The sequence below is a fragment of the Phoca vitulina genome, unplaced genomic scaffold (genome assembly GCF_004348235.1).
Source record: "Phoca vitulina isolate PV1807 unplaced genomic scaffold, GSC_HSeal_1.0 scaffold4, whole genome shotgun sequence".
NCBI classification, from domain to species: Eukaryota; Metazoa; Chordata; class Mammalia; order Carnivora; family Phocidae; genus Phoca; species Phoca vitulina.
The window spans coordinates 17,329,931-17,400,168 of record NW_022589707.1 but is presented as its reverse complement, the minus strand read 5'-3'; the positions used below and the strand labels follow the sequence as shown (position 1 = coordinate 17,400,168).

The 70,238-nt window shown below is 47.6% G+C and overlaps 4 protein-coding genes across 4 annotated transcripts; 2 read left to right on the top strand and 2 right to left on the bottom strand.

Moving 5' to 3' along the window:
* Nucleotides 1-40,278: 40,278 nt before the first annotated feature.
* GCC1 (GRIP and coiled-coil domain containing 1) lies at nucleotides 40,279-46,042 on the bottom strand. The gene is made up of 2 exons (XM_032401631.1): nucleotides 44,193-46,042; nucleotides 40,279-43,293 (listed from the first exon to the last, which is right to left on the bottom strand). The coding sequence occupies exons 1-2, from the start codon at nucleotides 45,222-45,224 to the stop codon at nucleotides 41,998-42,000; spliced, it is 2,328 nt and encodes a 775-aa protein (XP_032257522.1). The 5' UTR covers nucleotides 45,225-46,042; the 3' UTR covers nucleotides 40,279-41,997.
* Nucleotides 46,043-48,331: 2,289 nt separating this feature from the next.
* ARF5 (ADP ribosylation factor 5) lies at nucleotides 48,332-51,514 on the top strand. Its single transcript, XM_032401635.1, has 6 exons — nucleotides 48,332-48,520; nucleotides 49,046-49,126; nucleotides 49,490-49,599; nucleotides 50,201-50,272; nucleotides 50,802-50,927; nucleotides 51,032-51,514. The coding sequence occupies exons 1-6, from the start codon at nucleotides 48,454-48,456 to the stop codon at nucleotides 51,116-51,118; spliced, it is 543 nt and encodes a 180-aa protein (XP_032257526.1). The 5' UTR covers nucleotides 48,332-48,453; the 3' UTR covers nucleotides 51,119-51,514.
* Nucleotides 51,515-53,068: 1,554 nt separating this feature from the next.
* On the top strand, nucleotides 53,069-58,370 carry FSCN3 (fascin actin-bundling protein 3). The gene is made up of 6 exons (XM_032401176.1): nucleotides 53,069-53,209; nucleotides 54,234-54,930; nucleotides 55,257-55,375; nucleotides 57,053-57,212; nucleotides 57,690-57,860; nucleotides 58,165-58,370. Exons 1-6 carry the CDS (start codon nucleotides 53,069-53,071, stop codon nucleotides 58,368-58,370), a joined length of 1,494 nt encoding a protein of 497 aa, XP_032257067.1.
* Nucleotides 58,371-63,737: 5,367 nt separating this feature from the next.
* Nucleotides 63,738-67,952, bottom strand: PAX4 (paired box 4). The gene is given in 12 exon segments (XM_032401300.1): nucleotides 63,738-63,809; nucleotides 63,811-63,867; nucleotides 63,869-63,882; nucleotides 64,183-64,324; nucleotides 64,602-64,657; nucleotides 65,117-65,186; nucleotides 65,535-65,617; nucleotides 65,831-65,956; nucleotides 66,545-66,620; nucleotides 66,909-67,124; nucleotides 67,417-67,547; nucleotides 67,940-67,952. Coding segments are annotated over 12 exon segments (1,056 nt in total).
* Between the last annotated feature and the right edge of the window lie 2,286 nt (nucleotides 67,953-70,238).

The following is a 70,238-nucleotide window of genomic DNA, read 5'->3' as shown; positions in this document are numbered from 1 at the left end:
CTAGATTCCCTAGCATAAATTTTAAGGCTCTCTGACATCTGAATCCAAAGTACCTTGTGAGTTTTGTCTTCTATTATGTCCTTTCATGTCCCTTGCCAGGCTAGACAACCTGCCCTCTGCCTTCTCCCACACAGATCACCTTCAAAACCCCCCTTTACTCATGCTATTCCCTGGGACTGGAATTCCTGGCCACCTCTGCCACACATACCCCCACCACCACCACCACCACCATTTTTCACCCAAACAATGATCCATTGTTTAGATCAACAAAAAGTTGATGGGTTGAACTCATGGACTGTGGTGCTCAGGCAGCCATGGCAACCAACAACCGTGACCCAACCCTGCCCGTGACACTCAAACATACAAGAGCAAAAAGGTTATTGGTTCTTTTCCCAATCCACCTCCTATTTTCATAATATGCAGACCTTGATTCTTCCACATCTGCCTCACAGAACAACCCCATCCAAGTTGCTGGCTAGTGCTCAAAGGGAATAGGGCAATATTGATAACTTTGCCACTCCCAGCTGGCCTTTGACCCTTGGGGTCCAATTGGAACTCTCTTGACTTTGTGTCTCCTGGTTTCAGCTTTCTGAGTCATGATCAGAATTTGGGCACTTCTTCCACAACTTCTGGCAAGTCGCTAGACTTTCTAGTATTATCTCTAGTATTATCACCACTCCTGGTGCGAAATAAGTGCACTTGTAAGTTAAAGATCTATCCTCAGCATCCAGCTGCCATATTTCTGGTGTCTAACGTAGCTTCAGCCACGAACAGTGAGGATGACACAGTGTAAATGTGCCACATCCAAATATCTCAGCATGTACTATGATGTCATTAGCATCCACCTTGTGCGCTGATGGAATTTGCTTCCTTACACTCTAGGTTTGAATCCTCCTACTATGTGAAGCAGTTTTATAGTCATCATGGTTAGATCACTACCGTGTACAAATCTTTCTCTTTTAGATTTCCAGGACCCAATGGCAATGTGGCAGAGGCCAGGTGGGGGCAAGGTCCTCCACACCACAAGCAATTCTTGGGACACCAACTGGGTGTCCATGAATTCAACTCAATTCTGACACTACCTACCCCTAGATAGCACCAGATTCTACAGGTTGGGGGCACAGTCCCACAAGATGCCCCTCCCGCAACTTCACACACCAGGAGCAAGCCCAGGTGGTTACCTGGTTTCCGACCAACCCGCTACAGATTGGAGGTTCCCACAACCCCCTCCTTGTATTTCAGACTCAAGTCACAAATCCAGGTTGTTACTGTACTTCCGACCAACTGGCTATAAATCTGAGGTTCCTGAGACCCTTCCTTAAGTTTGATTAATTTTCTAGAGCAGCTCACAGAACTCAGGAAACGTGTTTTCTCACTAGATCACCAATTTACTATAAAAGGATAACACTCAGGAACAGCCAGATGGAAGGGTGCAAGGTATGGGGGAAAGGCGCAGAGTTTCCATGCCCTCTCCCAGGCATGTCACTCTCCTCAATCTCCCCAAGTTTCTCCATCTGGAAGCTCTCTGAACTCTGTCCCTCTGGGTTTTTATGGAGGCTTCATTCTATAGTCTGATTGACGGAACTCAATCTCCAGCCACTCTCCCTTCCCCGGAGGTCAGGAGGGACAGGAAGTTCCAACCCTCTGATCACAGAGTTAGCTGCCCTGGCAGCCCCATCCTTAGAAGCTTTCTAAAAGTCGCCTCATTTGCATAACAAAAGACACCTTTATTGCCCTCAGCACCTAGGAAATTCTGAGGGTTCTAGGAGCTCTGTGCCAAAACAGGACCAAGACCAAATAAACTATATTTATTATTATAAACCACAACGTCACATCTTCCAACTGCTGAGAATTCAGTATTATCTCTACCTTGTAACTAGATAAACTGAATCCTGGAAATCAAGATTATTTTCTCCAGTACCAAAAGTCAGAGTCAAAGTTTCCTTCCTTTCAGATACAGTGTTGCTCAAAAGAGCAGTTGGTCATATCTGGGAAGGTAGGCAACAAGGAAGGCCAAATCCCTGAATAGACCTGAGAATACAGGATGGTGAGCCAGCTGCAGGTGTTGGGAGTACACTTCTCCCCCCTTGACCTTGACCCCTGTGTCATTCCATCTTACCTGTGTTTTCACCAGACAGGTGCTTACTTACATTGTCAGCCCCAACCACAGAGAAAAAAGAAGTTAGACTAGGCCCCAAAGAATTTAGTCTGCAAGCTCATCCCCATTCAATCTAAAAGTCTGATAGCCAAGCCCCCGCTTTGGGCGATGGTCTAAAAACCAGCAGCCTGGTGAGACATGTAGCTCTGTTCCGCCTCGAAGAGCAAGTGCTTTTGGTCACAGTAACAGGCTCTCCAAAGAAAAAGAAGGAATCCACTGCTGACCCCACTCAGTCCTCTCGGGGTTGCTGACATCCCACAAAACAACTGGGCCCCAGCCTCCACGACACCTGGACATGCAAAGAGAAGGACTGAGAGTACTATAGGGCTGCTGCATCTTTTAAATGAACATAATTTTTCAGAGGCTACAATGGAGCCTGGTGAAAGAATTAATATGGCCCTTTTTAGAGCCAGTGATTGTGTCCAAAAAAAGATATGCACTAACATTTAGTCAATATATTCCTCACAATTGACTATTTTCCCCGTCCATTCTAAGACACTCATTATCAGAGAGCTTCACCCCAATGCTATCATTTCACAGTCTGTTGCAGAGTTACACTGAAATGACATCAGCTCTCGTCCATTCTCACGATCAGATAAATGGGTGTAAAAGCCGTTCTCTGTATATAGAAAGCTTTCATTATAGTGTACTTTTGCTGGCATTTTTTTAAGGGGGAGAGGAAGCTGACGGTATTCATACACTAAATCAGAGCCTTGAGTACAGCAGGAGAGGAGACGCCGGAACTCTGGCTCAGCTCGCATCACAACACTGACATCTGTTGGCTGCAAGCGCACTGGATCCTCTGCAGCTGCAGGACCGCTCCTCCGAAACTAAATCTCTTAACGGCCCTGGGCCATTTAAGGTATGCGATGTCCTTCACTCCTAATAGATTGCAAACTTGTGTTCAGAGTTTCTCATGTTAGCCTTCAACTCTCTCACGAAACAAGACTTTATGCCATTTTAATTCTTTTCTAAAACAAATCAAACATTCGTGTATGCGACATCCGCATCCATCCAAACACGAGCTGCATAAATGAGAACTGTCATTTTACTGATACAATTTTGAAATGTACATCATGAGGAAGATTACACAAAACACGCTTATTGACACATCAGCCCGTCCCCCATACAAATGCTTCCTGCTGTTCAGCCTGCTAACTAGTCTCTCCTCCTTTCTTGACCCCATCCTCCTCTGTGTTCTTCTCTTCTCCAGGAGCCTACACTCCCCTTTTCTTCCTCTGCCTAACTACGAGGACCCACAAAGACGCCCTCTCCAGGCCTCCAGAGGCCTTTTAACGCACAGTGTCCATGGAACTGTATCTAAGCACATGGTTTAATATCCCACAGAATAAAGAACACCCTGACCTTTCCTCTCCTTTATCCCCTAAGTTTTCAAAGACATAGAATAAGAGGGATTACCTCCAAAGCCCCTTATTTAATGCTGTGTTTTGTCAATATTAATCAACATCTGTATCAATATCGATAACTTTATCATAAACACTGAACTTTTTATTGTCCTCTTCTGAATCAACACCCCATTCCAACTCCCCTATTTCTACCAGCTGCAGCACCATCCTCCCAGGCCTTTAAATGCAGCTGGACGCAGTGTCGGTGTCCGAGTCGTGGCTGGCTCCCTTCTTTTCTCTCCCACAACATTCCTGATCCCTCCCCCCAGCAGGAGGCCTGACCCCCATCCCACTGCCTCTCACCCAGACAGAGACAACAGAACGCTCTTCCTCTTCCATGACACAACTACTATCTATGTACTGAGGACTCCTACAGCCCCTTCTCCAGCCTAGACCTCTCCCCTAAACTCCAGACCCACATAATCCACAACTGCCCATCTTCACGTGGCTATCTCCCTGGAGTACCTGAAACTCCACATACCTAAAATCAAACTCCTATTCTTTCCTCCCTCCCCCACAAACTGCTTCCCTTTCCTCTGTTCCTTATCTCTGTAAATAGAGAGATTATTAGCTTTGCCGTCCAAGCCAAAAACTGGGAGTCATCCACAACTTTATCTGTCCCTCAGATATCATGTCCATCAATCACAGAAGCTTAATTAATTCACCTGTTGATTCCAGCGGCTGGGTTACGCTTTATTACATTCATGTCTCACCAACCCAACCCAGCTGTAGCAGAGACCACGGTCTACCACCTAAGATTTGGACTCCTCTTCCGTAGCATGGAATTGGCACAGGGAAACAGCTGTCCAGACAGAAACTCTATTTTCTAAGCCCCTGGTAGCTGGCGTGGGGAAGAGAGCATATGATTAGCTGTTGCCCATGGAATATAAGCTGATGTGACTTGTACTACTTAGCATTTGCAAAGCAGACGTACATCCCCAAGGCTCTTTCCTCGTCCATCAGCAGAACGGAGCGGACTCTGGGGTCTTAGAGGATGATGGGACCATGTGATAGAGGGAGCCTAGGTCTCCGAAGGAGACTCAGAACGCTGTCTGTCTGGAATCCCCGTATTGGGCTGTGACACAGCATGGAACCAACCTTTGTTGTGCTGAGGCATGGAGAGTTCTGGGCTTGTCCGTTATAGCACTGAAGCGCTCTCTGACCCTCCCTAGGTCAGGGCACCATCACTGCTCCCCCAGGCTCCTGCAGGTGACTCTCAGCTGATTCTGTGCCTTTAGCCCTGTGTGTGCGCCCCTCCCCTGTGGCATGTAAGCTCCTTGGAGGCACCCATCAGGTAGCCCAGCACCTGGTATGCAGTAAAAATGACTAGGATCCTTTCCTCCCAATTTCTCCCTAGCTCATACTCTCCTCTCTTGGTTTCTATTACCTCGTGCCCCTCTTCCTCTTATCCTAACCACATGCGCACGCACACAGTCTCGCTCGCGCTCTCTCTCTCTCACCAAGGGTCCACTTGAGCCCTCATTACACACTCCTGAGGGAAGAACTCAGGTTCACTCTTCACAGAGCTTCGCAGCAAATGTTCAATAAATGCCACCCACTGAAGCCAATAATTTGCTTTAAATAATACTCTACCTACCATCTTCCAGATGCCTCTGGGTCCAAATTTTTTTTTTCATATATTTGAATTAGAGGGATTTTAATAAATTATACATAAATCTAAAATGAAACAGCCTTTACAAAGAAAAGCATCTCTCCATTACCTCCTTTGTGACTGTGGAGTTTTCCAGAGGGGAACTAGATTGTTAGAGTATGAAATAGACAATTAGTTCCAATGTATCATTAATAACAATTAATAGTAAAAATTATAGTTTCGTGTCTATTAAACCAGTGCCTGGCTCACACAGTAAATGCTCTGCCAAACATCTCATTTAGTTCTAACAACAACCTATAAAGCAGTTTTCTTGCTGTTTCTGAATTTTATCAACCTCTCTCCGAGCTTCCTTTCTCAAAAGAGTCCAGAACTGAGGAAGGGAGCGCTCCTTGAGACACCTGAAGGCTCACTGCTGAGGCCTTCCGAAAGATAAGGGGTCTAGTGAGCATGCCAGAACATAGCTCATGAAGAGCCAGGGGCCGTCAGCCTCAGAGAAGGTTCTCCCATCTTCACAGGGTGGCTGCTGGGAAGGTAGGGGGAAATCCTGGAGATGCAACACCTAGTCCCCAGACAGACACCATTATCACCACTGTAATCCACCCATGTCATATGCTCCACTCATCACACAGTCCGTACATCAGTGTCTGCCGTGTGGTCAGTCAAATGACATGCGTCATCTTAAGCACATGGGAGCTGTGCTCCCAGCATTCCTAGGATGCTGACACACAGGCCAGCCCAGAACCAAAATCCCTTCAAACCATTCAACGTAGCACCCCTCAAAGAGACATAACCTAGCTCTCAAGTAAATTTGTTAAAGCCCTCAGATGTGCCTTACCATGCATTTGAAAAATGATTTTTCATTTATGAGCTGTACATTATCACTTTGTGTGCAGCCATCATATATATTATGCTGCGCAAAAATAACTGATTACTTATGAGTGACAGAGGAATTGGCACGGCCCCGGTTATTCAGCTATTTTTATGCATTATAATTACCAGCTTCGGTACACTAGACAGAATTTAATGTTCTTGAAAATTAATATTATTGAAAAACTTGATACAAAAGCATGTAATGTTCTTAAATTAAAAACTTGCCACACACTGCTGGAGTCTCACATTGTTGGCTATTTATCAACATTTTCTTTTAATCACTTCAAACCTTTTTATCAAGGTACAGAGCCTGGCGCTCATGTCAATTCTGTACAACTGATTTCTAGTTGCTCACAATCTGAATTAAAGTTTGCAATAATAATATTACATGTTTAATGTTGTCTCGGAGACCTAGAATCTTTTGCCTACTGACCTGCATTATAGCTATGAGCTCCTTGAAAGCAAAAAAAAAGGCATTTATATATGATCCTAATAAGTGCCTGGTGTGCTAAGGCTGCATGAAATATATTAAAGAAACAGAATAATATCCAACAAGGACTTCCATGAACTCACTAGAAGAAATTCCATCTTCTGCACTAGGTCTAGGTGTGATACAGGAGGGACTCTGCCAAGATAAGAGACATGGTTGTGAAGCATCTGGATGGGCTCCTAACTGAATGTCATCCCACCAGGGTGAGAGTACCAAGATAGGAGATCTGTCATTATGCTTTTGATTGAATAAGGAGAACCCTCCCCCCTTTAAATGACTTAATCCCAGTCTCCCAAAATGCTCATGACTTCCTGAAACCTGTTTTTCTTTTCAGCGCTGTGATAAATTTGTGTCCTGCAGTCTCTTTCTTTTTTTTTTTTTAAGATTTTATTTATTTGTTTGTCAAAAAGAGAGTGTGAGGGAGAGGGAGAGAGAGGGGGAGAGAGAGAGATAGAGAGCACAAGCAGGGGGAGCTGCAGGCAGAGGGGGAAGCAGACTCTCCGTTGAGCAGGGAGCCTGATGCAGGACTTGATCCCAGGACCCTGGGGTCATGACCTGAGCCGAAGGCAGACCCTTAACCAACTGAGCCACCCAGGCGCCCTATTGCAGTCTTTCTTTCCTCTTCTATTCTGTTTGCCTTTCTATTTTTAATAGCACAAATTTTACATGTTTCATTGAGTGCCATTCATCTGGGTGGGTCTTCTCCACTCTGCCACAGTCCCCCCTGCCCCATGAACTGCCAGGCCACACTAGCCATCTGGGGGTGGCTTTCCTGACTAGTCTCTCTCCTGAATTCATTTTCCCTGATCCTTCCTTCCCAATCCCGTCCATCTTTTTTCTCTTCCTCAGCAGTTGGCCAACATATGGAACTATGGCATGCTTAAACACTTAATTCTTAAGCGCTTACATAGTACTTTCAGTTGCCTGTTCCTAATGCAAGAACCAGATTCGTAGACTCTTTTTTCAATCTTATTACTTCCTTTATAATAATAATTAAAGTTATGCTTTACTCCTGTGGCTCATGAATTGCTTTTTTATTTCTGTTAGCAGAAGTCCCTTAATAGAAAATGATTTCCCATCCCCAGTATAGTGGCTTAATAGATATGAATCAAAGAATCATAGAACATTTTACTATTATTAGTTTTAAGAAAATTAAAGTTAGAAAAGACAGGGCTAGCATCAATTTTAAATGTGAAGCCAAAATTCTAATATTTCCTTCACAGTCATATTAATAGACTAACATAATTTCAAGTAATGGACTATATTGTTCTAATATACATCAATTTAATAATCAAAGTGATATCTGCCAACCTGATTAACTCCCATAAACTTGCATGAAAAATGCTTTTTATCACATACTATGTATAAAAAATCAAAATAGATTATAAACCTAAGATTTTAGTTCTTACTATAATTAATAAGAACTAAAACTACATATTTCACTTAGAAGGAAATAATAGGAGTAAATCTTTGTGACCTTGGATTAGGAAATGTTTTCTTAATATGACAAAAAAAGTACAAGTGACCTAAGAAACAGATAAATTGGACTTCATCAACATTAAAAACTTTGTGCTTTGGAGAACACCATCAAGAAAGCAAAAAGACAACCCACAGAATGGGAGAAATATTTGCAAATTACGTATCTGATAAGGGTCTACTATCCAGAATATAAAGAACTCTTAACATTCAACCCAACTAAAAATGGGCAAAGGATATGAACAGCTATTTCTCCCAAGATGATATACAATGGTCAATAAGCACATAAAAAGATGTTCAACATTATTAGTCATTAAGGAAATACAAACCAAAACCATTATGAGATACCACTTCACACCCACTAGGTTGGCTATAATCAAAAAGACAATAACAAGTGTGGGCAATATGTAGAAAAACCGGAACTCTCAGACCATGTTGGTAGGGATATAAAATAGTGCAGCCACTCCGGAAAACAGTCTGGCAGGTCCTCAAAAATCTAAACACAGAGTTACCATATGACCCAGCAATTCCACTCCTAGGTATATGCCCCCCAAATATGAAAACATACATTCAACAGGGTGCCTGGGTGGCTCAGTCAGTTGAGCATCTGAATCTTGATTTCAGCTCAGGTCATGATCTCAGGGTCAGCTCAGGTCACGATCTCAGGGTCATGGGATCGAGCCCCGCATGGGGCTCTGTGCTCACAGCAGAGTCTGCGTGAGATTCCGTCTGCCCCTCCCCACCCCAAATAAATAAATATATAAAATCTTAAAAAAAAATACATCCACACAAAAACTTATACATGAATGTTCATAGCAGCATTATTCACAATAACCAAAAAGTGGAAGGACCCAAATGTCCACGGATTGATAAATGAATAAACAAAATGTAGTATATTTACACAATGGAATATTTTTCATCTGTTAAAAGGCAACTGATTTGGGCGCCTGGGTGGCTCAGTCGGTTAAGCGGTAAGCATCTGCCCTCGGCTCAGGTCATGATCCCAGGGTCCTGGGATCGAGCCCACGTCGGGCTCCCTGCTCAGTGGGAAGCCTGCTTCTCCCTCTCCCGCTCCCCCTGCTTGTGTTCCCTCTCTCGCTGTGTCTCTCTCTGTCAAACAAATAAATCTTTATTAAAAAAAAAGGCAACTGATTCATACTACAACATGGATGAACCTTGAAAATATTATGCTAAGTGAAAGAAGCCAGACACAAAAGGCTACACATTGAATTATTCCATTTATTTATGTGCAGAATAGGCAAATCCATAGAGACAGAAAGCAGATCAGTGGTTGCCAGGGGTTGGTGATGGTTCCAACAACTCTGTGAATATACTAAAAACCGCTGAATGATATATTTTAAAAGGGTGAATATTATGATATGTAAATTATATCTCAACAAACTGTTATTTCTAAGTGCTTATTGCTAGAATGTGCTTTGGGCTCTCATCAGTGAAGGAGTTTCCAGAGATGGGGGTGGGGAAGTGTCTAAGGCCTAGAAGGGATAGAATTCCATTCCAGGACACCAGGCTCTTCACCTGGCCTTCCCCCTTTTTTTGCTTTCTTAGTTAATTCAAAAAATCAGCCATGTGTTGATGTCATTTTAGGTAAATTAACTTTTCCTGACCTCAGTTTTCTTTTCTAAGGTATTCACCCCAGGGAGTCAGCACCTGGACCTTCCTAGCACACACCGGAGTCAGGGCAGCTGCTATTTTACTCCCAGCTCTACCAGATGGGAGACTTTGCTCGTGTTAGTTCATCTGGCCAGGCCTCATTCATCCTCACTATAAAATGGGGATAATTTACACTCACCCCACAGATTGCAGAGAATGAAACACTAACACTTATTGGGATCCTTGACAGGGACTAAGCACTCTGCAAATGCAGCTATTATTGGCTCAAAGGCCCCTTCCTGTTCTCCAAGTCTCCAGGATATCCAATGGAATTCCAGCTTCCATAGTATATGTAATAAAAATAGTAACGCCACTTCCAACAGTTGAGAAGGTTGTCATAATTCAGTGAAGTATGAGCCAAAAAAGATGGAATATATAGCAAGAGTTGTTTAGCCAGTCAAAAGAATATAAAAACGTGTCAAAAAAATTTAAAAAAAAAAAAGAACACAAAAACGTGTCATTTTTATCCTGCGTCATTATAAACTGTCATTCTAAGGAACAAGTCAAAGGAAAACCAAATAAGAGGGGAAATAGTAATGAACATAGAATTAGGACTTAAGTCAGCATGACATAGAGCTTAAAATAGTAAGAAAAAGCTGAAGTCCTCTTGTCATTCTGTACAAGCACGGCCATCACAACGGGGTGGACTCGAGGCTTTTTTCCATCTTCTGCCAATTGCCTGATTGCTCAGAGAAAGTCGTTTCTATCATCTGGCTAGATTCTGGGCCATGACTTTCTTCTACTGAAGATTGATCTGGCAGCTCACAGGACTGCTGGGTGGGTAAGTGTAAGTCTGTGTTTAGCCGTGGTGACACTGTTCTCTCTGCCCCTTATGGTCTGAGTCGGAGAGAAGACACTTTGATGATGGCGTAGGGTTTTTTCCCTCCTCATTTGGATGTCCGCATGCTTGAGATGCTATTTCTTAGATCGTCAAGCAAGCATTACTGTCATCATTTGCCAAATGACAAAATTACAGGGATGTCTCCCTTGACTGCTTTGATGGACTGACTTCCAGCTCTCAAGGTACCTTCCCTTTTCCTCCAGCAGTAATTTATCTAAAAGTTAATTACCAACCATTAGCTCTCCTACTGAGCTAGTCCAGGAGTCTGAGCTGAGAGTGAGGAAAGGAGGTGGGGAGGGAATCACATAAGTTACCCTCTGATTTTTCTTGAAAAATAGAGAAACAGAAGCAATACTAAAAGAGAGTCTTGGTACCAACAACAACAAACTCCTGCAAGAAAAATCCCTTAGACTGCTGCAAGATAACATGGTCTCATTTCATTTTTAAAGGAATACGTGCTCCACTAAGAAACAGTAGACTGTGATTAAATCTAGAGCCATTCAAATCCCTCCAAGCCTGTGAACATATCATAGAATAAAAAACATACTGATGTTCGCAGGTCAGCCCATCTGCAGTAGATTTGCCAACGTGGGAGAAGGGGAGAGCAGACACGCACTTCACATAATCCCTCTAAAACTTATTAGGGTTTCTACAGCAAGCTTGTCCTTCATCTTCAAAGGTGCCCATGGGGAAAATGGCAATCCATGAACACAAACAAATGACACATTATCCTGAATCTTAATTTTAAATAAATGAAAATGATGCTATCCAACAAATCATTCCATAGCACCAGTAACTGTTCAATTATGCAGGCCTCATCAAAACAGCTGACATGCCCAATGACATTTACATTAACGTTATTCCATCTTAATCTAGTCTTGCCATTTGTGAGACTCCACAGTTAATGCAACCTACCATGGGTTACCATTTTGGCAAACTGGAATATTGCATGTAAGTGATATAGACACTTAATAGAGAAATTGATTCAGAAAAGGGAATGAAAACAAATTCTGGAAAATTTGAGGCATATTAAAATAAAAATATTTGGCATTCAAATAGATGACCTATTACAAAGTCTATGCATTTGCATACTTTTTTTGGAAGGGAATGAACTCCAGAGCCAGATGAACTGGGTTTGAACTTTGGTTCATTTTTTTTTTTTTTAAGATTTTATTTATTTGTTTGTCGGAGAGAGAGTGAGCATGAGCAGGGGGAGCAGCAGGCAGAGAGAAGCAGGCTCCTTGCTGAGCAAGGAGCCCATTTTATCAGCAAAATGGGAATAGAAATTGTACTTATCTTATAGGCTTGAAAGGCGGATTAAATGAGTTAACATGAGTAAAATACTTCGAACGGTGTCTGGTGCATGGAAGTACCACACAGGAGTCAGCTGTCATTATATCTACGGTACTAGAGGTGGGGGGGGGGGGGCGCTCCAGTAGGGTACTGTTTTAGCAAGAAAAACACAAGTGAGCCCCTTGGCTTGGCACTTCTGGATGCTTGGGCCCCAAATCCAACCTGAATGATGATCTGAACCAACAGATAAACCCTTCTATTAGCAATGGAAGGAGGCATTCATGAGTTCTGTTTGGCCCAGGTACCTTCAACTCCTGAACATCCAAGGGATGGGAAAGAGCATGGTCTGGATCAGCAAACATTAATTAAGAGATGCCATAACAAGACCATCCATGCATTACCACGTTGCAGAAAACTGTGATACAGTCTACCCATAATAACATTTATACAGCAGTTCTGACAAGTCAGAAAGCACTTCCTGATCTGATCATTATTATGAGCACTTGTTATCCCTGTACTACAGACGTGCAGACACAGAAGGATATCGAGCTGCACTTACATCAACTACATCCTAGAAATAGTCCCCTTTCTACATTAAATATCCTTGATGTGAGTATTCTTACTTACAACTTGGCTTTGGGGGTTTTTGTTGTTGTTGTCATCGTTGTTGTTTTCGGGTTTTTTAATTTTCCACTTCATTGAATTCTCTTTTGCTGTGTTTTTCACCCAGCCCCTCAGAGGGTTTTTCCCAGCTCACCACACAGGCTGACTACCCTCTGAATGTAGAGCCCCGAAATCAAATATCCAGCCCTAGTAAGCACTGGAATAGTAATTCCAATATCCTCACCTCCTTTTATTTTCTTTCCCCACAAACAATGTTTTAAAAGATTTTATCGGGGCACCTGAGTGGCTCAGTTAAGCATCTGCCTTCTGCTCAGATTCTGATCCCAGGGTCCTGGGATCGAGTCCCACATTGGACTCCCTGCTCGGCAGGCAGCCTGCTTCTCCCTCTCCCACTCCCCCTGCTTGTGTTCCCTCTCTCGCTCTCTCTCTATCAAACAAATACATTTTTAAAAATCTTTAAAAAAATAAAATAATAAAAGATTTTATATACTGAAATTCAATCACTGACTCTCCATTTGCTTGTTGAAGGACATCTAAGTGGTTTCCAATTTTTAGCAATTACAAACAAAGCTTTTATGAACATTTGGATACAACTTTTTGTGTGAACACAAGTTTTCATTTCTCTGGGATAAATATTCAAGAGTGCAGTTGCTTGGGTATATGGTAGTTGCATGTTTCATTCTATAAGAAACTTCCAAACTGTCTTCTGGGGTGGCTGTATCATTTTACATTCCCACACATGACCTAAGAGTGATCCATTTTATCCACATCCTCACCAGCATTCAGTGGTGTCATTATTTTTCATTATAGCCATTCTGATAGGCATATAGTAATAGCTCATTGCAGTTAAATTTGCATATCTCTAATGACTAGTGATGTCAAACATCTTTTCATGTGCTTATTTGCCATCTGTATATCCTCTTCGGTGAAATGTCTGTCCATGTCTTTTGCCCGTTTTCTAATTGCGCTGTTTGGTTTTTCCCATTGAGTCTTCAAAATTCTTTATATATTCTATTTTTTTTTAAAGATTTTATTTATTTATTCATGAGAGACAGAGAGAGAGAGAGAGAGAGAGAGGCAGAGGGAGAAGCAGGCTCCCAAGGAGCAGGGAGCCCGATGCGGGACTCGATCCCAGGACCCTGAGATCATGACCTGAGCCGAAGGCAGACGCTTAACCATCTGAGCCACCCAGGCCCCCTCTTTATATATTCTAGATGCTTGCCTTTTATAGAACATGTGGTCAGCAAATATTTTCTCCCAGTCTGTAGCTAATCTCTTCATCTTCTTTACGTAGTCTTTCACAAAGCAAAAGCTTTTCATTTAGTGAGGTCCAATTTATCCATTTTCCTACTATGAATCATGCTTTTTGTGTCAAGCTTGAGAACCCCACAGCAGGAGTCATTACATTAGGATTAAGGTGCCTACCAACTCACCCAGGTTTGTCCGGGATGGGACTTCCCTGGCTTTAGCACCGGAAGTCCCACATCCTGGGGAACCCCTCAGTCTCGGACAAACCGGGACAGTTGCTCACACACACTAGAACCAGTGAAGTCCTGCCCCTCTTTTGCACCAAAGCAGCCTCAGCTGAGCTGTGGAGGGGCTAATGCCATAGAGACACCACATCCTAGGACTTAGACTCAGGATCTGATGTCACGGACACACGAGTAGCTGTGACGCCACGAAGTTCTGAAGGGTACACATAGTAGCTTTGTCACTTCCTCTGTCACAACAATGAGCGTGATGTTCTGGAAAGGCGGGCAGGCAGGAAGGCTTTGGGCCAAGGATGCTCAGTCCTGGGTGCACTAGATTCCCCTGAAAAGCACTTCAAAACTGCTGTTGACTGAGCCCCATCCCAGACCAGTGCCTCTCTCCAAGTGGGAGCGGGGCTCAGGCATCTATTAGTCCCCCAAACTCCCGAAGTGATTCCAAAGTGCAGCCAGGGTGAGACCCTCTCTGCTGCAGGCCCCAGGAGTGCAAACTGCTTGTGGGCAGGGATGAGAGCTATTTGCCACCACTGTGCCCACAGCACCTCGCACAGTGCCTGCATGCAGTAGGCATCCAGTATACATTTAATGCATTTTTTAAAGGAGCGAATAATATAGAAATGATAAAAGATTGGGACCAAATATCATTTACTTTGTCTCTCCTGCTTGGAACCGAAGGATCAAATGAGGTGCAAGAAAAACTGTAGAATAAGCTCCCTAAAACCAGACTGTCCCCAAGCCTTTCCCAATCACCCGAAAAGTTACTGGAGTTGAAAAGCCAAGAAATCCCTGATGGCCTCAATGCGCATTTTTATCCCCATCATTTTACAGATGGATAATTTGGCTGTGGGACAGTGAGAGCTGTATCTCATCTCTTTGTGAGTTAAAATCCAGACCCCCGGCAGCATCAGCAATCACCAAGGAGCTCCTTAGAAATACAGATTTTCAGGCCCCATCCCAGAGCAACAGAATCACAATGTGCATTTTAAAAGACCCCAGGTCCTTTGCAGCTCCTTAAAGTTTAAGAAGCACTGTCTAACCCAGAAGGCTGAGAAGTCCCTGTGGGGAAGAATCAGCTGACTACGCTGGGCCCCTGGGAGAGTCCACAAAAGGAAGAGACCCCCAGAGGAGGTGGGGGAAGAGGTGGCCACACCCTGAGGCCAAATCTCAGAGCTTTTTTGACCTTCACAAAACCCCCAAAGCATCTAAGGACTTGAATCCTTAACTCACCAAGTCTAAACCTTGAGCAGGTAAACTGACAGGGCCTGCGAGAACAACCTGTAGATGCCGAAGAGTGTTTATATTTACCTCCTAAAGAATATGGGTGAATTTAGAGCCGTCATCAGTTACTAAGTATCATCCTGAGATGGATCAAAGAATGTGGCCCCATCTCTGAATCACCGGCAGAGGCAAGCTCTTTGGGGTTTGCTCAGGGAGGCCGGGTGGGTGGGCCTCCTTGCTCCCTCCCCCACGTGGCCAGAGTTCTGTAATTCCCACATGACGTCCACTGTGCTCAGCAATCCCCCCACAAGCACCAAGATCCCTTAGGAACCCTCGCTTGTAACTCTCCACGCCCCCCCCCCCCCCCCAGATGTTAGTTAGCCTACAGGCATTCCTCACCGGCGCTTGCGGTGGGAAGCTGTTCTTGTCATCATTGACTTCATCCTAAAAGCAGCCCCTGTGGGGTTTGCAGATGGGAACAAGTGGCTGTGGTCGTCTTTTGTACAGCAGGGGGACTTACACCTGCGAGGAAATCATTTTTTTTTTCCACAAATTCTAGATAACTTTATGCAATTTTCTCCAGATTCTAGTATCACCTTCCCATCCTTCCCTGCAGAGACAATAGCAGAAGTTCATGGAGAACAGCCCCCAAACCAGGGTGAACATCAAGGGAAAAGCTAATGCCTCAACTCCCTGCATCCAAAGCACCTCTCTGCCCTCCATGTAACCTGACCATAGCTCCACACACAGAGAAGCACAGAATGGGCGCTCTCAGCTAGAAACTGTGGTGAAATAATTATGCTTTGCCCTCAACGAAATTACTTAAACTACTTTCTGCTTTGCAGCATCATACACAGAAAACATTTTTCATGCCCGGGCCGTGGCCTGAGGCAGTTTTTGCATTCTGCATCAGGAGGAAATTGATTAACGTGAATGTTTTAGCTGTGGTTGTTGTTTGTGTATAAACTTTTGTTAAAACAAGTACAGCAGAATAAATGACCTTTATGTAGACACCTATTAAGGCACTAAAAGGCTTGGCTACATTCATCTGAGACGCGTACACATAAGGAGTGGAACAATGAGGGGATCAGCAGCTGCAAGGGGTTGAATTGAATTCTTCAACAATAGAAAAGTTTTTCAGACCCAAATACCAGCAATCAAAGAGAATTTTTGCAGATAATCCGAAAGAAAGAAAATAATAAAATTAAAAAAAAAATGCTAGCCAACTTTGCACCAGTTAGCATAAGGTTGCCATCTGAGACATGTCAGCTTAAGAGCAGACCATACCACCATTCTTTTGCCCAACTGCAGTATTCAGAACTGTTTCCCCAAATAATCCCAGATGGCATGCCACAAAATTTCAATTCATTTTAAAAGCTTTCTTTGCTGTTATTATGTGATTGAAAGTGCAAAAGCAAGTTGCCATTCTCATGGCGCTATTTGCATTGGCCATTATCCCCTAAAATCCCCTTTAAACAGCTACATTGTCAGCCCATAGGCCTCATTTAGAACTACAAAAAAGCCCAGATTAATTCGATCAAAGAAAGAGCCAAGTACAAAATGCACTTTTCAAACTGTATCAGAGTGGGTTCGCTTTACAGATCGCTTCGGGGCAAGAACCGCAGGGGAAAAAAAGCCCTAAAATAAAGCTTGGTTACGAAGCGAAATAACTAGGTTTGGCTCCTTCTCTGATTTATTGGAGCACCTCAAGGCGAAAATCTCCAACTAAAAATTCTTAGAGGGCAAGATATTTAAATATAAATGCTGAAACAGACCCCCACAAATCGCAGCATCCCATGTGTACCCTTGGCTCTCAGCCACCATTCTTAGGCGGCCCTTGGAAGCCTCGCCTGGGCAACCTGGTGAGGGGTGGGCATTTCTGAAGTCGCAAGCACCCCAGTCAGCCGGAGGGCTTGGCACTTGGAAACATTTATATCCGACTCTCCTCGCCCCATCCCCGGAGGAAATGTTTTTAAGTTACCGCAAGAAAAGAAACGGCTGGAAAACAAAGGAAAACGGGGATGACAACATTTCTTTCCACAAAACAAAACATGCCCAAGATTCGGGCCGAATTCCGGGCTTAGGAGCCTGCTTGCGAGCCCCGCTTCTACAGGCAGGCAGGCGGGGCTGTCGGTCGGCCGCGGGGGCTGTCGCTTTGTTTTAGTCTCACCTGGGGGTCTGGAGGTGGGGGAGAGAGCTGGGGCGAGCCAGGCTGGTGTTGGGGTCTCTTAGGGACGCTCCATTAGTGTCCTAGGCGGGGCGAGCGGCGTCCGCTGGAGCTGGTGCGGCGGCGCGCGGCCGGCGGGCTCCCTCCCTCCCTCTCCGCCCCAAGCTGCGCCCCTTCAGCGGCCGCTTTTGTGCGCCGAGAACATTTTACTGGGGAGGGGAGGGCGGCACGAAGGTAGGGCTACGGGACGGGTCTTGCTAGATGCGCCGCTGCCTCTTCAGGGACCGAGCGGAGCCAGGAGAGTGCCGAAAACACGGGCAGCTGCAGTAAATACCAAAGTCAGTTGCAGGAGGGAGGAACCCCGGGAGGATCTCAGCCGGCTGTTTGAGCTCAAGCTTTGGCTCCGGGACGGACGCACTCGAAGTCCTGAGTGGTCTGCTGTCCCCCCAGACCCACCCTGGAAACAAAAGGACATCGTACTGCTGTCATCACATCTCAGAGAATGTTTAGAAAGGGGCACGCTTACCAAGACGCTCCAGCCAGCCAACACCGGTCCTGAACTTCTTGGCCGCATGCTAGAAATGCACCGGGCTGGTGAGTTACTCAGTTGGCTCCTAGGTGTTCACCACCCCCAACCACCGAATCCTCATCGTCCTGAGAATTGTCTAGAGGAAACATATGGATAGAAAACCGCAAACTCGATGCTCCTCCGCCTCCCATCCCTGAAGTCAGGAAAACGGAGAAAGAAGTAAACGGTGAATACATATACAGGAAAGAGAATATAGAATCGAGTTGTTTTCAGTGAAGGAAAACATTCCATCTTCCCCCAAAAATCTCCGAAACAAATTATGCAGACTCTTTCCCTGATGCTCCTAAGTTTAATCACAGCAACACAATACAAAGAAAAACGGTTCTGGTTTTTTGAGACCCGCATAAACTTTCTGAAATTCTGCAAACCTAAACCTAGAGAGGAAAGACAACTGTTGATTCTCTAGGAGACAAGTTGAATCCCTGTGAGAAAACACACCCACAGTAATTTCTTTCTAGTGAATTTCGGCAGACGTAACTAGTTGGAATGGGAATGTTTCCTGTGACTTTACATAGGTCTCACTGAAGCCCTAACTGAAAACACAATTACTTCCCTTGATGGGAAATATGTGTTTGATCATGAGTCCAGAATATTCCAAGCAAAGTAAGAAAGGAAGATCAGTGCCAGCATTCAGACACGCAAGGTGGTCCCATCAGGACTCACAAGGACATTATTTAAGGCAAATCTCTTGAGGCTTTTTTTTTTTTTTTTTTTTTAGGAGAACAGGAGAAGAAAGGAACAGGTGCTGTGATATATTGTAAAAGCCTCGAGGCTCTGTTAGGAGATCTGAATTCTGGTCCTGGCTCTGCCTCTGATCAACAGAATGACCTTGGCTTAGTCGCCTTCCCTCTCCAGATCTTAACTTTCCTCATCCATAAAATAAGGCTAAACCAGATGATTTCCAAGGGCCACCCCAAAAAATAACATCAAAGAACGATGAGAGCTTTCCTCTAGAGAACGCAGACAACAGTAATACAATGGGTCTAAAATGAGTTTCTCATGTTATGTGCTTTCTAGGTAACAGAATAGCTTCATTGGCATAGGTTGGGCTTGAAAGGTTTCCTCCTAGCCTGCTAGAGGCTCTGGTCCTCCCTAGGCTATGCGTAAGAATTAACTTCAACCAGGTCCATTTGAAATTAGCCACAAAAGTTCTGGCGGTTGGCTGCAACAACTGATCCCCAGTCTGAATCCTCCATAGGGAAGCCTACTTGACCTATCAGGCCATGGAACCCAAGCTGTTAGTCTTCTAGAAACAGTTTCTATGTCCTCTTCAGACAAATGAAGAACAGGATACCATTAAAAAGAAATTTATTTGACAAATATATGTCTGAAACATTTTATATTTATAAAAGGGAACTCTTGGTTTAGTCATAAATAATTCTATTACAGTAATCAGTATCCATGCATTCATTCAAGAAATATTTATTGAGCACCCACATTGCACCAAGCACTATTCTAGGTTCAATAAATCTAAGAGTGAAAAAGAATAAGTTCTCTGCTCTCATGGAGCTTACACTCTAATGAGAGGGGCCAGGAAGAGACAGTAAACAAAAATAAGTGTAGGGTGGTGGGACAGGAAGGGGGTGGGCTACACCTCATCGGTGATCTCTTGAGAAAAACTAGCCATGCATAGCTCAGGGAGGAGCGCACTCTGGGCAGAGGGAAGAGCTAGGGACAGAAAGAAAGCCAGTGTGGCTAGAATGCAATGGTGGAGGAAGTGAGTGGTGTGAGATAAAGTCAGAGAGATAGGTTCAAGCCAGACCACTTACATGATTTGATTTTATGCTAATTATAGGAGGGCGTATATCAGAGAGTTTTAAACAGGCTAGCGACATGATCTACATTCCCTTTTTAGAAAGTACTCCTGCTCTGGGAAGAGCGGATTCTAGGTGGAGCAAGTATAGAAGAGAGGTTATTTCAATAATACAAGGAACGGTAAGAGTGGCTTCTACTGGAAGTCATGGTGAAGTGAGTGTATTCAAGACATGTCTTGGGAGACTTGTTACTGGAGCAAATGGGGAGGAGTCAAGGGAGAGGACACCGAGGAAAAGAGAGAAGTGTAACTTTCAGATGTGAGAATTGAGCAACTCACTAAGGGAGAAGCAAGTCTGGTGGGGTGAGAGGAATTAAGAGCTCTGGTATGGCAACATGAAGTTTGAAATGCCCGATTAAATTTATGCGGCAGGATGGGCAGTTGGACACATGAGTTAAGAACTGCAGGGAAAGGTCGCTGGGATAGGGTCAATGACAATCATGGTCAATAATTCAGATAAATGGAACAGAGGCCCTCCAACCCAGTTCACCTGGGATGTGTAGTTGGTTAATAAATCGAAATCTTCAGGACGCCTGGGTGGCTCAGTCAGTTAGGTGTCTGCCTTTGGCTCCGGTCATGATCCCAGGGTCCTGGGATCAAGCCCCGCATTGGGCTTCTTGCTCAGCGGGGAGTCTGCTTCTCCCTCTGCCTCTCCCCCTGCTTGTGTGCTCTCTCTCTCTCTCTGACAAATAAATCAATAAAATCTTTTTTAAAAAATAAATAAAGCAAACACTTCTTTGGTGCTGGTGCGGCACTCTTGGTCTCAACTGAATCCAAAGATTTTGGTCACTTGTTCCGGACCAGCTGCCACAATCCAACAGTTTCTACCTTTGTGCCCACACTCTACATCTCTCACATTGACCTCCAGGTTTTTCCAGAGGATCTCCCTATTGAGGCAGACTTGACCACATATATATATATATATATTGCCCACATACGTGCAATTGGGAAGTGTGAGGAAATTAATGTCTCATGGGATAGATGATAGATCTTTGACGGAGGCAAAATGGCAGCTGACAGATAGAGTCTTCCTTCCACTGGACTCTACGTGAACTGACCCGAAAACAAAACACAGCAAAGCCTGTCAGAAAATTATCTCATGAGATTGCGAAATAAGTCATTTTTTTTTTAAGATTTTATTTTTAGGGGCACCTGGGTGGCTCAGTTGGTTGAGCACCTGCCTTCAGCTCAGGTCATGATCCCGGGGTCCTGGGATGGAGCCCTGCATCACCTCGAGACCCGTGTCAGGCTCCCTGCTCATTGGGGAAGTCTGCTTCTCCTTCTCCCTCTGCTCCTCCCCATGCTCATGCTATCTCTCTCTCACTCTCTCTCTTTCTCAAATAAATAAAATCTTTTAAAAAAAGATATTATTTTTAAGTAATCTCTACACCCAATGTGGGGCTCGAACTCACAACCCCGAGATCAAGAGTCTCAAGCTCCACTGACTGAGCCAGCCAGGCGCCCTGAGAAATCAGTTGCTCTCAGATCCAAGTGGTGGCCAGTTGACTAATGCATGCTCATATTTACTCACTCTCCTCTCTTGCTTCCCTACCCCTTTTCCTTCACTTTTCTCCTGGGATTGCATTCAGAATCAGGAGTCCAAGCGGAGGTGCAAGCTGCTCTGCCACCTTATCACTCAGCGGATCTGGTGGTGCTGGAAGCATCTGTGGTGGATAAGAATACTGTGTGGAGTCTCGGAAAGCCTCAGTGGGAGAATTATCACAAAATACTAGGGTTATAGAGCAAGGCCACATCATCTACGACTAAGAACTAATTTCCATTTGAAAAACAGCTCTTGGGGCACCTGAGTGGCTCAGTCGGTGAAGCGTCTGCCTTCAGCTCAAGTCATGATCCCAGAGTCCTGGGATCGAGCCCCACATCGGGCTTCCCGCTCAGCGGGGAACCTGCTTCTCCCTTTCCCTCAGCTGCTCCCCCTGCTTGTGCTGTCTCTCTTTCTCTCTCTCTGTCAAATAAATAAATAAAACTTAAAAAAAAAAAAACAGCTCTTGGTGTGCCACTGAGTCCTCGTAGAGATTGATTGAACTTGGGATACCAACTGACTATGAAGTGAGTTTGAGATTTGCCCATCCAGCCTGATATGAACATGACCTCACTGAATCATGAGGTCAGGCAAGGACAGCAATCCACTAAATGATGGAAAATGAGGTCTAAGTAAATTACATGCACAGGTCGTCCAGACTCCCATTCACTTGTCTCGATGGCACCAATACCTCTTCCTCAACTCATTCCGGTAGCCTCACAGAGGATACCTTGATACCAGTTAACAGAGGGAGAAAGACCTCAAGCCTGGTTCATAGATGGGTCCATAACAATATACTGCTACAAAACCAGAATAAAATAAAATAAAGCAAAAAAAAATAAATAAAAGACTGCAGCTGCATTACTGAGGAACAGACCTAAAGGACAGTGATGAAGGGAAATTCTCCCTGTAGGTAGACCTCTGAGCAGTATACTTGGCTGCCCACTCCAATGTGGAATGGCCTGAAGTAAAGATACGCAGAGATTCCTGGGCAGTGGCGAAGAACGGCCTGTTTGGTCAAGTCCTGAAAGGAACAAGATTGGACTATCGGGAATAAGGAGGTCTGGGGGAAGAGGCATGTGAATGACCGATGGAAGTAGATACTAAGTGTTTATATGTTTGTGTCTCATGTTAATGTCCGACCCTCCCAGGTAAGGCTTTCACCAACCAGATGGACAGGGTGACTTGTCTTACAGACATGAGCCAACCTTTCTTTCTTGGCCACCATAGTGCTTGTACAATAGACCCATGCTATATCCATAGCCTCATCCAAGCCACCATGGTAGGAGTGGGCTACATAGCATGAATTACTCCTCATCAAAATGGACGAAGCTAGTACCACTGCTGAATGCCCAACCTGCCAAGAGCAGAGACTGACACTGAAATATTTAATAGCATAGCACTATTCCTCAAGGAATTATACTTATATAACCTTCTATCCTAGATGAAGAGCAGTAGTTGTTCTTTCCAGATGTGACATCTGCTTAAGTTAAGGTTTGCCTTTCATCTCCACAATGCCTCCAACAGCACCACCGGCCAGGGTTTACAAATGCCTATTCTACTGACATTATATCACATAGAACATTGCCTTGGTCCAAGGGACCCACCTGATAGAAGAGAAAATGTAACAAGGGACACATGACCATGGACTCCACTGTCTCACCATATGCCTCATCACCCTGAAACATTCAGGCTAATAGACAGTGTAATGGCATGGGGGGGAGGGGAAGGGCAGCGGTAGGGGTAGGAAGCAGACTGCTGAGAACCCAACCCAGATTATCAGGGAAAAGAGGAGAGGCGGGACACGTGAGCAGAAATTCCAAGCCCCCAGGCACGCGCTTCATTATCCCTCAGGCTTCCCTTACAGAACACACATTCAGAGATAAAATTATTAAGAATTTCAAGACAGCAACTACAGAACATTAAACACCAGGAGTCAGCCCCCTCCTGAGCTTGGGGCCCTGTATGACTGCATTGGTCACCTGCCCAGGAAGCCAGCCCTGGTGCCCATGCGTGCCTCAATGGGGGTGTAAGAAAATCAACACTCCATGGAACAAATTTTAGCCAATGAGAGAGGGGAGGCTGCAAGTAAATTCTTCTCCCTCTTTACTCTAGACATACTGTGCTGAAAAGCAGCCATTTATATAGCCTCTCAGAAAATAGTCCCTGGATGGCTCAGTCGTTGGGTGTCTGCCTTTGGCTCAGGTCATGATCTCAGGGTCCTGGGATCGAGTCTTGGCAGGGAGCCTGCTTCTCCCTCTCACACTCCCCTGCTTGTGTTCCCTCTCTTGCTGTGCCTCTCTCTGTCAAATATATAAAATCTTAAAAAAAGAAAGAAAGAAAGAAAGAAAGAAAGAAAGAAAGAAAGAAAGAAAGAAAGAAAATAGCCCCATAAGATCAAGAAATTGGTCACACTTGATTGCAAGTGCAGGCCAGCTCAGTTTGGCGTTTTCACACTGGTGCTCCCTCCTTCCTTGCCTCACTCCCCTTTTCTTCATCCTGCCTGGGTTGCATTCCTGATTAAAGCAATGGCCCAGAAGCCACTTCCACCCGCTCTGCATTCTGGGTAACCCAGGCTGAGACAAGCAGTTAACTGAAAAAGCAAGGACGCAGGGAACATAAACTTTAAATATTTTAATTTAAACATTTAGTTTTAATTTAAAATGTTATCTCGATTTAAAATGTTTAAGCGTGCATTTGTTTGCCACTTCGCCAAAGGTTTTTGGGGTTTTTTCAAGACGGGATCCAAAGATTGAAGTTCTATTTTATCTTTATTGACTAAATCACAACCAAAGCACATCATTTCCAACTTGCAGCCTTGATTTATTTAAAGTAAAACAATAATTTAAAGACTCTGTTAAAGCAACTTGAATGCATAATTCCTCTAAATTTTTATAGATTTTTTTTTTTCTAGTCTTTAACTATCACGCCACGAAAGCAAACATTATTTTAGTGAGGGGCTGGGCTTGTTTTGACAGCGCATATACTATTTTAGTGAGCACCTATATTAAGTCTTGCAAAAACCTTCAGCTTAGTTTCATAGTAACAATCCTTTTTTCAACTACCTTTCCATAGGTTGATGTGATATTTAATTAAATTACAACCACAAGTACATTAGGTATAAACAAATTTACACTGTTACAGTTGTAAAGATTTACAAATTAGATTTTTTTTACGATTTACAATTGTAAAGATTTACAACTGTAACAGTGTAAATTTGTAAATATATATACACAGGTTTCAGAACGTACATAATTGATTCCTGGTAACATTCAGCTCTGCCTACAAGGACAGAAGACTGTGCTGTCCTTAGATCAGCCTCAAAGCATGTCCCCAGACCCCAGCATCAGTGTCTCCTGGGAACCGGTTAGAAATGCAAACTTCCTAGGCCCCACCCCAGACCAAGTGAATCAGAAACTCTGGGAGCAGAGTTTAGTAATCACTATCTTAAGTCTTCCAGGTGATTCTGAGCACAGGCAAGTTTGAGAACCACTGTCCCAGAGTATATAGTTTAGTGGCAGGAACATTCATGTAATGAGCTATAACAACTAGCACACGTCACTGAGGAAATGGACAGGACCCTTAATTTCACAAGGTCGTTAAGTTGTGGTCAGTTAAAAGAGCTTCTACGGGGCGCCTGGGTGGCTCAGTCGTTAAGCGTCCGCCTTCAGCTCAGGTCATGATCCCAGGGTCCTGGGATCGAGCCCCGCATCGGGCTCCCTGCTAGGCAGGAAGCCTGCTTCTCCCTCTCCCACTCCCCCTGCTTGTGTTCCCTCTCTCGCTGTGTCTCTCTCTGTCAAATGAATAAATAAAATCTTAAAAAAAAAAAAAAAAAAAAAGAGCTTCTACTATCTTTTAGTTAGGATTAGGTTTGGCTTCATAGAAATAAAAGCAAAAAAAAAACCAAAACAGTAGTTTGTGTGAATATAGTTAACACTACTGAAATGTATACTTAAAAATGGTTAAGATGGGAAATTTATTTTACTTTTTTACCATAATTTAAAAATGAATGAATATATTCGTTAAACAGTGGCTTAAGCAAATTAGAAATTTATTTTTCTTTCATCTAGAAGAAATCTTTTTTTTTAAGATTTTATTTATTTATTTATTTATTTATTTATTTATTTATTTGACACAGACAGAGAGAGACAGCGAGAGAGTGAACACGAGCAGGGGGAGTGGGAGAGGGAGAAGCAGGCTCCCCGCGGAGCAGGGAGCCCGATGCGGGGCTCGATCCCAGGACCCTGGGATCATGACCTGAGCCGAAGGCAGACGCTTAACCAACTGAGCCACCCAGGTGTCCCTCATCTAGAAGAAATCTAGAAGTAGACAATACATTACTTATCCAGCACTCCGCTAAGTGACCAAGGACCCAAGGTGCGTTCCAGCTCACTCTCCACCATCCCTCATGTGGGGCCCTCCTCCTCATGGTCTAAGAGGGCTACTAGAGCTTCAGCCACTGCATGTGCATCCCAGGCAGCAGAATGGAGCAGAAATCCCACCCCCCAAACCTCATGTGAACTTCCACCATCTTTCTGGAACCACTCTTCTCCCCCAAGATTTAACTTCTGTAACATTTCTTCCAAAATTCACCCAGGTAATGAAAAAGTCAGAAATTGCTGAGAATTGGGTTCTGCCCCACTCTGTCCACACTGCCTGCTGCCCGGGGGAGAACTCCCCAAGACAGAATGGACCCTAGCCCTCTAGTGGAGGAAGCACTTACTTTGCTTTTCAGGCTGCAGTACAATTTGATGTGTCAATATTCTGCCTGCCCTTTTACAAGGCAATAGTAACAGATGTTGCTGTGGGAATTACATTTTTCTGAGGATTAGATTATATAGCAAACTAATCACTTTTGCTTTTATGAAGAATAAAGAGCATCACACACAGCCGGAGCTGTTATTAGCGATTGTCAACTAAATAATTTAAGCGGGGCTGTTTACGTAAGTCCCTAATTACTGCTGGGATTTGTACAGTAAGATAGAATTAATGATCTTTTCTGTCATATCTCTTCTGTAATGTGATGACTTTTGTGAGCTTCCTCCTTCTAATTGCATAAAACAAAGAAAGCACTGTGTTAAGGAAAAATGGGCAACTAAATAATGATGAGTCAAAATCCACCTAATTAAGACGTGAGTGCCAGAGCTGAGCCCAAAGCTGCTTAGGGGCACACTTCTAATCATTACTGGATGTCTCAAAAACAAACTGTGCATGAATACACAAGGGAAAGGCCAGTGTTATCCACCCAAGCATCTTTACCCGCACATCCCCAGGCCTCTAGAGTCAGGATGTTAACATCATTAGCAATGGAATTGGATAACTTTACACCACATTTGGAAACAAACTTTATTATGTGGGTTCTCATCCCATCTCTCAACTCCCCAGCCCACTCTGGATCCCCAGACACTTTAAGTTTTGTTTTTTTTAATGGCCATTGGAGCATTGCAGACTTTTGATCTTGCCTATGATTTCACGGAGGTGTTTGCTGGCCTGGACGCTGACCTAAGGCAGCTAATGTGAGCAGCAAGGGAGTACAGACAGAAGTGTGATGGTCTCAAAGCTCAGGACCATGATGCACACAGGAGGTTCTAAACTCATCAGCCTGCTGGGGTGTACCAAGAGCAAGGCCAGAAAGACATCGTTACAGAGAAGAAAGGCAGAACTTACCTACACAGAGGAGGATGAAGAGAGGGAAAAAGTACTTTTCCATCCATTTAAGGTACTTCGAAGGGCTCAGCCTGGCCTGAGAGCAACACAAGGTGACCAAGAAGAGTAGCTAGTCTCTAAGTCAGGGCTAAGATCTGGAAAGCCACTAAGGTGGCTTAAGGAGCTATTGAACGCATTATACCTTAGCCTATGATTTCCCTTTTTTTTTTTTTTTTAAGATTTTATTTATTTATTTGACAGAGAGCGAGACAGCGAGAGAGGGAACACAAGCAGGGGGAGAGGGAGAGGGAGAAGCAGGCTTCCTGCGGAGCAGGGAGCCCGATGGGGGGCTCGATCCCAGGACCCTGGAATCATGACCTGAGCCGAAGGCAGACGCTTAACGACTGAGCCACCCAGGTGCTCCTATGATTTCCTTAAAAGTATATTTTGTGCCCTAAAGTCCCCTGTATCATAATAAAAGTTAGTATAGACAAGCTTTGACAGTCCATTGATTGGGTAATTCCTACACTCGCACCAACTGTGACTCTTTGTGTGTGTGTGTTTTACTTCCTTCAAAACCGTTTAATATCTATCTTTTAAATCTTCATTGGAGGGGCGCATGGGTGGCTCAGTCGGTTAGGCGGCTGCCTTTGGCTCAGGTCATGATCCCAGGGTCCTGGGATCAAGCCCCGCATCGGGCTCCCTGCTCAGCGGGAAGCCTGCTTCTCCCTCCCCCTGCTTGTGTTCCTGCTCTCGCTATCTCTCTCTCTATCAAGTAAATAAACAAAATCTTAAAAAAAAAAAAAATCTTCGCTGGAGACTCTATGAATGCTTCATTTCACAAGGGGGCAGGTCTGTGGTTCTAGCAGAGGGAAGAGAGACACATCAATCCAATGCTTTGAACGCCCTGAGTCACAAGTGGCTGGTAGGCCTGGGGGGAAACCCTGCATGGGCCATATGAAGCTGGAGCTCAAGGAAGGGTCCTGAACTGGAACACAGCTCTAGGGGTCATGTGGTGGTGGCAATTAGAGCTAGGAAACTGGACGGTTCCCCAAGAGAGTTGTAGAGTGGTGGCAGAAGATCAAATACAAAACTCAAGTGAACAGCAACATTTTCTAGCAAGTGGGGGAGGCAATTAAGTCAAAGAGGTAAGAAGAGAGGAAGTCAGAGGAGAAAGAAGAAAGAGGTGTTGCTTCCTAGGAGAGAAGTTTTGGGAAGGGATGGTTCATAGCATCAGAGACTATGGCCACACTATGGCCATCGTGTTATCGGAGGCCACAGTGAGCAAGCAGATCAAGGATCTGAAAAGAGAGGCATTTCTGCTTGAAGGTGCAGGACAGGTAACCCCTAGAGAAGAAAATGTGGGCACATCCCGTGGAACCACTGGGCAAACTTTGCAGGAGGAATTTACATCTTTAGGTTCCTTCAGATAATGCGACAAAGATTTCACAAGGGAATCCCACATGGGCAAGCCTTCACTGTGGGGAGTAGAAGGCAGGGATAACCCATGTTAACATCTATGCTAATTACTTGTTCATTTTTGGACCATGTTGGGGCTCACCATTATGAGGCTCCAGCTCTAGGCTTCCGATCTGCCAGGGACCAGGAAGCACCAGACCTGCGGGCCCTCCAAGGGTGGCTGGCACTGTACACCCTCCCAGCAGCAGCCCCAGCAGATATATTGATTTCCTCTGGCCACCGTAACAGAGAACCACAAGCTAGGTCACCTGAAACAACTGAAATGTATTCTCTTTCAATTCTGGAGGCTACAAGTCCCGAATTAAGGTGTCAGGAGCATCATAGTCCCTCTTCCTGCCTTCTGGTGGCTCCTGGCAGTCCTTGGTGTTCCCTGGCTTCCAACTTCATGTGGCCTTCTTCCGTGTGTGTCTCCTCTTCTTATAAGGACAAAAGTCATTGGATTAGGGCCCACTTGAATCCAGTATGACCTCATCTTAAATAATTATATCTGCAAAGACCCTATTTCCAATGAAGGTCACATACTGAGGTTCCAGATAGATGTGAATTTGAGGGATACTATTCAGTGCATTACTAAATATGTAAGCACCCTCCCTAGGAAAACCAGTCACCACTTGAAGAGTAGGACAGGCTGCCAAGTCATTTCTCTCCTCTCCCTCCACCTCTTCAGTCCCTCTTTTTCCTCAGCAGTGTTCCCCAGAGGGGTGGACAGAGGCATCTTGCTGGCCAGGCTGTCTACCTTTAACAGTTTGTCATGAGAAATATGCTGCCCCATTGTGCACCCAATCAGAGACCTTGGAACCTGGAGCCCCAGAACCCACTTGGGAATGACCCAGTTACATGGTTTACACGCCTGCAACCTTTGCTCAATCTCAGACTAAACTCACGAGTTTGGCATGAAGCCTGGCTACACTTTCAGCTCCTGACCTTTGGCTCTGCCAGGGATGCAAAACTTACCTGAACTCCCTGAGATGTGTCCTCATGGGTCAGTCCTTTCCTAAGAGCCATTCAGACATGGCCCAGAGTTCCCACAGTCATGCAATGTCCTTCAAGGCCTCATCCACCCTGGGACCAGAATGTGCACTTTGGCATAAGTGTGCTTATCTTCCTACCCGTTTACCCAGGACTTTAACACCCTGTCTTTGATACATGGGTAAATTGATCTTTTTCAGGCCATAGTAATGATTCAGGTGGTATCAATAACTACCCTTTAAAGAAGGCGCATGGGGGGCACCTGGCCAGCTCAGTCAGTGGAGTGTGTGACTCTTGATCTCGGGGTTATGAGTTTGAGCCCCACATTGGGTGTAGAGATGACTTAAAAATCTTTTTAAAAATAAAGAAAAAATAAAGAAGGCATATGGGATGACACTCTTCCTTTAAAATGGCCTGGCCAATCCAGAGCTAAATGTTCTGATGGGAATGGGGACACTATATTTGGGAGTGATTTAATGAAGTTTTAATTTTAGAATAATTTTAGATTTACAGAAAATTTTCAAAGATTATATAGAGAGTTCCCACATACCTCAAACTCAGTTTTCCCTATGATGAATATCTTACATTTGTATGGCACATTCATCTCAATTAATAAAGCAATATCAATACATTGTTATTAACCAAAGTCCATACTTTATTCGTATTTTCTTAGTTTTTACCTAACGTCATTTTTCCTAGGATTCCATCCTAGATACCATGTTACATTTATTCATCATGTCTCCTTGCACTTCCTGCTGTGAGAGCTGGGACTCCATCTTTTACCATGGTTCCTCCATCTCAGACTCAATCTCCATGCATCTCCACCCTACCTAGACTCCTGGGATCCATGAATATGGAGAGAAAGGTCATAGGGGCAGACATGAGTCACTTAAGGTAATGCCTGAAGCCTAATCCAATCTGCACTGTTGACAAAGCCCTATTAGAACAAGTGAAAGAACTCTTGTAGTGATGTCAGAAACAGTACTTGAGGAGTCATGGCTTTGGAATCCCCTGTGACCTCTTTATTTGCTACAAATAAAGGGTTTTTTGTGTGACAACTCCAAAAAAGAAAAAGAAAGAGAGATAGAGAGAGAGGAAGGAAGAACAGAAGGAAGGAAGGAAGGAAGGACGGAGGGAGGGAGGGAGGGGAGGAGGGAAGAAGGGAGGGAGGGGGGAGGGAAGGAAGAAGGAAGGGGAGTACTTGGTTTGTACAGCACAAGAAGAGGAACAGGAGAGAGATCAAGAATAAAGCCACACGGCTGTGAAAGAGATCCCAGAATGTGTGTTAACGAGGAACTGCTCCATCACTGGGGACTGGAGGGAAGATGAATAGCCTGAGGGTCCAAAGCAGGGCCAGCCAGGGCCGTGGGGACAGGCACTGCTAGTTCACATGCCCCGTGGAGATTAGGGACACAGGCAGCCCTAAGATTCATCATCCTCCAAAGAGACGGGTAAACTGTATCGTGGGCCACAGGGATGTATCAGGCTCACACAGCTCCTCCCCTGTGCCATTAGGGCCAAGGACTCTCAAGGACATTTGTTCCCCTGAACCAGAAGTGCCTCCCATGTGGGGACACCATCAGGATCGGGGGCGTGAACCCGATTCCATTCTGTGTCCATCAGCACATTCTCTACCTTATTGCCATAGGGACCAGAAGTGCCATCTCTCTCCCTGGCTGGGGCCAGGTCAGCCTCACGTAGTGAACATTCTGCTATTTGTAGTAGGGGAGGAGGAAAGGAAGGAGACATAATACATGGGAAAGACAGGGGCAACCACTCTGAGACCTGAAGAAGGGACGGGAGAGGGGAGCAAACACTGGGAGGTATTTTTCCAATCTCTTGTCCGTGTCCTCTGATTATTCATCATCCATTTTTTGCCTCCTTGACCCTCCTAGCATGTTTTTAGTAATTTTATTGAGATATATTTCACATATAAAACAGTTCACCCACTTAAAGTGTACAATTCAATGGCTGTTAGGGTTTTTAGCATATGCACAAAGCCGTCCAACCATCACCACTAATTCCAGAACATCACCCCCAAAAGAAACCCTATGCTCATTAGCAGTCACTTCCATTCTTCCCTCCCTGCTCTGCTGCCCCTAGCAACGACTAATCTGCTTTCTGTCTCTATGGATTTACCTGTTCTGGACATTTCATATAAATGGAATCATACACTAGGCGGCCTTTGTGTCTGGCTTCTTTCACTTAGCACAATGTTTTCCAGGTTCCTCCGCGTTGTGGCGTTATCAGTACTCTGTTCCTTTTTATGGTTGAGTAATATTCCATTGTGTGGATTATACCACATTTAGTATCCATTCAGCAGATGGAGGGCATTTGGGTTGTTTCCACTTTGTGGCTATTATATGTATTAATAACCATTAGTGTACAAGTTTTTGTATGGAAGTGTATTTCCAATTCTCTTGGGTATATACTTTGGAGTGGAACTGCTGGGTCCTATGGTAACTCTACATTGAACTTTTTGAGGGGCTTCCAATGACTACACAAATTCTTTCACAAGAACAAGAAATGCACTTCTCTGCTATGGAAGCCAGTGTTCTTTCGGGTTTTGATATATGTACCACTAAGCCTCATTATAACTGGTACCCTTGCCATTAAGTCTCTAGTGTTTTGTAAATGGGTGTATATATATATATATATATATATATATGCTTTAATTGCCAGGGTGTGTCTTGTCTGCCCCATAAGACTGGAAGAAATTTGAGGATGGGGATCATGTTTTTATCTTTCTTCTTCTATCACAGAGCCCAGTATTGTGCCATGCCCAAAACAGAATTAATTTAAATACTTCTGGTTATACGAATGGATGTGGGGGTTCACAACTAGGTCTAAAGAATGGATAGAAGAGCTATGGATGAACCTTGAAAACATCATACTAAAAAAAAAAAAGAACAGATAGAAGAGAGAATCGTCAGCCTTCTCCCTCTCTGAGTGGTGAGAATTTCCTTTCTCCGCCATCAGGCACTGAGCTGCACCTTCTATTCTACCATTTTAATTAGAGGACACTTTGTGTTTTCTGTTGAAATTTATTTGGAGAGACACTAGGTGTTGCTGGTTTCCCATGAAAAAGCGTATCGCTAAGAATCATCCAGTAGTACTGGGAGCCTTTATTACCAAGAAGTTAGAATTTTCATTTTACACTTTTGTTTTTGCTAAAATTCTTTCCAGGTAAATTATTTTCCAAATATATACTGTGGTAGGCAGACTAATATCCCCCCACAGATGTTCATGTCCTAATTTCCAGAATCAGGTTACATGACAAAGGGGAATTGAAATAGGGAAATGATTCTGGATTATCCCAACGGGCCTAATGTAATCACAGGGTCCATAAGAGTAGAAGGCGGAGGCAGAAGAGAGATAGAGGAAGATGTGACTCTGGGAGAAAGGCGCAGAGAAATGTCACATCGCTGGCTTTGAAAATGGAGGAAGGGGACCATGGGAAAAGGAACGCAGGCAGCCTCTAGAAGCTGGAAGAGGCAAGGAAACAGCTTCTCCCTCAAGCCTCCAGATGGAACAGAGCCTTGATTTTAGTCCAGGGAGACCTCTCTCAGACTTCCAACTTCCAGAACTGTTAGATAATAATTTGTGTTATTTTAAACTCACCAAGTTTGTGGTAATTTGTTATGGCATCAGGAACAAATCAATACTTCTATTAATATTTCCCCCCACTTCATCCTTTTGAGACTATGAATCTACTCCTTAGGAAGACAGTGGAATGGGGGAGGCAGGCTGGGGGTTAAGTGACACTTCAACAGCATGTAGTTAATTTGCCATTGTATTACGTTATCTAGTGTATAAAATGTCAGACATTAATAATTACATTTTAAAGTACTTTAGACTTTTTTTAAGATTTTGTTTATTTATTTATTAGAGAGAGAGAGAGCACAAGCTGGGGGAGGGGCAGAGGGAGAGGGAGAAGCAGGCTCCCCACTGAGCAAGGAGCCCAATGCGGGGCTTGATCCTGAGACCCTGGGATCGTGACCTGAGCCAAAGACAGACACTTAACCGACTGAGCCACCCAGGCAGCCCAATACTTTACACTTTTCTAAAAACTTTTAATACACTGCTTGATTTGATCATCACAATAACTTTGAGAAACTATGTAAATGCACTGCTTCCCCTTTTGACAGATTAAAAACAATGAGTCACAGGGGTACCTAGGTAGCTCAGTTGGTTGGGTGTCGGACTCTTGGTCTCAGCCTGAGTTGTGATCTCAGGGTCCTGGGATCAAGCCCCACATTGGGCTCCATGCTCAGCAGGGAGTCTGCCTGAGATTCTCTCTCTCCCTCTCCCTCTGCCCCTCCCCACCCCACACCGCGCATGCACGTGCTCTCTCTCTCTCTCAAATAAATAAATCTTTAAAAACAAAAACAAAACAATGAGTCACAAAGTTCCCAGAGACAGGTGATGACAAAATTGGTATCTTGTTTTTATCTCTTTCAGGAGTGGTCCTCAGCCTTGTCTCTTACTCTTTCAAAGGACTTGAGTCCCAGGTGCTAGAAATCAAAAGCCCGCTTTCCTAAGAACATTTGTATGGTTGCAGGCATTCTGCCACCACATCTAGCACTTCTGGAAAGAGTTCAAAGACACTAAGTTAATTGAGCCTTTCCACGTTGGTCTTCTAGGCCGTGACCTGAAGTCAGGTAGGCAGGCGGTCTAGGTTTTTCACACCTACCACAGTAACGTGCATGGTTCCCAGGGCAAGGGAACTCAAAGATGCTACAGCCTCCCTCCTTCAGGGGTTTATTCCTCCCTGCCTCTCCCCTCCCCCCTGGCCTCCACCCTCTTCTGAACCCTGGCAGCAGCTCTTTGGGTCAGGGGTTCACCATTTGACTGACACTAAGCATCTCTGGCTTGCACTCATCCTTCTGGGCCGTCCTACTCTGGATGCCAGAAGTACAAAACCCCAGCCTGGTGGCCCCTCCCAGCCCAACTCCCCACACAAGTCAAACTGACGCCTGCTACAGTTTATCCCGCCTGCCCTCCCAGTCTCTGACCCAAGGCCTACCTTCCACTTACTACCCTCCCTTCCTTCCTTCCTTTCTCCTTCAGCAAATGTCGAGGGCATGTCTCCTCTGTGCACTGCACAAGGCACTAGGGATGAGGGGATGAAGAGCAGGCCCACTCCCTAGCCTCCCAGTTCTGACATCTACTGAGCAATGCCCACATACATTAAATAATAAATTCTAAAAGGGGGAAACACTGGGCACTCACACTCACTTAGCAGGAAAACTGGTTCCGGGCCCTTCAACAACTTTAGATTTGGTCCTTTTAAGCTTAGCAATACTGTTCTAGAGGGGCATTGTAGGGTAGTGATTAAGAACCCGGGCCCCAAAGCCAGACTTTCTGGGCCCAAATCCTGCACCTCCTGCTTGCTAGCTATGTGATCTTGGGCAAGTTATTTAATTTCCTTTGTCTCGGGTTTCCTCAGATGTAAGGTGGATGATGATAATAATGCTTCATGAGGTTGTTTTGGTGAATAAATAATGAATAATTAAATTCATAGCAGAGAGAAGCTCTTCAGTCGGTCTTTCTTACATGTAGACGTAGTACCTGGCCCGGTAGACTGCGACTATACGAAACTGCTGTTGCTCTGGATTCAATGCCAGCAGCTCTGTGAGTCTTCAGCACAGCAAACACAGCCTAAGTGTAGTCGCTGTCTGTTCTTGGGGGGGGAGGGGGGAGAGCAGATGAAGGGGCAAAGGCATGAGTGGCCAGGGAAGGCCCAGAAACTGAAACAAAGGAAGCCTCTTCCCTCCTGAATCACTACAGCCATTAAAACAGCGGAGGGGACACATGGAAAATGAACACGTGTTATAAAATAATCTCAAGTTAAAGAAAACACCAAATTATCTCGCAGCCTGTCCCAATCGTGCAGCATAAAGGCAAGGACCCCTGTGGGCAGATACTGGAAGGGAGCATCAAAATGAAAACAGTTGCTGAGTTCCACAGCAGGAATGTGTGTGAATGTTAAAAAGCCATTTCAAATCCCGTTGGAATGTGGTTTAAAATTTGACAGGGCTGAGGGCACCTGGGTGGCGCACCCAGCTGAGCATCTGACTCATGCTTTCGGCTCGGGTCATGATCTCAGGGTTGTCGGATCGAGCCCTGCATCAGGCTCCATGCTCAGTGCAGAGTCTGCCTGAGACTCTCTCTCCCTTTCCCCCTGCGCTTGCGCTCACCCTCTCTCTGTCTCTCTCAAATAAATAATTTTTTTTTAATTAAATAATTTTTTTTTTTTTAATTTGACAGGGCTGAGCACTCTCTCCATGATGAAACTCACTCTCCCTTGAATTCTTTTTCATCCCCTCCACTGGCTTTCTCCACCTTTTCTGGTTGTTCCTTATCTGTCTCCCTGTGCTCTTTTCCCTCTGCCTACTTTTTAAATGTTAATGAAACATTTAATATTAATGAAGCATTAAAGGACTCCATCCTAGAGTTCTTGCTGTAGAAGAAAGGAAACACAAATACAGAAACACTGTGTGGAAATGGACTGGAATTGGAGGTATGGGTGTGAACTCAGGATCTGTAAAGTGTATAGCCACATGTGTACGTGTGTGTATGTATATACATTATATGCATACATTTCCTATCTGCCTACACTTCCTGCCTGCTGTGCGGACCTAAAAGCAGACACCCCAGTAACAATGAGCTTACATCACTCCCAGATATTGGTTTCTGATTCCAGTCTCCACTGAAAGGAACCAAGGATCCCCAGAGAAATCGCTGATTCCAGGACTGGGGTATAGAACCCATAACATGAGCGAGACACACATTTTTATGCCAGAAATGATGGGGGAATGTCACCAGAACACAGGAGTTTGAAGGGACTTTTACCAAATCTGAGGAAATTTGAGCCAAGATAATTAAGGAAAATAGTGAATTATAAACTGTGGAAAAATAGGAATCCATTAGTTCATACTAATAATAAATAGATAAACTATTAAATAAGCGATGGAGAAGGCAGGGCTCTTGCTTAGAAAATATCAAGGACCAAAAGATAAATGCTGGAGTTGAAAATCATTTTTACAACCATCACGGTCAAGAGAGTAATGATTGGATTATCATGGGTTGATGCTAAATTTAGGAGGGAAAACTTCGATGAGAAGCAGGATATCTGCGGGGACTTAAAGCATCTCCCCATAGATTGCTTATTAGTAGCAAGGCAGAAAATACTAACCATACAGTGAAGAAATCAGGCATCTGTCTGGGTGCCACAATTAATATCACCAGTGAGGGGTACATGGATAGCATTTGCCTCTAGATGTAATATTCTGAGATCATATCACTTGTATAATATTCTGGCAGGGAACATGAAGAAAGATCAAACTCAAAATGAAGAAACTTCTGTTGAAGTGGGAGGAGGCTTTTACATTAAGTAAAATAATGTAGGGAAAATGCTAGCAGTCTGCTTCACATGTGTTATCTAAAAATGCCACTGTCATAAAAGATTGTGAAAAGGTGAGGAACTATTTCAGATTAAAGGAGACTAAAGAGATATGACAACTAAATGCAATATGTGATCCTTGACAGGATCATTTACAAGAGGAAGACAAATCCTATAAAGAATATTATTGGGTTGGGCATCTGGGTGGCTCAGTCGGTTAAGCGTCTGCCTTCAGCTCTGGTCACGATCCCAGCCTCCTGGGATCCATTGAGTCTGCTCAGCCGGGAGTCTGCTCCTCCCTCTTCCTCTGCCCCACCCCACCATGTCTCCCTCTCAAAAAAAAAAAAAGGTACGGGATGGGACGGTTAAGCATCTGCCTTCGGCTCAGGTCGTCATCCCAGGGTCCTGGGATCGAGTCCCGCATCGGGCTCCCTGCTCAGTGGGGAGCCTGCTTCTCCCTCTGCCTGCAGCTCTCTCTGCTTGTGCTCTGTCTCTCTCTCAAATAAATAAATAAAATCTTAAAAAAAAAAAGGTACAGGAAATCACTGCGCCCAAGGTCAGTATGAAAAAAGTGCCAAAGGACCTCAGAGAAGGAAGCACCTGCACATGGTTAAGTATCAAAAAAATCGACATGGAGGAAGTGACATTCCAGTTGAGTGTGAAGCGGTAGGAGCATACTGCCGGGGTTGGGATGTGGCTGGGGGAGGACTGTGAAGTTAGAAGGAACAGTGGCAAGGATCCCAGTTTTAGAAAATGGAAGCTGACCAGGTGACTCTGCGTAGGCCTACAAACCAGCATAACAAGCTTGGCCTCCAGACTCCTTCCAATCTCAGCTCAGCTGACCAAAGCTCCACGCTGGGCAGATAGGCCAGTGGAGTATACGGCTGCCAGGACAGGACTTCCCCCGGGAAGGGCCTGATATTCCCCAGACTGAAGCTGCATTTTCAGAGGCCTGATAGCGGTTGAACTAAGAGAAAGACAACAGACCCTACTCTAACTACTAACCTCCAAAATATTTTGACAGTGGACGGCACGGCCTCAGATACACGTGTTTGCATCCTGATTACGCCATTACCAGCCCTAAGCCTTGGGCAATTCATCTCATTTTGCCAAGCCTCCATGTCCTCATTTGCAAAATAGATACGCTTCACAAGATTGGTGTGATTAAGTAAAATAATGTAGGGAAAATGCTAGCAGTCTGCTTCACAGCAGGCACTCCACAAAAGGCCATTGTTACTTCTACTTTTGCTTACAGCAACATCTGAGGCTAAGAAACACTGGACTTAAATCCGGAGAGCTAAGCTAACTTCCATTCTGCCACCTACACACTCCTGGAAAAAAAGCATCTAACGTGGTTTAGCAGCTACTTTGTTTCAGGTACTGGGCTGGTTCTTTATGTACTTAATTCTTCTTTAAAATGAGGATAGAACCCTGAAATAGGTGTTATTATCCCCATTTTAAGAAAATTAAGTTCGGTAAGATTAATTTATAAGGTCACAGAACTGACAGGACATCCAATTGAGATTTCAACCCAGAATGTGTAAGCCTAGTTCCTCGCCCCACAACCATCCAGCTGAGGTAAGCAGGCTGCCTAGTGTGGCACGGGAAGACAGAGGAGGGGAGGAAGTAAAGGGGATCGACGATCGGTAAAGGGACCCATTCATTAGGGTTCTGTTTTTAATTCCCCAAGCTGTTTCCCCAGCTTTACTAGAGGTTATAGTTGGAACCCACTACAGCAAGAGCTGGTACCCAGCCCTCCTTTCACTCTGTTAGTGATCCGAGTCCTAAAAATGAGCCCTGGGGTACAGGGCAGCTTTAGGACTCTTTATAAAGAACCAATGCTGCCTGTTTCACTCTATAGCGTAGCAACTTCGCTTGACTGCAATTTTATAGCTGGAGACTTTCTCTCCATTTGACCCAACCCAGTTCAACTTAGACATCAGTCTCTCCATCCCTAGCAGTCATCTGTGGAGACAGGCGCTGACCGTCCCAAGTCCTGAGAAGACAGGAGCATACCCAGATTGAGCTGGCGTTGGGTAATCAGACCTGGTTTGGACATCTAGCAGTTACATGACCTTGGGCAAATTTAACATCTCAACCACTCTCTCCTCATCTGTAAAAAGGGAGGATAACAACACGTGTGTGGAGTAAATGATGCAATGGGTGTGAATGGCTCGACACGGTGTTGGCACGGTTGGCAAGAGTTCCCGAACAACCCTGCAGTGGCAGCTTCTCAAGACAAGGCCAAGAGCCCTAGAGTTCTGCGTAGCAGATGGGGACTTATATCTAGGGCCTGATTATATGGCTATTTATTCCCCAGAGAGGAGATACCCAACAAGAGATGGGGGATGGAGGGAGGAAAGCAGAAAGCCCTTAGAATGATCAGCTTGCCTTCCCGCCCCCTTCTCCCTGCATCTGTTCTCAGCAATCCTCCCAAGTTCTGTGGTAATAAACAAATAAGGTTGACACCACCTCATGCACTGTCTGATATTCTGGAACCAAGGCCGAGGGAAAACATTGTTCTCTGACTGTATTTGATCTCAATTCTTTTTCTCTCTCTCCCCCTTTCCTTTCTTAGAAGAGTATCCAGCACTGGAAAACCAGTCAAGTAACTGGAAACATACTTGGGAAGAAAATGTGGGGAGATAAAGAACTTGTGTTCTTAAGGGTGGGAAGGGACCAAGCCTTTTCCATTTCAGTAGAGAGCATTCACAGGCTTATAAACATCAATACTTTAAAAATTATTAATCAGAACTTGACTTGCTTCTTTGCCTATGTGGTATCTTCTCAAAAGTCAAAAGCATAGGTATTGGTCCTAGGAAAGCAGCTGTGACATGATCTTTCTATGCTGTCCAAAACCACCTAGAAATAACAATCAAAATATATGCTGCACGGGCTCCCAGGGTCCTGGAATCGAGCCCCGCATTGGGCTCCCTGCTCCATGGGAAGCCTGCTTCTCTCCCTCTCCCACTCCCCCTGCTTGTGTTCCCTCTCTCGCTGTGTCTCTGTCAAATAAATAAATAAAATCTTAATATATATATATATATATGTATATATATATATATATATGCGCTACATTTAAGGGGATCGGGTAACACAATTAAGAGATGATTTTAGTTTAGTTTGAAATCCTAAGAAACTTTTCCAGAATACTGTGAACGCTGATTTGAAGCATAATAAAGCATTCAAAAAACGGATTACTTCTAAAGTTTCAAGCCAGCCCACCAAACCCAGGAGAAAGCTTTTTCTAGTGTAGCTGCTTACACACACACATAATTCCAGGCTGAAAATTTTGTTTGTAATTGAGGTAGTTAGAGCATTGAGATGTTCCTCTCTAGATTCAAGCTCACGGATTTTTTTTTTTAAGATTTTATTTATTTGAGAGAGAGAGAGAGAGAGAGCATGGGGAGGGCGAGGGGCAGAGGGACAAGGAGACTCCCTGCTGAGTGCAGAGCCTGATGAAGGGCTCAATCCCAGGACTCTGAGATTATGACCTAAGCCCAAGGCGGATGCTTAACAGACTGAGCCACCCAGGCGCCCCTCAAACTCATGGATTAATATATTATCTCTATCCTTTTTATTCACCATTTACACTCACACTCTGTGTATGTGTATATGTATATACGTGCATACTGTTAGGAAAGCACACAGGTCAGGTTGTTCAGATTTAATGACTCCACGGTCTACGTTGTCATTTGAACACATCGCATCTGTTTCATTGAGTCTGCTGTTTGTAGATACTCCAGGGCACCCAGCCTCCCAATTAGAACATTTAATCAAAGTCTTCTGCACCCCAAACCCTCACAACAGCTCTCTATGATGAAATAACAGGAAGATATATATTAGTTCAGTCAGTGACAAAGCACTGGTCTTTAGGGTCCAAAGATCTCTATAGCCAGCAAGAGCAGATTGGGGAAAGGATTGAATAGGGGAACTGATATGGTCTCTCTCAACCCAACTTTTCTGAGTCCCTCCTTTCCAGATAGCCTGAAGGCCCCTTTCCTTACATGCAGATTAAATCTACTTGCGCAAGACCAAACATAAAAAACCCAGGAAGGAGGAAAAATTATAGTAACGCATGTGGGGAAGACGAGGATTGTGTACTGAAACTCTATGACCCTCTAAAGGAGTGGGCAAGATACCCTGGTGACAGTAACGCAAGTACACCCTGGCTTGCAGGGAGGTGGAGATTTAGCCAGAATGCTATCCAAGGGTCAGCTGGCACTCCAGCCCCTCCGCCAAAATTCCACCACTTTCCTGTGAGAGTCACAGAATCTTCTGGAATCAGCAAATCTTCCTCCTCTTCTCGGTCCCTACAAAGGCAGAAACAGCTGTGGGGGAGGGGAGGAGGTTGTAAATCTCTGAGCTAATTCTTTGTATCTAGACAGGATCAGAGTTTCCCAATTGGACCCTTCTCTGTAAGAAGCCAGGATTTTTCTCTTAATGGAAGTTCAACATTGAGGAAAAGCTAGCAAAATCATTCAGTCGCAATCTCAGGCCAACCTGAGGCAGACAGGTTAAGGCAGGGTCAAGTGCAAGAAGCCCGAGATAACCCTATTCAGGCCAAAAGCAGGTTACTCAGGAAATGTCTAGGACTGACGTGTGCTCGGGGCCCTCTACAGGATGGTCATAGTTATGGGTGTGTTTTGTCCAGCCTGACCAGGCCGTACCTAGCCCCAACTAGACCAAGCTTCCCAGTTCCGGGACGGAAGAATCTGTGGACAATAGGGGACAATCTGTCACTATTTCAAACTTCTTGGTCCCTCTCCAACCCGGATTTATGTCCCCAGAAAATTGGGGCAGCGGTGGACCAGACTTGGACTGTGAGGAGATAGGGAGTAAAGAGCCGGTCCTTGTGAGCGTTTAGAAATAACTGAACTCCCTTTGGAGTCACATTTACTCCTGGTTCTGTGCTAGGAGCATAATACTAAAACAGAAAGTCTTATTTTGAAAGATTCTCACCACTCCCCCAACTTTGGCACCTTCCAGTCTTCATCTCTCCCCGCTCTTCCCCTCACAAGCACACCGCCCGAACATACTGTTGGGGCATCTCCAGGATCTCTAGAGCCCAAGACAATGTGACATTAATGGCCTTTGGCAGAAAACCCCATCCCACATTAAAGACTCTCCCAGTTCAACACAGTGAAGGAAAAAAATGATAATGTAAGAGAAGGGCAGCAGAAACCAGAGTCTGTCCTTCCCACACAGAGGCACAGAGATTTCGGCAGTCAGTGACAAGGGCATCACCTCTTGCCAGAAGGCCACCAGCTACCGCTGGCCGGGAGCCGCATGATCACTTGTTTCTCCTCGGGACTGAAATGCAAGATGGTCAGGATGGCCGTGAGCGTCTGCTGGCGGCCCAGGGTGTCAGGCAAGGTCAGGAAGCGGTAGATGATGTTTTTGAGGTACTCCAGGTTGGCTCCCTCCCTACTCTGGTCCCTGATGTTCTTCTCAATGTGGCTCTGCAGGGCTCCAACCTGCTCGCGGTGCCGCTCGCCCTCCTCCAGCAGCCGGTCCTGCAGCTGATGCACCTCCACCTCCAGCGTGTGTCTCTGCTTCCGCAGCGATGTGATCTCCACCTCCTTGCGGGCCAGCTGCTCGGCGTACAGGAAGAAAGTGGGCTCGCTGGACGCAGCCAGCTGCAGCGCTTGGGTCAGGCTGTCTGGGGCGCACGAGTCGGCCGGGTCCCCGGGCCCCCCGCCGCCCACGGGGCTCCTGCGCCCCGGCAGGCCGGACGACAAGGCCACGGAACGCAGCTGCTCCAGCTCCAAGTCCTTCTCGGCCAGCACGGCCAGGGCCCGGTCCCGCTGCTTGTGCAGCTCCTCTTCCAGTCTCAGCGTGCGGTCCCTGGAGTCCAGCTGGCTCCTCTCCAGCTCCTGCCGGTGCGCGTGCTGCAGCCGGGCCAGCTCCTGCTTCCAGCCCTCGGCCTCCTGCTGGTGCCGGCGCTCGAGCTCCTCGCAGCACAGCCGCAGGGAGATGTACTTCTCCTTCAGTTCCGCGAGCTGCTCCTGGGCCTCCTCCAGCTCCTTGGCCAGATTACCGTCCTTGGTGTTCTTGCTCTTGAGGACCACCTGGGCCCTCATCTTGTACCTCTCAAACTCCTCCTTCAGCTGTTTCAGCTCCTGCTGGTAGTAGAGCGCAGAAGCCTTCTCCCCGTCGGCAGCCTCCGAGCCGGCCAGCAGCTCCAGGTCACAGAGCCTCTCCACATCCAGGCTCACCTGGCTTTTCCTGGCTGCCACCTGCAGCAGCCTCTTCAGCTTCTCCATCTTATCCTTCAGGACATTGACATCCAGACTGGACTCCTCGCCATGGCTGTCTAGGGGGGAGCGGCTGGAGGTGGCCAGCGCCAGCGTCTTGTTCTCCAGGTCCAGCTGCACGATGCGCTCCTTCAGCTTCTGGATGGCCAGCTGGTCCTTCTGCTTGGCTTTCTCATAAGTGCCCAGCAGTTCGGACACCTGAGATATTTGATTCTCCAGGGCCGCCACCCTCTGCTCTTCCACCTGAGACTGCTGGCGTAGCTGATCTTCTGCCAGGGCTGTCTGTAAAACAAGGGAACGGATGGCAATGCGTCCAGAAAAGCCGCAAAGGCCCACCGCAAACTGAGAGCGCAAGAGAGGGGGGCCAAGGGGTCACAGGACTGGGATGGCCTGGTGAGAAGGGGAACTGGGGCTTTGTACGTTGCTTCAGAAACTAACGAAAGTTCCTGTAACCTGGCTGGGTTCTGCTCCCAGAGATACAGCACACCAAACCGTATCAAGAACCTCTGTGTATCTGCTGTTGTTCTGCTTCAGTGCCCCCACTTTTCTCCTGTCATACACAAGGCTCACATGGGAAGCGTGTTACCTTTGTTTATCATCTGTTTCCCCAAATCCTACTAAGAAATCATAGGACATTCTTTTCCTCTCCCAATATTCCTGGAAGTTCAAAACTCAGTTGGATCTCTCTCCACACTGAAAGGAGCACTGTAAAATAGCACACCTTTCCGGAACAGGCAAATTGACTCGAAGCAATCGTGAGAGGTTACTTGTGAGAAGATTCCTTTTACACCACCCCGCCCCAGCCCCCCTACCTATAGGCATATCCGCCCCCTGTGTAACGCACATGCCCCGAGGCAGACACGCTCCTCTCACTGGGCAGCGGCCACTAGCTATACCGCTTCACAGAGCGCAGCTGGTGAGATGCCACGGCCCAGAGTTCCCAGGTGTCTGGTTCCAAACCAGCCTGCGCCGCGGAAGCCCATATCCTGTTGGAAGCACATTCTGTGGACACTGTCAACACCACACCACACCGATTTCCCAGGACTCACGGGGCAACCTTCTGAATAGCATCAAAAATTGCCAGCGCAGCCACTTAGTTCTAACTACCAAAGGAGCCCAAACCCTAATATTTCCTACTGCAGGCTAAATGACTACCATTTGAAGGAGATGACAATAGTTACCTTCCTCATTTCCTGCTGCAACTGAGCCTGGAAATGGCTCTTCAGGCAGGCAGCCTCTTCCTGAAGCTCCTGCAGCCGAGGGTCGGGCCGATTCTTCTCATCCCGAAGAGCCTGCAGCTCACCTTTCAAGTCCTCCACCTCACGGGTTAGCTGCTTGGTCTGCAGCTCAAACCCTTCCATCTGACCAGCTGCATATGCCCGTCCTGCCAGGGCTTCTCGGGTCTCTTCCAGCCGAAGTTCCAAGTCCTGGCGCTGGGTCCTCTCCTCCTGCAGCAGTTTCTGGAGCTCACGAAGCATCAAGGCATGGTCAGTCTGCTCTTGGGCCCGATCATGCTGCTGGGTGATAAGTCGGGCTTTGGTTTCTGCTATCTGCTCCTGCAGCCCCTTCAATTCTCCCTCCAGACGGCCCCTCTCCTCCTCTGCCTTTTTACTGGTATCCTCTAAGTCCTGTTTCATCTTCTTCTTGTCAGCCAGGTAAGAAGCTTCCATGCGAGACTTCTCCTGGGTGACTGTAGCCAAAGAGCTGGTCAAAGTAGCCAACTGAGTCTTCAGCTGGTGCAGTCGTTTGTCCACTTCCCCACCCCCAGAGGGTCCATCCCCACTGCTACTGCTAACGCCACTCTCCGACCCGCTGGCTTCTTCGGACTTTGGAGGTGGTGGTCCACGAGCCAGCCTGTCATCCTCTACCCCAAACTCACCCTTGGTGCTGGTGAGACTGGCCGCAGTATCCAAGCTGGTGGCGGTCCCAGTGCTATCCTCGCTGTGAGTGGAGCATCGGTCATCCACAGAGTCAGGAAAAGAGAGGCCTGGAGGCTGGACACCTGTGAGGCCCACATCCGCCTCGTGGGACACCGACAGCACCTTAATGCTGGCCTCTAGAGCCTCCTTCTCTTTCAGGAGGCTTTTATAAGCGCGGACCACATCCTTAAGACGTGCCTGGTACTGGAGGAGCTGCTTCTTCTGCATCTCAATGGTCTCTAGCAGGTCCTTCTTGCTCGGTCCGCCCCCGAAATTCATACCAAACTTCTCCATGTTCAGAACGGGTTGCTCGACGTCAGCCAGAAGAGGGTCGCGAAGACCTTGGCGGGGGCAGTAAACGACAGGGAGAGAACTGTCCCCGAAGTCGCTCCTCCCAGCTGTCCGAAACCGGATGCCGGACGCGGGGCAGCCTGGCAGAAGCGCCCGCCGGGTCCCAGGCACCGAGGGCGGGGGCGGGTCCTATCTTAGAGGCGGAGCGACGCCGGCACAAGAGAAGCACACGGCCAGGGTTCGCCTGTACTGTCCCAGAAGCTGCTCCGCGCTCGCCCGGGCCACAGCAGTCACTAGACCCCCAGCCCACGGCCGTCAGCCCACCGCGGGCCAAGGGTTTAAACCGAGCGTAACCCCATCACGACTTCCTAACTACAGCAACCAGAGGACGGCGCTTCCGGGTCCACTGGAAGTGACGACAGCGCGACGCAACAGGCTCCTCCCCCAGGGGCGGGAGGTGGGCGGAGCTACTTCGGCCGGTGGGTGGGAGGCGGCCTGTTCCGAACCAAGCAGGGCTACGAACGCGGGGCAAGCAATGTCGGGGACTCCGGAGTGATAATGTGTTGGTGGCGGCGCCTGAGCTTACCCTCGGTCTACGATGAGCGAGAGACAGTGGGCAACGTCGCACTGGGTCCTTCTCAAACACCCGGATGAGCGACTCTTCCTCACATTTGGGGCTCAGTATCTCTGACCCTAAAGATCAACAAGTAAGACTCCCATTGAGACCACGAAAACTGCAACTCTTGATAGGACAGTTTCGGCACCTATTAAGTATATAGTATAATAATTATTAGCACCCTTGCTGAGTTCCGCTGAGTTGATTCAACAAATGTATGTAGAGGGCACCCTATGGCTATGACCTCCATCCTATGTGCCATGTGTATTCCAGGACCTTAACAAGAGTTTTGATATTTGGCCCTTGCAGTTATTCTGCTCAGTGGGTAGAAACATGAGACACAGAAAGGTTAAATAACATGCCCAAGGTCACACAGCTAGGAATCCTATCTATATCTGTCCAACACTCAACATACCAAGTGCTGCTCCAGGTGACCACCATGAAGAGACAAGGTCCTGACCTCAAGGAGCTCCTTTCTAGTGAGAGAGCAGAGGTACAAACACAAGTCCTGCTCTCATACCAGTATGTATGGGTATATTCAAAGTGATATGGAAGTTAGGAGGGAGGCCTGTCTAGGGGAGGCAGAGAAGGTTCTCAGGGAAAATACTTGGGGATCTGAAGCATGAGTAGCGATTGTCCCATCTAACTAGTGATGAGGGAAACAAGCATTCCAGGCAGAGGGACAAGATTGCTAGGACTCCTAGGGCATCAGAGAGCCCGGCTCACGCGGGGAAGCACTGAGAATCACTTCGTGGCAGTAGCTTAGGGTATGTGAAGGAGGTGGGCAACAGACGGGGCAGGCACAATAGGTGGAGACACAAATTAAGGCATTTAGACCTTATCTCGGGGGCTAAGAAGACACTAAAAGATTTTAATCTTGAGTGGCATCATCCGGACTTGTATGACAGGTTGAAGATACCAAGGGGCAGGAGATTGGTAAGGAGGCTATTTCTGTCCTGAGGAAGAGATGGTAGTGAAATAGGGCAAGGACAACAGGGATGGAAAGGAAGAGGCTAATTAAAAGAGCTAAAGATGTGGCACTGACCTCATCACCACGAGCTCTGTTATTATATTGAGACTCTTAAATGCACTCTTCAACCTTGTAAAAAGCCTTCTTAAGAATGCAAGTCTGTGGCTGAAGAGTAAAGGAAAGTCATGGACCCACTCATACCTGGTGCCCAAAGCCTGTTCTCTTTACAGACTTTTCAGGTCAGGATGGGGCAGACCCTGGAGGTCTGTTCAGACCTAGTCAATTTCTTAGTGGCCCAGACAAAATCCAGCTGTACTATACAAAACATTCAGATATATTGTTTCATCATTTTAATCTTCACCATAACCTCATGAGATAGGGCAGGTATTAGTCTCCTTTTGTAGAAAATAACAGGTTGTGAGAATCGTTGAAGCTAAGCCCTCAAAAAAAGGGGGGGGAGGCAGAACTGAGATTTGAACTGAGACCTGGAACAATGGTACATAGTGGGCATTCAATATTTGTTGAATGAGTGAATGAATGAAGGTTCTCTGATTCTCAGCTCACCTCACCACGTCCAGTCCGTAAGCCTACTGGCACTCCGGTTTCGAATTGCTTGCCCTTACTCCACTGAGTAGCCTATTAGTTCATCCAAACCAAGTACTATATTTGTTAAGCATTTATTAGGTGCCTGGCACTGACCCAGTCTCCATCGCAGAAGAAATTTAAATTAATTCCTGTCTTGTTATTTCCCCCCTTTGCTGAGTGGGGAAATTACTTGTGAAGCACTTTGAGTCTAGGGCCACAAAAGTTTCATAAATTCCTGGACAGGTGGGCAGTAAAAATCCGGGTTTCCAGGTCTGTGGCAAAGTAAAGAAGCTTCAAAAAAGCTGCCTGGGTCAGCTGAAGGACTTTGTGTCTGGGGCCATCGAGGCAAAGGCGTTGTTCTCCTGCATGCAGGAGTAGGTTCTGCTGATTGCGAAACCAAGAAGGCCAGCGAGAGCTTGGGCACCTTCTTTTTCCACCTCCAGCGTACTCCTCTCGAGATTCTAAGGTCACTTGAACCGCCTGCAACGCTCAAGGCCCCTCCCTCTCTGGGCGCTGAGGGGGCCAAAGAGAGGACTAAGACGCGAGCACAGAGCTTCCGCTCGCCTAGGAGAGTCGTGCATGCGGTGGATGATGCCAGTTCGCAAGAGCTAAACCGGAGCGCAGGGTGGGCTGGACGCGACAAACCAAAGCCCAGGGGCCGGCCACTTAAAGCTGGGGGTCGAGGGCCGTCGTGGAGCATTGTAGACTTTCCTCGGCCCCGCTCGGGCTGCCGCTGAAGCAGCCCCAGACCTGCCAGCGCTTTAGAAACGGAGAGAGACCCAGACTCTTTCCCTCTTTAAAGCAGGCGCGGGACGCACCGAGGCTGGGGAGAGTCGCTAAGCTCCAGTTTCTGCCTGAGCCGGAGCCTGGGGGCGGGGAAGGGGCGGGGCGGGCAAGGGGCCCGGCCGGGGGCGGGCCCGCGATGACGTAGGGCGGGCCTGGACGCGCGGAGGCGGCGGCGGAGCCTCCTCCTTCTGCTGCTGCGCCCCATCCCCCAGCGGCCGGCCGGTTCCAGTCCGCACCCCGCGTCCGTGCCCGCACCCCCTCCCCCGGGCCCCGCCATGGGCCTCACCGTGTCCGCGCTCTTTTCGCGGATCTTCGGAAAGAAGCAGATGCGGATCCTCATGGGTGAGGCAGATCAAGCGCGCGGCCCGGGCCGGAGCGTCGGCCCCCGCGCAGCCCTCCCACCCCCGCGTCCCTCCGAGCCCGGCTCAGCCGGGTCTCTGACCCTGAGTCGCCCACCTCCTAACCCCCTGGGGCCACTGCTCTCGGGTGGGTCGCGGTCTGCGGCGCCGACCCCGGGGCCTGAGCCCGGGAGCTGCGGGCCTGGGTGGGGTGAAGCTCCCTCCGCCCCGGCCCGGCCGGTAAGAAGGGAGGATTCCGCCCTTGGAGACGACTTTTAAAAGGAGCGCGGCCCTCCTCCCATGCCCCTTACCCCCTAGCCCTCTCCCACCTCTCGCCCGCTTCGGGGGCACGGGTTGGTGCTCACCACCCAGACTGCTCTTAAGGCCTCGAAGGTAGAGAACAGCGCGCACCTGCAGGCGCTTGGGCTCTCCGCCCCCGTCTCCATCAGCTGTCCTGGCCTCTCCCCTTCCCTGGTCTCTAGAGGGCTCCCTCGCTCCCGTCTCCAACCCTATGCCCCTCTCCTTGCAGTTGGCTTGGATGCAGCTGGCAAGACCACAATCCTGTACAAACTGAAGTTGGGGGAGATTGTCACCACCATCCCCACCATAGGTGAGTTCTGAGGCGAGGCCGGGAGGAGCGGGAGGCTGGCGGCAGGCCTTCCCAGGGTCTGCTACCCATTCAGCCTGAGGCCCTTACCTCTGCAGGGAGCTGACCCTGACACCAGACACTGCTACCTGAGAAGTGGGTCACAGTTACCTTTAGTTGCTGGATGGTGCCGAGGCGGGGTGAATGTGACCCAGCCCCGCCTGGTCTGTGGACTGCCTGTCCTCTGGGGTTCTGTTCCCATGGGACTTGATCATTGCCTTCTGGTTTTATGTCCCGGGATGAATCCACCTAGATTTAGAGAGTTCCTTTCTTTCAGGACTTTGTTCTCATGTTTTTTGTTTTTTGTTTTTTTCCAATTATCGCCAGGCTTCAATGTGGAAACAGTGGAATACAAGAACATTTGTTTCACAGTCTGGGACGTGGGAGGCCAGGACAAGATTCGGCCTCTGTGGCGGCACTACTTCCAGAACACTCAGGTGGGGTGGGGCTCCCCAACCCCAGGAGAAAAAGTGTTAGGGCTACAGAGACCGAGATGTTGGCCTACACTAGGCCCGCAAGCCAGGAAAAGACCTTTACCTCCTATCTATCCCCGTTTGTAGGCTTACCTCTACTCATTCTTCAGGAATGGCCTTAGTCTTCTGAGACTTAGCCACCTTAGCTTCTCCTGAGAAGCAGGGCTCTGGGGCCAGGCTGCATTATCTATCTATCTATCTATCTATCTATTTATTTCTTTTTAAAGTAAGCTTTTTCTCCCAACGTGGGGCTTGAACTCACAACTCCCAAGATCAAGAGTTGCATGCTCTGAGCCAGCCAGGTGCACTCATGCTGCCTCATTTAGCTCTCGTCCGATCTTTCCCTGTTCCCTTGCACTTCCTCTAACAACACTGCTCGCCTGACGGCAGAAGCTGTATCCTTTGCAGGCTGTCTCCAGTTGGTGCCAGCATGTGTGCAGAGCCTTAGTGAAAATTTACAAGATGAGAAGGTTTAGACACAAAGATGGGAAAAAGAGAGAAAGAGCCAGACTAGGGTATGTCCCAGGTAGGAGTGATTGCTTGTCCTTTCTTCCTTGCCACCCAGGGTCTCATCTTCGTAGTGGACAGTAATGACCGAGAGCGGGTCCAGGAATCCGCTGATGAACTCCAGAAGATGGTGAGCACCCAGAGCCCCAGGAACTGAGCCCTCATTTGGAGACAGATCTCTGAGATCTCTGTGCTAGGGTGAAAGTCAGGAACATCTCACAGGCCTTGAATGTATTTCTTTTTGTGGACACAGTCACAAGGCGTATCTTACTGTATTTTGAATTTGAGTCAGGTAAAAAAGCATAGGACTGACTTTTTCCTTGAATGCTCACGTCTTCACATCCAAGGAGTTAGTGGGGAAAGGGGAATTATATGTGGTGGAGAGAAACATCATCTTACATTCTTGTTTTTCCATTTGGAAATTTTGTCATTTTGACTAGGGCAAGGCATTAGAAAAAGGCTCTTTCCGGATTTAAAGCCAGATGGCTTCACGCTGACTTAGGACTCTCTATCTTGTGTTCAGCAGTAGACTACACAATGTTACATGTTTCCCACGAATATGCTAGAAGGTAGAAAGGGGGGTTCCCCTCCACAGCAGGGAAGGGGAGGCCTGGAGACTCGGCCAGGACTCCAGACTCCATCCCCTTCACCTCTGTCAGCTGCAGGAGGACGAGCTGCGGGATGCGGTGCTGCTGGTGTTTGCCAACAAGCAGGACATGCCCAACGCCATGCCCGTGAGCGAGCTGACCGACAAGCTGGGGCTGCAGCATTTGCGCAGCCGCACGGTGAGGCTCCTGCCCCTCCCAAGGGAGCCGCGGGTAGGGGGTGGGAAGTAAAGGCATCCCCCCTTCCTTCCCTGCTACTGATCTTTCCTTCCTTCTCCCCACAGTGGTACGTCCAGGCCACCTGTGCCACCCAAGGCACAGGCCTGTATGATGGGCTCGACTGGCTGTCCCATGAGCTGTCGAAGCGCTAACCAACCAGGGGCCGGCCCCTGCTGCCCGGAAGCTCCCGCGTGCATCCCGGGATGGCCAGCTTCCCGGACTCCTCAGGCAGTGCCCTTCCCTCCCACTCCTCTCCCACAGACACAGGCCTCTGCTCCTGCCTGCATGTTCTCTCTGTCGTTGGAGCCTGGAGCCTCGCTCTCTGGGCACGGAGGGGTCCGCTCTCCTGCCTGCTGGGACCTGTGGAAGGGACTTCCAGGGCTAAGGCCCCTTCTTCCAGAGCAGGAGCAGGGATCTGGGTTTACTTTTGTTTTTTCCATTTCGGGTGTCCCCCTGGGGCCAGGTGGGGAGGGAAGGTGAGGGCTCCGGGTGGTGCTATGATGTGGCACTGGACATTGAGTAATAAATTTGCTGTGGTTTGTACACGCTGTTGTCTGTAGCCTAGAAGTGGGGGGGCTGGATTGTTGGGTACAAAGAGACAATACGATATGGGGGAGGCTCAAGGCTGCGGAGCCAAGCCCCTCCCCCCAGCATGCGCACACACCCTGCTGCCTTCATCTAGCTCAGCTTCTCCCACCTTATTCTTGAGGCCATAAGTACTTCAGGGGTTCCAGGGGAGGAAATAACATTTCCTCCCCAATTCCAGGGGACCTTTGCTGAGGGAAACGGGGTCTACCTTCATGATTCTGTAAATCCCATACATCCTGTGCCTCTCCATCTCCTAGCAGTGGTTCTTAATGAGTACTGTGAACATTAAAATTGGGGAGGAGGGGATATTTTTTAAAAATAGGGTCCTGAGGTGCACTTCAGAAAATATGATTCATTAGGAGTGGTCTGAAGCTCAAGAATATGCATCTTAGAAATTACCCAAGTGATTCTGTCACTAGTAGGCTATTGGCCTTATTCTATAAAACGTCGGTAGGTCCCTTTTAATCCTTGGGGATTAAAGTTCCTCCCCGTGCACTGGAACTCTTTCTACCTGGGGAGACCTACCCCACCCCCACCACGGGGAATAGGAAAGTGTGTGTATGGAACCAGGAGTGTGGGCTGTTTCCCCAAGTGTGGGTTACTTTGCGCATTCTTCAAATCCCAGCAAAGCTTAAACAAAACCTACCCCACCGCCATTATTTCTTCTTGTCTTTCTCCTTTCACGTTGTCAAGTTCTCCAGATTCTGGACTGATCTTCTCCAGGAGCTTTGTAGGAAATGAGTCCCAGAGGGTGTTGGCCGACAGGGACCCTTTGAGGGGAGGGGCTGGGATCCTTAGCAGCAGTGCAGCTGGGGATTATGAGGAAGATGCCCCATGCTCCCCCCACCCAGGACATTTTCCCTCCCCTGCTCTGAGCCAGCCCTTCCTGATGAGTATGAGTCATGTGGTCCTTGCTGGTTATCTATCTAGGGTTTCCTCACCCTTCCTGAAAAGCACCTTCTGAGACATTTTGGTCTTATTCTCCCAAGGGCTGTAAAAGTTAATATATTTTTCCTGGATACCTTGAACTTGAACACTTGTGTCCCTAGGGAGCCAGACAGCCCTCACTTCATGGGGAGGAAAGAGGTTGATTTTTATCCTGTGATTACAATGAGAAACAGAAGCGAAGAAGGGAAGACACTTGCCTGTAGTCTGAGGTGATCGCTGCCGCAGGCCGAAGTTCCAATCCCAGTCTCAGCTCAGTGACCTCCGTGCCTGGAGTCGCTCGGGGAGGTCAACGCCAAAGGCCCTAGACCCACTTCCTCTGGGCTGTGGATGGACATGGCCAGGCCAGTACCCTTTCCCCACCACCGATAGGAGGCAGCCCTCACAGTCACAATGCTCCCGGGTCACAGAGGTGCTGGGCCCTAGGCCAGGCTCTGCCTGAGAAATGCCCTCTGGGAACGTCTTCTGGTGGGCACTACAGGCCTGATTCCAGGCCCTATGGCCTGTGGAACCGCACCAGTGGGGGGAAGGCTGGGCCGGACAGAGTCATCACCTGCGGTGCCGGCCCCATGGAGGAGGTGGAGTGGACGCGAAGACCCAAGCCTGAGGAGCTAAGGGTTGGGCTCATCAGCTGGGCAGGGTCCTACCTCACTTTTGAGGCATATAAGAACACGGTCACTGCTACTGCAAAGGGTTTGGGCCGGAGACAGGTAACCAAGCAAACCTGTGCTGGAGTCATCTTTCCCAGTGGCCAAGCTCCCGTGTGTGTGTGTGTGTGTGTGTGTGTGTGTGTGTGTGTGTTGGCTGGGGTACACTCTCAATCATTGCCAGACCGAGACCCTCCTCCCCCAGGCTTTTGCTCACAGGTCTCTATCGCTCCCTCTCCCCCTCTCTAAACCTGTTCCGAGAGGCAAAGCCTCAGCCCTTGCAGCCTTGCCTTCTCTGGCTGCTTTCTTCCCTCCACCAACACCGGGTGGTTGTGTCATCACGAAGGGGAGAGATGAAGAGCCCAGGCTGGAAGGCAGGATTGTGGGCATCTGGGGGAGGGACTGCAGGGCCCATGATTCTGTTCGGATTGTGGTTTGGGAATGGGGAACTCTACAAGCCCTCTGGGAGAGTGCATCTTCGTTTTAGAGACGGATGCTGGCAATCCTGCAGTGCTACCCCAGAGTGTGGCATAGCCAGGCCCTCGTTTAGAACAGGGTTGATCCAGGCTTGAACCAGACGATTGCATCTCAACCGTGTGTGTTCCCATTCTTATCCCTGGAGCGTGGGCCTGCTTGTAAGAGGTCTTGATCTTCTCCTGCCATGCTGGGGAGGTGGGCTTTGGGGACGGGGCGTGTTAGCTAGCATGCTATCCAGGGGCAACAGTGAGGAAGAGAAAAGTAAAACCTAAACCAGAGCACTTCTTAGAAAAGTAGTCATTGAAGGAAACCACGAAGTAAGAGAGAAGGGCGTTTATATTCTGTTAGCGGGAAAAGGTAGGAGTTTAGAACTTCTCTTGGGATCTTGAAAAGTGCTCAGATTTTAGTAGTAAGGGTCTCCTGCAATCTTTCGATTACTGTTGGATGAGAGGATGGGAGAGCTGACAGTCACCATGGAGGCCAATGTGGAGGGGAAGGTGGTTGGTCCCATGAAGGTTGTAGGGTGATGCTGGGGGGGATGGTGGTAGGACTCCCTGGCCTCATCATCTGGCAGTACTGATCTCCTTCCTCTACCTCCCAATGCCTCCAGACCTGGGAGATCTTGGTGAGCAATGAGCACGACGCCCAGGCCGTGGTACGACTAAGGGGCTTGCAGGGCCTCTACCTCCTGTGCGAGGCAGACGGCAGTCTGTGCTATGGCCGGCCAAGGACCAGCCACCATGGCTGCTTCCTCCTGCGTTTCCACCGCAATGGCAAGTGGACCCTCCAGTGCATAATTAGCGGCCGTTATCTGGAGTCTGATGGTGAGGATGTGTTCTGCAACTCCAGAGTCCTCTCGGCTTACCACATGTGGACCCCCCGGCCAGCCCTGCATGTCCATGTGATCCTCTACAGCCCTGTCAACCACTGCTATGCCCGGGCTGACCCCACCATGGGCCGCGTCTGGGTGGACGCACCAGTTCCCTGCCTGGAGGAATGTGGCTTCCTGTTGCATTTCCAAGACGGATGCTACCACCTGGAGACCTCAGCACACTTCTTCTTGTCCCACTTAGACCGGCTGGTCCCCCAACCCTCAACACAGACAGCTTTTCACATGCAGGTGCGGCCGGGAGGGCTCGTGGCACTGAGCGATGGAGAAGGAGGCATGTTGTACCCACAGGGCGCACGTCTGCTCCTGGGCCTGGGCTCCAATCCCCACAGGGGTGAGGAGTGGTTCGTCCTACAGCGCTGTCCCACCTGGGTCAGCCTCAGGTCAAAGACTTGGAAGTTCCTCTCCATCATCTATGGCAAGTGCTGGGTCCAAGACAGCTATGGAGGGAGGGAGAGAGCTGACTGCTGAAAAGAGAAAAATGTCTTGGAGATCAGCAAAGATTTTTGAACCTGCTGATAAATAAGATCCTGGGGTCCCAACAGGATTTCTTAGGTCACGGAGCAGGGTGATAAGGCAGAGGCATGGGCTATTAGGGGAAGTAGCTTGGGTCTTCTCCAGGCACCTATGATCTGCAGAAGGTGGTAAAGGCTGAGGAGGGAAAACAGAGGAAACCCAGACATAAAGTGTGGAGGAGGGGCTGAGACTGAGGGTGACTCCTTCTGACATGTTTTTTCTCTGCAGATGTTGAGGTATGTGCCGCCTCTGAGCACATAACCCCGATGTCCTTGTTCCAGTTTGAATGTGACGATGAGAGCCCTACCTTACAGCTTCGTGCAGCCAATGGCTGTTACCTGGCCCAGGTGAGACACGGGCCTCCTGAGCGAGAGAGCCCTTAATCTCTGAGCTCTCCCATTCTAGACATACTTTCTTCTTCTTCAAGGCAGGTGACCAGATGCTGAGGTGAACTGTGGAGGCCCTTGTCAATTTTCAACCAATGGGCCCGATTTCATCCAATGGGGCCTCTTTAAAAAAAAAGAAAAAGTAACTTTATTGAGGCACAATTTTATACAATAAAGTGCACTCATTTAAATGTGCAAGTCAATAAGTTTTGACAAATGAATACACCTCTGCATGTATACACAAATGTATACACCTAATCACAAGTTAAAGAATATTTCCATCACCACAGAAATTCCCTCTTGCCCCTTTGTGGTCAGTTCCCCTTTCCCCTTGCCCTCCCCTCCACCACTGTTACTCTTCTGTCACTATAGATTAGAGTTGCCTACTCTAGAATTTCATATAAATGGAATCACACCATATTACAGTATGTATTCTTCCTTTCATCAGCATAACGTTTCTGAGATTCATTCATGATCCATGTATCAGTAGTTTGTCCCCTTTTATTGCTGAGCAGTGTTCCATACTACTACTCATCAACACAAACATAAATTGTTTATCCACTTGTTTGTTGATGAACACTTGAGTTGTTTCTGGTTTGGGCTATTGTGAATAGAGTTGCGGAGCACCTGGGTGGCTCAGCCGATTAAGCATCTGCCTTCGGCTCAGTTCATGATCCCAGGATACTGGGATCGAGCCCCATGTCAGGCTCCCTGATTCTCTCTCTACCCCCTGCTTGTGACCTCTCGATCTCTCTCTCTCAAATAAATAAATAAAATCTTAAAAAAATAAAGTTGCTAGCAACATTTGTGTACAAATTTTTTTGTGGGCCCATATTTTCAGTTATCTTAGGCAAATACATAGGGGTAGAAATACTGGGTCACATGATAAATGTGTGTTTATATATATTTTTTAAGTTTTTGTTTATTTATTTAAGAGAGAACAAGCTAGAGAGAGAGAGAGAGAGCACAAGCAGGGGCGAAGGGCAGAAGGAGAGGGAGAAGCAGACTCCCCACTGAGCAGGGAGCCCGATGTCGGGCTCGATTCCAGGACCCTGGGATCATGACCTGAGCCGAAGGCAGACACTTAACCGACTGAGCCACCCAGGTGCCCCATGTTTACATTTTTAAGAAAATGTTAAATAGTTTTCTAAAGTGATATACTACTTTACGTTCTTGCCAGTAATGTATGGGAGTTCTAATTGCTCCACATCCTCATCAACACTTGTTATTGTCTGTCTTTTTAATTTTAGCTACTCTAATGGATGTGCAGTGACATCTTATTTTGGCTTTAATTTGCATCTCCCTTATAATTAATAATGTTGAGTATCTTTTCATGTGCTTATTGGCCATTTGTATATCTTCTCTGTGAGGTGTCTGTTCAAATCTTTTGCCCTGCTCGGCAGGAGGCCTGCTTCTTCCTCTCCCACTCCCCCTGCTTGTGTGCTCTCTCTGTCTGTCAAATAAATAAGTAAAGTCTTAAAAAAAAAAAAAAAAGGATGTGAAAGCATAAATCACGCCCTGGGGGAATGAAGAAAGCCAGTGGGTGGGATGTGGGAAAGGGTCTAGGAATAAAAATGATGGGAAGAAAGCTGAGATTTTGTCCTTATTTCTCTTCTCTGCTCCCTGTAATCTCTCCAGAGGCACCACAGGACAGTGGTGGCTAATGGGCATCCAATGGAGGCTGACACCTTCTTCCGTGTGCACTGGAATTGTGGCAGGATCATCCTGCAGTCTCCCAGTGGACGCTTCTTGGGCATCATAGACAATGGCCTGCTGATGGCCAATGCCACCATTCCAGGTGAGGAGAGCGGCCCTCCTGCCAGGTTATTCCAAGTCAAGATGTTTTCAGAGGGAGCTGGGATATAATAGAAAGAGCACTGGAGTTCTGGTCAGAAGATTTGGGTCTGTGTATTTGCTGAATCACTGAGTTTTTGTCATCACTTGGGCAAACACTTCTTTGAGCCTCAGTTTCCGTGGCTCCATTACCAATGGAGGTGATATCCAACCTGCCTGCCTCATAGGATTCTCGTGAAGTTTAAATAGATTCACACATCTCAAAGGAAGGAAGAATATTGAAACCTCCTGGGATCCACACTGTACTAAGTGCTTTCACAAACATTTTATAAGCACCTCGCCTAAGATCCGACACATAGTAGGTGTTCAGTAATTGTTAAAAAGTTGAAAACCTTCTGCAATTAGCATCCCTCTTCCTGCTTCTATCTGGGAAAGCATCTAGAAGCAGCTCATCCAAATAACTCCTTTCTATTTCTTTCAGGCCCCAATGAGGAATTTGGGATTCGATTAGCTAACCGGCCCTTCCTTGTATTGCGAGGTCGTTACGGGTACGTGGGCACCTCCTCAGAGCACGACCTCATGAAGTGCAATATGGATCAGCCTGACTGCATTCACCTGCTGCCCTGCCGCCAAGGCATCTACCACTTCCAGGGTGAGGAGCTCCTCTTCTCTGGCCCTGGGTTCACAGTCTTTTCCTGCCTTAGCCCCAACTCAGACTTCATGGCCTGCGGCTCAGAGCCCACTCATCTGAAGAGGAAAAATGGAGTTTCTCTTTGTTTTCACACTTCAAGGCCCCCAGAATGGGTTGGCAGAGCAAACCCCAGCCCTCCTGCGTTTCCACAGAGGGACCTGCCGACACAGGCAGGGCCGGGGGGCCAGGGGAGCTGGCATGCTTCCCGGGAGCCTCGGCAGGTGGTACCACTGGAAGACTTCATCCTTCACCCTTCCCTCCCCAGCACAGGGTGGAGCCTTCTGGTCAATAACATCCTTCGGCACCTTTCGCCCTTGGGGAAAATTTGCTCTCAACTTCTGTATAGAGCTTCATGGGAGCAATTTGCTCACGGTGCTGGCGCCCAATGGCTTCTACATGCGATCCGACCGAAGCGGCACCCTGTTGGCAGACAGCGAAGAGATTACCAAAGACTGTATTTGGGAGTTTTAGGTAAGATCAAGTGGGTCAGGACCGGGAGGTGGGGGAGCAGGCATGGAGGGGCAAGAAAAGAAGGGAAGTGGGTGAGAGTGAGACCAAAGCACAGCCATGGACTAACTTCTGTCCCACAGCCTGATCAACTCCAGACTTTTATTCCAAATCCATGCCTTTCCTCTCAGGGCTTCTAAACCCAGACTTGCTGGAGAAAGGAGGGGAAATCAGCGTTTCTGACGATTATGCCACACTGATACATGCGTGCAAGCAAGCTTGCAGGGGACAGAATCAGGTGTACTCGTGTGCTTATTTCTCTTCATTAAGATGCAGAGCTTTGCCCCATTTTTAGGGAAGACAGGTAACTTTGGGGTATGCTTTCTAGCCTATGCACTTTCTATTCCTACATCCCTGGATCCCTGGAGTGCTGATGGCTCCCAAATATTCATCTGCAGCTCTCACCCTTCTCCTGAACAATAACCTCCTCTCTTTCCAACTTCCTGATTGACGACTGATTTGACCTTGCCATCCCCTCAAAATCAGCCTCCTCACACTCCCTCCCACAGATGATTCTTCCGGCCCTCCCCCACGGCCATCTAGGGTATTGCTGTCCTCCCAAATGCTCTGGATCAAGACCTCAGCACCGTCTCTCCTTCCTCCCTTTCATTCCCTTTACCAAACTCTGAAAATCCTTGGGTACTTCCTTAACAATGCCTCTTGGGTGCTTGCTCCTTCTTAACTACCTTTGCTACCTGTGCATCCAGGCATTTCACCCAAAGCCTCCACTGCAGTAGGAGCTCCCCAGCAGCACTCCCTGCCTCCAGATCCGTCCCATCCAAGCTCTTCTCCACACCAAGTTTGCTTTCTTAAAGTGCTGTCTCTAATCCATCATTCCCTGTTCACAACTCTTCAGGACACCTCACTGTTCTTAGCCCTGTTTCTTCACAGTTGGCCTCGCTTTCCTGGCTTGGAAGGTCATGAGGATGTTGTAGGAAGAAGAGCTTTGGTTTTGATATCATATAGACCTGGAACCTCCGGGAAATTGCTTTAACATTCCTAGGCCTTGGTTTCCTTATCTGTAAAATGGGAATAATATCTACTTCATTGGGTGGTATGAAGGTTAAGTAGCCATATGAATCTCCCCACTATATATGTTCACTCCTTTCTTGCATTTTCTGCTGGTTTTCTATACAAACCCTTTGCTATGGCCAAACTGGAAGAAAAAAAATCAAATGAAATTCCACCAAGCTTGTTTTCTTATCTGTTCCATGAAGGGTTTCGACTGAACTAAATTTCTCAGGCTCCTTCCAGGCCTGACATTCCAGTAGTCAATGTATCATAGTGGTTAAGAGCTCATTCTTGGACATTGAACTGGGTTCTAATTAGATTTTTATCAGTTAAACTTGTTGTTTGACCCTGGAAAAATGAACCTCTCAAAGGTTCCTTGCCAATGAAATGGGAATATAGTATCTATCTTTTAGGATTTTGTTGTGTTATGCGAGATAATGATTATAAAATGTGTAGTAAACAGCCTGGCAGCTAGCGCACTGTACTCTCTCAGAAGCCTTCCCCAATCCAGTTGAATTCTTAGTAAATCTTATCTGTTGACTACAATATCCCTTTGAACTCTGATGCTATTTTTTAGACCATTAAGTTGATTAAAAAAATAATTTTACAACCTTTTCCTATAAATTAACTTCACATACATCTGTGTAATCCATCATCAAACATGGAACAAAACAGGGCGCCTGGGTGGCTCAGTCGGCTAAGCCTCTGACTCTTGATCTCAGCTCAGGTCTTGCTTGATCTTAGGATTGTGAGTTTGAGCCCTGTGTTGGGCTCCATGCTGGGCATGGAGCCCACTTTAAAAACAGGAAAGAAAAAAAAAGAATGGAACAAATCACTTTATTCTGTCTTTTCCCAGATGATCTTACCAGATTTTTCCTAAAAGCCCAAGATCAGCGAACGATTGACCAAAGATTTCTATTTCCTCTTCCCTTCCCAGGTCAATGGGATGCCACCTACGGAAATCCAAATCCTCCAGGAGAAACTACTGCACTAAACACAACAGGAACCCCAGAGTCAAGATCCATGAGAATATCTGTTACACAACTTTCCCTACCCAGTTTAGCAAAACACCTGTTTCGAGCAACAATACACAAAAGGCCACCCCCAAGATCCCTGTGTGCATCTGACTCAGTACAGAATAGGGGTCTGGATATGGGTGGAGACCAAGGCCCCAGGCCACTCCAAGTTCTATGCAGAAGAGGCAAGACCAAATGGTAACCAATTCTTGCACTGATCTTCCCCCATCCCCTCCAGGACTACTAGAATTCTTCCAGTAATCCTATGAGGAGCCAGTTTTGCCCTGAAGGATTCAGAATCCAGAAATGATCAGATGTCTTTTGGTTTGGAAAGAATGAAGGATTATGAGTCCTATGGGCACAGGGTAATGGTAATGACACACCTTATACCCGGATAGCCTGAAATTTACCAACCATCTCACCTTTGATCTTGTCAGTTGGGCAAGACAGGTACTTTCCCCATCACTGCCCACCTTTTACAGGGAGCTGAAGTGACGGTCCCATGACTGCGAGCTCTGACTCAATTCTTCAGTTAGAATGCACTGTAATGTCCACTACTCTTTCCATCAAAACAGAGCTTCCACAATGACCATCATTCTTGTACTGTCTTTATAACTTTGGTCTTCATCTAATTACTATTTGCTCTATCAGTGTCTTTACTGACATAGACTCTTAAGTACATTTATTTAGAAAGGAGTAGTTTAAAGGTGCCTGGGTGGCTCAGTCAGTTAAGCGTCTGCCTTTGGCTCAGGTCGTGATCCCAGGGTGCTGGGATCGAGTCCCACATCGGGTTCTCTGCTCAGCAGGGAGCCTGCTTCTCCCTCTCCCTCTGGTGCTCTCCCTGCTTGGGCTCTCTCTCTCTCTCTGTCAAATAAATCAATAATATCTTTTAAAATAAAGAAAGGAATATTTTAATCACTATCATAAAATGGAAGATGAGAATCACTTGCCATAAATAGAAAGTGGCCTTAAAAATAAATACAATGAAAACAAAGTGAGGTTATCAAATCCTAGTTAGAGTTCCCTCCCCTGCCCAAGGCTCAGAACCTGAGGTTCCCTCTCCCTCTGTTACAAAAAAAGGTTAACAACTGTTACAGAAGCACTAAACACTAGGACCAAAATGAAAGCTTTCTCTTCAATGTAATCAGAATTGAAAGGGAGTCAAAAGGGGAATAATTTTCTCATTTCTGACTAAATATTATTTAAAGCAGTGTCTACATCCCTCCTAAAATATTCTCAAATACCAACAGTGATGCCTGACCCCCAATTTGGGGAAATTGCACCATACTATAATGAGTGCCTGGTTTTTAATCTGTTAAGAAAAGAAACTAAAACCACAACATGAGAGAGATTCCATTTGTATAGAGGAAAATGACCTCAGGCTTTTGTAAGTATGTTTCTCCTCAAGAGATAGAAAAGAATTCTGTAAAAATTTTAATCTAGTAAGGAAAGCTTGAGAACACTAGAGAACAGGGCATCTCTTTCCGAGAGAACATTAAGAATAGGCCAAAGATATGGAGTGGAATACACTACACTCTTCAGAGAGATAGGACCTTGGGGGTCATTTAATGCAGAATCTCTTCTTCAGCCTCCCATAAATGCATATACAAACTTAGATGCACAATCATGCATGTGCACGGAGATACACACACACACACACACACACACACATATACACACACACACACACACACACACACCACATAGTCTGTTACCCATATTCCCCACAAGTGGCCATCCATCCTCCACTTGAATGTGCTTGGCCATGGGACCTCAGCTGGCAGCTCCCTCCATTGCTGACCTCAGTCCTACTGCTGAGTGAATGGCTTGTTCTCAGACTGTACCGTGCAGACTGTCATCCCCCAAAACCTCACCCTTTCCCTGGGCAGTCTGTCAGCAGGGACAGGGGCAGAGTGTGCTCCCTGACCCTTGGAATTTCATTCGAGAGCTGTGCTGGTCCATAGAACTTTCTGTGCTGATGGAAATATTCTATAATGTTTACTGTCTGATACAGAGCCAGGGGACACCTGTGACTATTGGGCATTTGATATGTGACTAGCGTGAATGAGGAGCTGAATTGCTCATTTTACTTAATTTTAGTTACATTTATATAGCTACATGTGATTGGTGGCTAGTTGCTGAAGAGCACAGCACTAGAGTATTTGATGATGAGATAACTTCTGGATGAGTACCCCTCCCAGATGGGAGAAAACAGACTTGCCCCCACTCCTTTTATCCTGCTTCACACCATCATCATTCCATCCCCAGCTCTTCAAAAGGGAAAAAAGTGGGAGGGACGAGCCCATCCCTCATTCAAAATATCCCTTTCTTCACCCCCCTTTCCCCATATTCCTCTCTTTCCCTACATACTAAGGCTTCCCAGGAGGAACCTAGAGATTTCTCTGCAGGGAAACAAAATTGAGAAGATTTGGAACTTACTGCCAAGAAGAAGCAAGCAAACCTGCCCCTGGATCATGTATAAAGGGACAAGCAGAGTATGAATAATGGCCTTTCCACTCTTCTGCTTTGCCAAAAAAAATATGCAATTAAGGAAGTAATGTGTATTTTCTTAGATTAAGGAATTATTGTAAATTTTCTTAGATGTTGTAGCTATGTAAGAAAAGTTCCTTATTTTGGATCCCCAAAATAAGGGGCAACATGCCATGATGTATCATCAGTGTGTGGGTGTGTGGCTGGGTGCACCTATGGGTGTATGAGCACCCAAACATTAATATAGATACATATATATGGGCATATGTGTGTAGATATATACACAGATAAACATATAGATTAGACAGATTAGATAGTTACATAGACCTATAGATACACTAAATAGATGAGAGCTCGATACATACATACATACACAGTTACACATATAAATAGATCATATAGATAAATACATAGATTAGATGGATTGGAAAATAGGGAGATAGAGAGGAAGATAAAGATGATAGGTAGATAGATAGACATATAGATAGAGATAGAACAAACTTTATCGTTGTTAAATATAGGGGTGGGGGTATGAATGTTTATGGGAAAAACACTAACAGGAACTACTGCTAATTTAAAAAATGTTTTTATTCCTGCCAACTAGAAGCCATTTAAGGCCAGTGTGAGTAGTGGGTGGCCACGGCTTCTCCAGCCCCTCCAAAGAGGTGCACATCAGAGGCGCAGCAGGGCAGGGCCAGGCCAGGTCCACGGGTGAGGAAGAATCCCAGGAGGGAGGGGGCAGCAGTAATGTGCTTGGGCAGAATGATATTAAGTCCTCCCCACCCCATCCCCTTTCCACTCTGGCCCTCCTCCCTCATTCCAGGCCTTGCAGGGGTGGGGAGCAGGGCCAGAGCAAGGCCTCAGGGGTACCAAGACTGGCAATGGAGGCAATGGAAGGAAGGGCAAGGGTGGCAGAGCAGGACTGAATCCAGGGAGCTCAGCTGCAGGAGGCAGGTAGCCTGTGGGGACAAAGAGAGGGTGAGTTTGGGTTTGTTGCTGTGATCCCACCCCTCAAAGTCACTGGTGGGAAGAGGGACAGACATCATATATATATGATGGATATATATACTCAAATCCCAATCCCATCCCCTTTTCCTGCTAAGGCTGTCAGTGGTACTATAGACTCCGGGGGTGCTAGTCTAGAAAGATGTGTCAAGATTCCTTGATGACCCCGACTGAAGATCCGCACCCTCTTGGGGGTCAAGGAGTAAGCCCTCCCCACACCGTGCAGGAGTGAGGCCGGGCCTGTGGATTCTTACCCCAGCAGGGCTTGAGAGACGCTTGGGGTGGGGTGTCACTGAGACTCCTGTCTGGTGCTGTCCCCCAGCACAGCTGATAGCAGGAGGGACCCAAGGATTCGAGGGCGGGCAGGACTGCTGTGGGCACACAGCAAGGTGACTGCTAGAAAAAGCAAGAGGACACCCCCCGCCCCTTGCTGTCAGAGATGGCTCCTGTTCAGCAGACCTGGGGCTCTAAGGCTGCCCCCTGCCTCCCGCTGTATCCTGTACAACTCCAGAGGGCACCATTCACACGGTAGACTATGAGGATGGTGCTTTCTGAAGTGTGCAGTGTAGGAACCTGAAGCAGTCAGGAATTCTAGCTCAGGCCTCACTGGGAATGGGAGAAGCAGTGAGCTCTTGTCTTCCCAGTTCAGAAACTCCCCTCTCTTCCTGGATACCTGTGCAGAAGTGGTCCCTGGGGAAGCACTCGGTAGCGTCAGATCCTGGGAAGCACCTACAAGGTGAGAGCAGATCCACTCAGGAGGAATGCGTCTAGGGAGTGAGGAGGAGTGGGGAGTAGCGGGGAGGTTCTAGGAAAGGTAGCAACTTCTGGCAGGGATGGGAAGAGATGGATGCTACCACCCTAAACAGCCTCCTCCCCAAGGCAGAGCCTTGGGAGACTGGGGAAGAAGGATTAAATCTCAAGGATGGTAAACTGGGGACCGTGCAGACCTGAAGAACAGAGACTCTGAATGCCGAGTATCTAACACAGGGCCCGGCACACGGGAGATGCCGAGTAAATGTGTAGTGGATGGATGGATGGATGGATGGATGGATGGGTGGATGGGTGGATAGATGGATAGGTGAGTGGATGGATGGATGGATGGATGAATGCAATGCATGCATGGATGCATGGAAGTATGGGTGGGTAGGTGAGTGGATGGATGGAAGCATGGATGTGCAGAGAAATCACCTGGAATCTGCATTTCCCACTTGAGCTTCTCTTGTCGGCGCCATTTGGCTCTTCGGTTGGAAAACCAGACCTGAGGGAGGGCAGAAACAGCACAGCTGGCTGTGCTCTCCACTCCCCAGCACCTACTGCTCTCACCACACGTTCCTGGTCTGGACCCAGACTTCCTCAGACCTGATGGCCTCCCTCCCTGCTTTGGCCTTTGTTCTCTGTCCCCTTCCCCACCTCAAAGGTTTGGGGTGGGGAAGAGAGGAAAGCAATCAGCAGGAGAACAAGGAGGGTCTTGTGTCTGATCTCTGCTACAAACAAATCTGTTTCCCCCTTCTCGCCCCCTTCCCCACCTCACCAGAACCCAAGGCCTTCTCAGCACAGACTCTTTCTTCCTGTAGTCTGTGCACACTGTGGCGCAGAGCTCACTCACCCTCACTGTGTCCTCCGGCAGAGAGGTGGCGGCAGCCAGCTTTCCCCGGGCCGCTGAATCAGGATACTGCCCACGCTGGAACTCTGCCGAGATCGAGGCTCACATAGTGAGGGCATAGCAAGGAGAGAAGCAAGGCCTGGGTCTCCCCCTCAGGCTCCACTTCCACCTGCTCCAACCCTAAACTACCCTCCTCCCCAAGGCAGGGCCACCCACAGCCTCCACCTGTCAACTGCGGCATTGCCTCCCTGTGTCACACCAAGCACCCTCGAGCCCACTGTCTGCCCCAGCCCTGGCACCTTTCTCCAGCGCCTCGGCTTGGCCCGGGGAGAAGATAGTCCGATTCCGGTGGCCAGTCCCTGGGTGGGGACCCCGGGGAGCCTCAGAGCCACTATGGGGAGGGTGAGGGACTGGAGCCAAAACAGCTGTAAAGGGGGATAAATGCTTGTGGTGGTTTGTGATAGTGATTCTTCTCCTCAGATGGGGTTCCCAAGGCCCCGGGGCTATGGACAGGGGATGGCATGGGTACAAGAGCAGAGCTGTGCTCGTAGGACATTCACAGCTCCTTGGAGGTTACTTCAGGGACACTGAGCGAGAGGCACAGCCAGTGCCATGGTCGGGTGCATGCTTAGTGTTTGGGGAAACAGCCGCAAGGATGGTCCAGGTTTGCACGATCCCACAGAACATGAAGGGTGTTCTGAGAAGCTGTGCACGAGGAAGAGGGAGGGTGTAGAAGGTCCAGTCCTTCCTCCTCCGTGGCAGATCCTGTGACCTGAGGGCCAAGGGACCCGAGTGCCATTCCAGGACCTGCCAACAACTAGCTGGCAACCTTGGGTAAGTCACTTCCCTTCTCTGAGCTTCGATTTTCTTCTACCAGGAGAGAATACTCCCTGCCAGGCCCTCCTTATTGTCTTTCTGTGACGGTGATCCAGGAAAGAACAAGAAGGGGCTTTGCAAACTGTAAAATGCTGATGTTTGCTCCGAGCGTCCCTGGGGGCAGCTCCAAGACCCACCTGGAGACCTGAGCTGTGCCCAGGGCAGTGTCTGGTCCTCCTGGAGCGCCCGCAGGATGCGGTTGATGGAGGAGACCTGGGGGAGTCGGGGTGTTGAGTGGGGAGATGGTGTGCAGACCCAGGGTCGCATCCTGAATCCTTACCCCAATATCCTTTCTCTCCTCTCTCTGGGCCCCCACATTATTCCTAGGGCAGGCTCCTCTCTTCCCAAGCTTTCTTCTCTCTTGTCCCACGACCCCACTTTTCAGAAGAGAGCCCCTCGGCCCAGCCTCCCCAGCCTGGGATGGCCCCACTGCCAAGTAAGAGGGGGTCTTCTCCCCAGATGGCCGGTTTGCCAGCCCTGCAGGGAGGGGAGAGCACTTACACTGGGAGTCTTGTCCTGCGTGCAGAGCCCTTCGGCACAGAGCTGGTGTTGGATCTCCCAGGCAAAGAGGGCCGGGCACTCACCCTTCAGCTGGGCAATTCGAGCCACCACAGGGGGTGTGGCCAGACGCGGCTTGCTTCCCCCAATCCCCTTGGGCTCCAAGACACCTGTGCGGTAGTAACGTGCTAGGATCTTGCTCACACAGCCATTAGATACCTGGGTCAGGTGAGAAGCAGGGACAGATGATGGCATGATTGCCAGAGGGTGAGTGTCCCTAGGGCAGAAGGAGGCTACGAGGCAAAGTGAGACTTACTGGCCCAGGCCGCAGAGTTGAGCATTCAGCCTCACCCTTGGGAGCCTGAAGATCCCCACCCCGGACCCCAAGAGGATCTCCCATGAAGTAGCCCAAGCCCCCAAAGCACTCAGAGTCTGCAACAGCCTCAGACTTGCCTTAAAGAGGGTGCCGTGTCCCTGCTTCTTGTCCCCATCCCTGGGTAAACCGTACTACCTTCAGGCTCCGGGAGATGTCGCAGGGCCGCATCCCGCTGACTGCCAGCCGCACAATCTGCTGCCGGGTGTCCAGGGGCAGGGGCCGGCCATTCACAAAAAGCCCCCCCAGCTGATTCACACTGCTGATCCCTGGGCATGAGAAGGAGGCATCCACACATCTCCCCTCTCCCCAGCCCACCTGCGGCACGGAGGACCCTCTTGGGGAGGATTCCTCAGGCTGCTCCGGTCTGGCTTCCCACCACAGAGAAAGTCCTCACCCCCAGGGCCCCCCAGCTCCCACTGTCTTTGGGAGGTGGTTCACGGGGGAGTCTTTGCTTTGAGGCCTTTGGCGCTGACCCCCGTGATCTAAGGGAAGCAGGTGGAGCAGGGAGGGAGGAAGTGCCTGGATGAAGCTCCCCCAGAACACCAGCCAAGGGCATGGAAACTGGTGGAGTTTCCTCCCCTGGAGGGAGGCAGGGACCTGAGATATTCCCTCCCCGCTTACACCAGCCTGTTCTTCCCACTTCTCCCAGGCGTCTTACCATCCTGCGGCATGTTCTAGGCCAATGCTCTTCACAGAAGGGCAGGAACTGGGAAGACTGGGGAGAGGGATTCCTCCTAGGAGCTCCTTCTTTGGTCTTGGGGCTGGATCTGCAACGACCGAGGTTATTTGGGTGAAGCCTCTTGCTCAGAATGGTTTTGGGTTGTAATGTTTTGTGATAGAGGGTCAGATTTCTAAAATTTGCCAGCAGGTTGGGTGAGAAAATTCAAATTCTCTCTACTTATACCCTTCAGTGATGAACTAACATATCACAGGGCCAGTGGAGGACTGGGTCTTCCTGGATGTCCTGATAAGGGCTTGGTGGGTGGGTAGGCTCTCATTTCTCACACTTTTCATTGTAAGAGGTCAGGGAAGTAGAAAAGGATTATGCATCCAAATGCTCAGGCTTTCCCTTTTGCAAATGGACCACTGTTATCTCTGACCCCTCAGAGCCTTCTCAGCCCTGGGTGATGTGCTTGGGCTTCCTAAGTTCAGATTCAATAGGGTCAAAACCCAAAACTTAGAATATTCTGCCCAGCCAGAAGAGGGCATCGGTGACCAAAGATCCCATTTGCCCTGGTCTGAGGCTAGAGACCAGGTTCAAGACTGCCTTCACTACCAGGCAGCTCCTAAGTTTAGTTTCTCCAGACCACCAACTAGAAAGCTTCCCTCAGAGCACTTCAGGGAGGGTCTTGCTCCTGATTTTTTTTTTTTATACTCTCCAGGAAGCTCTGGGGAAACATGGGGGCTCAGCTCCAGTCTTGGGCATTGAGGCTCTGGTCCCACCCACTGGAAGTTAAGCATGAACAAGCATCAAGTCTAGGCTTCTCTTAGAAGATACATCTCTTGGTATCTTCTAACCTGCTGGGGTTGTTGGTTCCTATTAACTCTGGAGAGTTCTAGATCTTGCAGTGAAGCAGCTTCGCTCTCAGAGACCAACTGCCTGGGACCAGACACTCGCTCATTGAACTAACACTTACGAAAGGCATGTTGAAAAAAGAGAGTGAGGAGCAGAAGAGAGCTGCGGAGCACCTGGGTGGATCAGTTGTTTAAGCGTCTGCCTTCGGCTCAGGTCATGATCCCAGGGTCCTGGGATCGAGCCCCACATCAGGGTCCTGGGATCGAGCCCCACATCGGGCTCCAAGAAGAGAGCTGTGTGCTGACTGATACAGAATACCTTGTGAGCACAAGAGAGTCTCTGAGCAGCAAAGGATGCAGATCCTGGGCCACTGTGCCTTTCTTGCTTTCATCAACAAATAACAGGAGTAGAAATCACCTCGTTTCTTGCCTGGAACTCTGGCAGGGCTGGAGGTCACCCCAGAAAACAGCTCATGCACAGAACGTTCCTGCAGTAACTATGCCATCCTGGCTCAGCTCATTAATCCGCAATTATTTGCTGAATAAAGTATTAATCATCAGCACATTGCTGGTTGTTCAGGATGAAGTGAGTGAAAATAAAAAGAATAAGGTGTTTGCCCTCCCAAGAGATTATAGCACAGCTGGGAAGAGGAGACGAGCACTGGAGAAACAAGGAACTCCCAGAGTATGGAATCCAGAGCTGCTTTTAACTCAGTGGCTGAATTGGCTTATACTCACTCCTGTCCAGGGAGGTAGAGACACATTCCCCTTCAAGCTCTCGTCTTTCCAGAGAGCCAGGAAAGAAGGCAGAGATCTTTCCAAAAAGAAAGTTGAGGCACAGATTGGGGTTCCCACAAATCAGGGGCCACCCAGGGAGTAAAACTCAGGGAGGGTTAGAAGCCAGTCCCTCACCAGAAGCCAAAATTTCCAGCTCCTAATCCTGGGGCTCTTTCTCTGCCCCCACCCCTGCTCATGTTTGTGTAATTGCCACCAAAACAATGGGGAGAGAAGAGCCAAGCTGGGAACAGAAAGGGCTCTGCCAGGGCAGGGGGATGGGGGCTCAGGGTATCAGCCAAACCTTTGCTATGACTGAGTGTGCCCTCTAAGTGACCAGAACTCAGAGGAGCAGTGGGGACTCGGGTTCAACATCCAAACCCAAATCATCTCCAAATGTAAAATTCACCAACAGAAACCCCATTCCCAACAGCCACCCCACTCCTTCCCAACATTCATAATAACTTGTCTGATAAAAGAGCTGGTGCTCCCAAGACAGGAAAGCAGGGTAGGGAGTTGGAGGGGCAGGAGGGCGCTAGGCTGCAAAGACAGAGGAGGAGGGAAGTTGGCTTGGCCACACAAAGACATGGAGACGGCTTGGGAGGCAGAGCAGACAATGAGCCTGCAGGTGAGCTACCTGTGTGGAGGCAATGAAGTGGGAGCTTCAG

What these genes read in the sequence shown, in the direction of transcription:
- GCC1 (XM_032401631.1), bottom strand. Translation starts at nt 45,224, where the DNA reads ATGGAGAAGTTTGGTATGAATTTCGGGGGCGGACCGAGCAAGAAGGAC. An exon ending in TGCAGCAGGAAATGAGGAAG is followed by an intron (nt 43,294 to 44,192) that starts GTAACTATTGTC and finishes CTTGTTTTACAG; the next exon opens with ACAGCCCTGGCAGAAGATCA.
- ARF5 (XM_032401635.1), top strand. Translation starts at nt 48,454, where the DNA reads ATGGGCCTCACCGTGTCCGCGCTCTTTTCGCGGATCTTCGGAAAGAAG. An exon ending in GCAGATGCGGATCCTCATGG is followed by an intron (nt 48,521 to 49,045) that starts GTGAGGCAGATC and finishes CTCTCCTTGCAG; the next exon opens with TTGGCTTGGATGCAGCTGGC. An exon ending in CTGATGAACTCCAGAAGATG is followed by an intron (nt 50,273 to 50,801) that starts GTGAGCACCCAG and finishes CACCTCTGTCAG; the next exon opens with CTGCAGGAGGACGAGCTGCG.
- FSCN3 (XM_032401176.1), top strand. Translation starts at nt 53,069, where the DNA reads ATGGAGGAGGTGGAGTGGACGCGAAGACCCAAGCCTGAGGAGCTAAGG. An exon ending in GTTCCTCTCCATCATCTATG is followed by an intron (nt 54,931 to 55,256) that starts GCAAGTGCTGGG and finishes TTTTCTCTGCAG; the next exon opens with ATGTTGAGGTATGTGCCGCC. An exon ending in GGCCAATGCCACCATTCCAG is followed by an intron (nt 57,213 to 57,689) that starts GTGAGGAGAGCG and finishes TATTTCTTTCAG; the next exon opens with GCCCCAATGAGGAATTTGGG.